Here is a 56,670-nt window from a genome sequence, read left to right as displayed (position 1 = left end):
AAGTTCTTCAGTCCAGCACTTAGGGCAAATACCTGTTTTTACTGAATAGCTGTGTCAAGGTACTTTATTTACAGGAAGAGCATAGACAAAGCCGCACTGAGACAGAATAAAACTCCATCCTGCCCAGTATTTTCTCTCTTACAGTTGACCTTCAACACCCACTCTTAGAGTGAGCATGTAGTGATTATTTATTTCCTAGACATACTTTGCTGGTTTACAACAGCATGCAGCTCAGGGATGTACTGAGCCAGATGCAGTGTCTTCTAACGAGGCAGAACATGGAGCTGCACATAGCAAATGGGCACTAAAAGAACCTACATTAGCAACCTAAATTTTATATAAGCTTTTAACTCACTCAAATGGAACTAAAGGTAAATGAGCTTCTGTCAGCACAGTTGCCCTGACTCTTTGACCTGTAACAGTTCTGTGCATATCTGATCCCTTAGCTGCTTTTAAAAACCCTCACATATAATGAATTTTTAATTAATATCCTGGAGGAAATAATGCTAATATTGCTCCTGTTGTGATGCTGAAATGTTACATGCTGTCCAAACCATATTATCTAAAAAAGACAAACAATAATTGCAATGACATATAGCACAACCTTCAGTCCTACAATTCTGAGACTGAAACTTCCTGTTCATACAATCACAGATTTCATAGTGCTCAATTGCTACCATTTCAAAATATAACTTGCTTGAAACTGTTTTTTAAGGAGACAGTTTTAGTGCATAATTAATGAGTTGAACCCATAGCGTCAAAATTAGATTACTTTGGCAACTGAAAGCCAAAACCTGATTTTGTTTCCTAGAAGAATGACATAAGCTGGAGATCTGGGATTAATTCAGTCCTATAATCCATGTGAAGAGTCTTCCACCACTTCCCCACTGGAGACTCAGCCATTTATAGGATTACTATATATTGCTCTTCCTGATGGGTCTTTTACCAACTTGTTTTTATATTTGTGTGCATAGAGTTGTTGGGGTTTTTTTTCTCTTCTGAGCTCAGCATTAGTATGTTATGTTGCTTCATAAAACCTCATACATACATTTTACAGAGGGGACTGAATAACAAAAAGATGAAATAATAATGCAAATTTAAATTTGTCTTTCTCTGCTTTCCTTTCACATTTGTTGATATTCTTGCTTCTGATTTCTTTGTTACCTTTTCTCTCCTCAAGTGTTTTGTATCTTCATTTTCCCTTTAAAGACACAGAATTTTTAACTGCACAGATTTGAGGTGTCCCCTCATATCAACCCCTTTCCTGAGGTAAGTTCTCCACTGATTTGCCAACGGGCAGGTGTGCACTAAGAAAGCTTTGCTAGTTGAATTAAATAGTTACGGGCTTTTGTAAGTGTAGCTTATTCCACCTCTAACACCCTCCCCCTACTTAGCTGAAAGAGAAGATGCTGCTGCTGCTGGGAGTACGCTTTTCCCCAATGTATTTGCATCTCCACAGCTCTGTCAGCCAGGGCCCATGCTTCCTCAGACCCTCAAGCAGCAGAGCTCTGTGCGACAGTTTCTCCTGTAGACATGGCCATGCTCTCTCCTCCTGGCTGCCTACATTTTTCTGTCTGATGCAGAGACCTTAGGCGTGACATCACTAACATCTTCCTGTCTTGTCGCATGACTTTTTCATTTAGTTGAATAGGTTTTGATTTGTCATTACCTCTGACCATGGCAGCACTTCTTGCCAACTTACCTTTCTGGGTGATTACTGTACATAAGTAGATGACATGCCTGCTTCTATGCAAGTTAAAGCTGGACAAGTGTATACTTCTATATCTGCAACACAAAATAAAGAGACACTAAGGGTGGCTATTTGTTTCCCTCTCTGCGAAGTACTCTTTGCAGTAAGGTAAGAGGATGCTCTCTCTTGCTAAGAAGTGTTGCCAGGCCTGGAGGGTTGACTGCTTGTTCCCTGCTGCCACACAAAACTGCCCCGTGGAACAGTCAACTGCTCCGAGTCTGCCAATTGCCTTTTGATGCACAATTTTTTGATAGACTTGTAGGCTATGAACTGAGATTTTTGAGACAGAGCTTACCTTGGAGGAAGCTGTCAAGCTTTGTGTGGATCGGGTTCTAAAGCAAACATACCTAACGGGTTTTGGAACCAAGCTCCAACATTAGCTTCTAGATGTCTCAGAACTGGGTTTTTTTTAGGAAATATTAGATGCTAAAGACTAAAAGCACAAGAAGTACTGAAATAAATAGTTTTTGACCCTTCCCTAAGGAAATTCTTGAAGAAAAGATTTTACTGTCCTGTGACCAAATCACAGTGAATGTCATCTTTTCCTCCAGTCTCATTTATTTAGTAGCATACACACTTCAGAGTAACAAACACTCAACCAATACAGTCAATGTCAAAAGTGACCACGGTCAGCATTGCATTGTAGTGTTCAGAACAGATGCACTGTGGATGATACAGGCCATTTGATCTCAGTACCTTAAGAATAACAAATCATAACAACAGCAATTAAAAAAAAAAAAAAAAAACAAGAGCCCTCTGAGATACGTAAGGGTTTGGTCCAACTCCCATTAAAAACTTTCCCTATAATAGGAACTGGATCAGATGTTAAGTGGATTTCCCCCCATGTAACATTAAGAGGGATTTAATTTTTACCACTTTGGTTAAATTTCATCCAAACCTATATCCTTGTGGGGCCCCAACACCCCCATCATTTTTAAACTTAGCTGTTTTATCTCTTTGTGCATTTCTTTCTATATTGCACCTTCCTCCAAAGAATCTCACAGCATCTTGCAAGCAATAATGAAGGACAGCCTCACACCATTCCTGTGAGGATAGTTGTCCAAGGCCAAAAAAACAGTCACTGATGAAGTTGAGGGAGAGAAGTCCTACTGCTAGATTCACACAGGAATGCAGCAGCTACAGCAGTAAGCATTGCTGCATCTAACTAGTGAGTTTAAAGACCTTGGTGCCCACATCAGAGGTTAGCTGTTCAGCACCAAAGTGCCTCTGGGCCAGCATATCTTATCATGCTGTGGAAACACGTGCTCTCGGTGTCTCCGGAGTGAGGCAGTATCTCAGTGGAGGCATTAAAGAACTACAGTCTGGATTTGTATGTGAACAAGTACGTACCTTGGTTATCATGTATCAGCCCTTCTTGTTACATGCCTGTGCAAAGGCGTCATGTTGACCCCCTTGTAAATATAAGCTTATTCAAGGCAACTTACTCCATAGTAAAAGAAGGCTATGCTGCTTCCTCACACTAGCAAGTGAGCGTACACAGACAGGCACTCTGGGCCATCCGATGTGAATCAAGGTATCTAACTTACCCTGTGGTAGCTTGCTCATGAGCTCAAAGCCTCCAGCCCCTTAGAGCGCCAGTGCTCAGTTACAGTCCTACACTTGCCGTTTGCTAATGAAAAGCTGCCTCCTTTTCTCCCTTCCCGCAAAAGCAGCAGAAGATTGTGGCTTCTTCCCTTCTAACCCCTCAGCAAGCCAAAGGGCCATTTCAAAACTAACTTGCTAGAACTATTTATCATCAGAATGAGTTTCCAGACCAGGGCCTGCTATAGCAGAGGTTTTCTTTTTTTTTGTCCCTCTGACCTTTTCAACTACTGCAGAGGAATGGCTCATTCTCCATGTTTTCCCCCAAGACCACATACTGCAAACCATCCAGGTGCTAGCAGCAGTTGATTTTTTTGAAGCTACTGGTACCACATTGCTTCTTGTTCTCCTTTAGAACTAGACGGTCATTCTAAAAGTTTCTCTCAAACTCTCAACTGACATTTGAGCACCAACTTTTACCTCTAAGTTTCCCCTCTAGAAAATAAGTTGCACTGGTGCAAAAGATTCACATATATGGTAGCAAAAAAAGAAATTTAACTCTGAAGATTAACTAGGCAAACCGCTAATGAATTCTATCACCTTAACAGTCTCATTTCTAACTTTTCTAATTTTTTTTTCTTTTAAATTATGGTAGGACTGCTTGCAATTGCAGTCTCATAGAAAAGGTATTGTTGTTAAAGTCTTCCCCTATGAGACCTGTTTACTTCCTATTCTCCTTAAGCACTGCTAACCGATGGCTTACCTGCCAAATTGTATGAAATTCACCACAGATTAATGTCATCTCATAGCAGTTCAAAAGTTAGGAGGCATCTGGAATGCTTATGTCTGTGCTCTCTATTGAAGGCTTGCTGTCACTTAAAAAAAAAAAGTGTAAACCTTCTGAAACATTTAAGTGGAAAATTCATTAACATACTATCATGAAAATAAAACTGAGAGGGCCTCTGTGAGGCCACAGAAGTCGTCTGAATCTGCAGTGAACTGCAAAAATAATTACCAGTTTCAAACAACTTCTGTTTTAGGATGAAATGTTTCCATGTGTCATTTCTTCCTGCAGAATACCCACTCTATGTCATCCAACTTTTAGGTCACAACTGAGCTTGAATTTTTAATACTGCTGTTTTGTTTAGAGGTGATGAGAGAGTTGTTAAATCTGACTGATCTCTTAGTACAGTAGTGTGTTATCTAAAGTAACTCCTTTTAGGAATTATTTTAGGCTGTTCAATTCCAATTACAAATGTTATAGATACATTTCGTTCCAGATCTGGACTCAGTTTTTTTTCTCATAATCATGATTATTATTGAAATAGCAGTTTCCCAAAGCATGGAGTCACCTTCATATATCCTAAAGTTCTCAGAATCTCTTCTGAACACAGGACACTGGCAAAAGACAGCAATTTCTGATCAGTGTGCATTACTGGCTTCAGTTGTTGAAAGGGGATTAACAATCAAATAGTAATATAAGTCTTGTCCTCATTTTGAAAACTGCATCATCACGTTATTAATGTTAAAACCTGGAATGTGAGTGAACATGTGAATACTGATAGTATTTATACTGCTCGTATTTTAAGAACTATTCCAGTGATGAGAAGCAGAGAAGGAATGTAAAGCCATTACAAGAAATCACTTCAGTCTTTCTCGATTCTAACCTAAACACTGTGAATTTTCTGTGGCTGTGCCTGGGCCACAGCAAAAGAAGAATGAACCACAGATGGCCCTGTGATTCCAAACAGGGACTAGGGGATGTGATATATTGACATTCCTTCCCCCAAACTGCCCTGAGTTAACAGCTGATACCTTGGAGGAAGGATGCCTGGGAATTATCTCACCATTAGTGTAATGCTGTGAATGCAGAAACATTACCTTCGTGATCGCTGCGCCAGTCTATACACTGAAGTGGCAGCATCGTATTTGGGAACAGGAACATGGCCAAGAAGTCACGTGCATTAGGAGACAGCCAAACCATGATCTTAAAGAGATCACATTGGTTGCTAGCTACTAGTGCGGGCGTGTGTGTGCACATGTATAGGGGTTTTATCTTTAAAAATAAACAAGCCTTGAAAAAAACCCCTTAGTTCCCTGGTCTGTGTGCGGAAGAGTCATTACTGATTTTCAGAACTGCAGTTCAGCTGCAAAAGGCCAAACTTGCCAAGCTAGGCACTTTTCCAACAGCCCACCCAGTCTGAAAGTCAAATGTTTTTGGAGACAATAGGCTGCTATTCTCTCCCTAGAGTATTTGTAATCTCCTGAGAGGCTACATAAAAGCAAAGGCTGTTCTTGGATAGAAGTGAATCAAGGCTAGGGTAGAAAAGAGGAGGAGTTGTCAACAGCAGTTACCACATCCAGCCACTACAAACTGCTGTCTCCCTTTGCTCCAGGTTTCTTGTGATTATCGCCTACTTCCACCTTGTGCACGCTGTAACACAATGCAGCAGAAGTCATTGGTCCAACCTATAGTGTACACAGGAGCAAGGAGACTTGGAATTAGGGGGAAAAAAAACCCTCTCTTGCTGGTTTCAAAACTATGCAGTTCCCTGAAAAATTGTTATTCCTAGCCTGAATCCCCACACACTTGCTCTGGTTCACTAAGAGGTAATCTGAGTCCCATCGGTTTGCCAGAAATCAGAATCATTCTGGTTTAGCATACAGATCTCTTGACTCATGCTGGTGTGATTCCTGAGTATGGAGATCTTCACTCTCTGAGGACCAGTCTGAAGTTAGGCTGATGCAATACAGACCAATCTGGAGTTATTCAGGTTCATAGAGGGCCGATGCAAAGTCATTTTGATGACTAACTGCTGGGTTCTGGATGCAGCTCCCTCTGCACTGATGACCACAGGAGTTTGGAGGGAGTTAAAGGTTTCCTTCTAACTGAGTGATCCCAGTAGAGCAGAAAGTTACAGAGCAGCCCTGCAAGTTTTGTGCCATTCTCAACTCATCTTTCAGTGATGCTTTCCAAGATGCCAATCAAATTGTCCAGTCCCAACAAGTACCCATCCTCCCTGTTGCCTTCTTGCCAGGGAATCCTGTGATCCAGTGTCTGCCCATCAGGAAGAAGGGTGGTCTTTCCAAAATCGATCAGCCACACATTGGCATTCCCACTGCCATCATGTACAAAAAGTAGTGAACTTCCAACGACCTGGAAGACAGATTGAGATGATGTGGTTAAAAACACATCTTTAGCTCTCCCCCATCACTTAACGCTTCCCACAAAGAAGATGACCTTCTCATCTGTGACCCAACAGACTTCTGGGTTGCACTCACGCATTGACAAATTACATGCTCAATTTGCATAACCATATCAATCAGCAAAGTAAAAATGGGCCTGTAGATGGGAAAAGGTACCCAGTAGACAAAGGGAAGAAAAGCAGTTCTCCAGCTCACTTGGCAGCAGGTCTCAATTTGAGCAATTCAGCAAAAGCCAGTGACTACAGTGATTAACAAAAATGCCTCTAGTAATAAGAGGAAATCAACAAGGTAAAATAAAATGTCTGATCTCAAAATCTTTGAGCTGTAACAAGCAGAATTTACAATGCTAATGATGCTTTCTCCACAGCAAAGCATACAAGGAGAACATATAAAGCAGAATTATACAGTGTTTCAATGTAAATCCAGTTAATAAAGTCTTCATTGTCAAACTACAACTGAATGCTACTGTACCAAATGCAAGCTTCCACATTACCATTCCCCCATAAAGATTCCCACTGGAACACACTGAGATTAGAGAAGCCACAGGAAACTGGTACTAATAAACCATTCCCTGCAGTGGCCCAGAGCTATATGCACTGGGATGCTATAAAGATAAGAGGATTTATTATTCCTCAACTGGTTTAATCTTCTGTATCGTTGTGATGAAGGTTTTGAGGTATCTGTGTTGTTAACATATATTAGTTTTATTCTACTACAGACTCCTTTCTACTAACACAGCAGGCTATTCTGAAGTACACCTGAATTGACCAAATGAAGCAGCAATACACCTCCAAAGCATTACACTCACTGCTCACCTCATGTTGCTTGAAAAAGTCTGAGGATTCAAGAATGATATGAATTTCCTGCAGACGCTTGAGGTATTTTTTCTGGAGGAAGAGGAGAAAAAAACCAACTGTGAACACTTAAGTAAAGAACAAATGGAGATACTCTGTTTACAAGAGTCAATATAATGAAGAGATCATGTTAATTTTAGGCTAGAAGTCCTTCAACACAACAGGTTCATCATTTGAAAGTCAATCTGAAAATACACTTCAACAGGCTTTCGTAGTGAATGAACAGACTGCAGTTCCTCTGCTGCACGTGTTACACCAAGCATACTTGCCTGTCTTGCTTTGGATGCAGTGAGATAGCATCTGGCTGCACACTTTCTGCATCCCTTTTTTTTTTCTTTTTAATAAAGAGAAAAAAGTTTCAAGCAATTAAAAATCGTTCCGTTCTCCACAGTGAAAAGAGAATGAAGTTTTGTTAGAGAGACAAGGAGCTCCAAGCATGTTGGGGGTGGGGATAAAAAAAAAAAAACCCAAGGCCTAATGCATAAGGCTCTAGTATACATTTTTAATGCTGCCCTGTGTTACCAAGAATGTTCCTCCTGGAAGTCTATCTGCCTTCACAATGGCTTCTACACTGCAGCAAACACTATGGCATCCTTTGAAGTTCCAAAGACAAGACATGTTATGCTATCTACCACATGCCTGCTGTGCTACCCATGAAGTAGCATACAGGACTTGCTCTTTGAGGCGAGTCTCACACGTAGGAGCACAGCCAGCCACCAATCTCACTTCCTGCCCCCATACTCTGGTTTTATCCTCTCCAGACTGAACTCCCAAATCACAAGTTTTCCTGCCAACACAATCCTTGCTTAGACATCATCATCCCCCTGATGCATCTAACACTCGTGGTCGAAGCTGATGGCAAGCCATAAGTTAGCTTGACCAACGCTTTGCTAGCATGAGGAACTTGAGGTGAGCTCATGGTGACAGCTGCCAGAACTGGTCTCAGCCAACTACTTCTCACAGCCCACCAAGTCCCTGTGTCCACTCCATCTCCTGAGAGGGGCTGGAAGTCCAAACCATATTCTTCCTTGATAGTTTAATTGGTCTTTCTTGTACCAGAGGACACATGGCCCTGAAGCAAGTTCATTGGGTCAAATATCATTGAACCTGAAGACTTCAGACTCACCAGAATAGTTGTGTTGCCCTCAATAAATTCCACAAAAACCTGTAGAACTTCCTCCTGTGTCTTCGTAGTTTTGAAGTTTGTGTTACATGTTCCATCCGCCTTCTGCACAAAAACGCACAAAGACAGAGACTATTTATACTACACATACATCATTCCCCTCATCAGTCAATCCTCTTGGACCACAATCAGCTCGGCTCTTCCTAACCAGATGAAAGTGAGTAGTTGAACAGGAAGAGTGCAGATAAACCAAGCAAGAAGTGGAGAAAAGATACAAAAGCTGATTGGATAACTTTAAATGGCATTTCATTTCCTGCTGAGTGCAGTTAAAAAAAAAAAAAACAATTCATTATACTACCAGCTTGCAGGAGGGTTTTCTCACATGTCAGTACTAGCAGCACAAAGTTCAATGGGGCAAACCACAGTGACCTCTTTGGTTGTCCTCTCATCTAGCTTGGATTAGTCAAACCCTGGCTGGGGATGTAAGGAGACATTTTCAAACCCAATTTTACTAGTCCTTTTTGTTTGGGTTTTTTGTTTGTTTGTTTCATTTTTCAATGAGGAAATCAAAGAATTGTGGTTAAGACTCAGTTCCCAATACACCTTTGCACATTAATGTGACCCAGAAGTCACAGAACAGAAAGCTAGGTGCAGCCAAGAACAAGTCTGGATTTGCAATGCTAGCAGTGACACAGTAGGTGTGTGAATTTTGGGAAAGGACAGTTGCATGCATGCTTGTATCCAACTGGGTCCTTGAGAAATTCAGAGTATTTTCATGCTAGCAGTACAACTCAGTAAAGAAGCATCCCGCTACTGAAAAATCAAGTCCTTTTATGTGCTGGTAGTGACCAGTTTGTGCTTGTGGGGCTACAAGTAAGTAAGAGCAGTGCATGAATCAGGGATATCTGTCAACATAGACTATATGAGTATGCACTTCTCCAAGAACATCCCTGTTGCTTCAAGAGACACAAGTGTGAGCTTTTAGGACATGCATGTAAAATACAGCAGTTATTGCAGTTGGTAGTCTGTATCCATGAAAAGCCTGCAAGGTTATCAAACTGTATTCCTCTCCATTGTATCAGCCCAATGAAATCCCTCATTTCCATTATAAGAGTAAATCAACAGGCCATCAAAATGTGTTCACTCCCACACGTTAAAAAGTCACTGCACCAAAACTGGGTAAATTCAGCTCCAGTCTCAGCAGATGAAACACTATTTACTCCACAGCAAAACTCGGCCGCTAGTACATGAAGGAAAAAATCTGGTAATGCTAAATTTCCAGTTTTATCATGTAAGAGAATGAACTGACTGAATGGCAAAGCCATGCAGTACAGCCTCCCACCTACCAGACTTCCTAGCAGCAGAATAAATGGAATTTGATTCCAAGGCTGTGGGCCAGATACAAGTGTGGCATGTCAGCCTGAGATGTGTAAGTTATGCAAGAGAAGTTCAGCAGGTAGGCAGTGAAAGTTAGGAGCCATCTGATCTGATGTATGATAATACTCAACAGCACATAGAAATTTGGAACTTAGTCGAATGCCTCGTACCTCTTCACTGGAGTAAGGTTGTTTTAAAAATAATTTCTCCTCGTGCCCCAAATCCCAGTGCAAAGTCTGGAATAGCTGCTCTGTGTTTCCTTTTCATCCTTTTTTTGTCTGGATGGACTAATTGCTTGCTTCCCTGTTGTTTAGAAACACTTTTATGATTTTGTTCCTTTGCAGTGGTTGGCAGGAAACGTAACTGCTGCCTGACTTTACTTGCTGTAAACAGCATCCAGATTTTGAATGGCACCATCCCTCGTATTCTATATTTACCAGGTCCTTGCAACAACTCTGGATGTACCTGATCCCCAGGAGGCACTTGCCTCCTGACTTGCTCCTTGAAGTCATACCTTTGTCAGGGCCTCCACATTATGTTCCTGCACAGCAGAGCAGTCCATTGCACAGTGCAGCTAGTGGGCAGCACTTCTCATTAGATGTGACAGTGACATGGCTAGCAGGAGGGCAGGTTTGGCTGCTCCATAAAATAGTGCTACCTGTCTTAACCTGTGTGGTCTTGCTCAGATTCCTCTGCAGACTTCCTTTAAAGGGCTCTGGGTTAAGATCATGACCTAAATGGATTCACAAAGATTTATGAATCAAACCTGATGTCCTTCTGGAAAAATGGCTATCCCTGATCTACAGCTAAAGGAATGGTACCAAAGGAAGAAGTAACTTCCTAAACTGCACAGAGATTCAGTGACAGAATAGGAAGACAGAACTCCTGATTCTCAGCCTCATGCATCTCTGTTCTGCAAAACCATTAGTGTTGTAGAGACAACGTTTGTGATGCCTAGCCTTCAGACAGCCTCTTCCAGAGAGGAAACCTGCATTCTGAATCTGGCACGCACAAGAGACTGAGCATCAGGTGCCAGCTGTAAGGAAACCCAATGGTTCCAACTATTTTTGATAAGAGGAAGAGGGACAAATCCCATAACTGAAACTTGCCTGATTTCAGAGATATGGGAGCAAGGCAAGGAAGAGAGATGGATCAACATAAAGAAAAAAGGCACCCCACTGATGAAGCAGGAGTCCATATGGTGAATCAGGTCTCATTTATTGGAAGCCACTTCACAGAAGGGCTTCTACCATTTCAGTTTCTTTGCTTCTGCTTCTTACTCCAGTAGCCACAGGGCAGGAATATTTCTGAATGACCAAACCCAACATACCTGTTCAGCTAACTCCAGGAGTTATCAGTGCACTCGGGGAGAACAACCCCTTTTTCCTGTCAACCACTAGCTGGCACCACTAATCCTTACAGGCTCTCCTCTCAAAATGAGGATCTCTGCAGCATGGCTTTGCTTTTCTGCAAATATACAGAACTGGATGTACAGTTCAGCCATAGTGAAACAGTGTAGGGAGTGTTGACTAGCTGTATTGCTTGAACAACTCACTTTCTGTCACCATTTCTCCATGCAAAAAAGTAAGAGAATAATACCTACATCCCTTATAACAGCACAGAGAGATAGAGGAAAAGGTAATGCACTGCAGTACTCCAAAGTGTTTCCTGTGCTTAATAAAAGATTAAGTATTTGTGTCCTGTTTTGCACAGTTACAGCATTGTCTCAGAGGGAAATAAGATGCAGTCTGCGTGCCATACTGCTCCTAACGCCCACTGATAACCAGCCAAACCACAAAGAACAGGGCAGGAGGTTTTACTGGAGCTCCTCTGTGCTTCCTTAGCTCAGTCACTCTCCAGGACTCAACATAAATCTGTACGTCTTCTGCACTGACCAACTATCTTTCCATGAACATATGTAAAAGGTATCAAGATCTGGGGTTTCTGATTCCATTACACAGAGCATCCAAAGACCTAAGTGGTATAGGAATAAAACAGGAATCTTGATAACATCATTACATGGCTAAAGGGTAAGACAGGAAGCGTCTTGGCTGGACTGGAGCCAGATCATCTACCACCCAGACAGTTCCTGTGTGAGGATGCCTGTGTCTAACAGCCAGGAGTGGGTGGCAGAGCGTACAGGGGGCCAGCACAGCATGAGCTGGAAGCCCTAGTTCCTGCATCACAGCAGGAGAATCTGTGAATGAGGAAGGGAGAAGACAACACAGGGAAGCAGAGAAGAAAGGGGTGTTAAAGAGCCTCTGCTGGTCAGCATCACCCTCTTTTATCCCTTTCTTCTTCCTATGTGCTTGAACTATGAAATGGAAGCAAAACTCATACAGATTATAATTTACAATGTCCTAGCATACCTAAATTAAACGTATATGCTCTGGGAACATCCTGAAATCACACATGGTAACCCGTGCTAACTTATTCATAGCTGTCCCATCATGGGCTTCAGGTAACAAGTACTCATCCAGGGTGCGGGTGGGTTTGGGCAGGCCTCCCCATGCTCTGTGCTGCTACAGGTACACCACTATCTAAACCCAAGCAAACTAGTTTAAGGCTAGCTGTGACAGGCCTATGCAAGCAGAAAGCACACTTCTGGACTCCAGCAAGTGTTAACATGTAAGCAAGTGTAACTGAGTCAGGTGGCTGATATTCTGAGGGTAGGTCCTAATGGGTTTCTGGGTAGGTATCTGACATTGCCATGGGGCACAACAAATACAAAGAATTAATGGGTAGGAAAGAAAATTGCCCGGGGTTCTTCTGTGGCTGTAAGGTAGTATCCTAGGAATGGTATAGGGGCACAAGCTTATCCATCAAGAACAACAGATGGACTTTGTTGATGGAGAAATTTTATTTTTAGTTGTTTTGGCTTTAATCCAGCTCCATCTATACCAGATATTGTCAGGCACTTAAAAGGAAAAGGGGTTTCCTCAATCCCAAGAATATCTAAGCTAATGCTTTTAACATGCCTTGCAAATAAACAAAACCACTTTACTCTGATTCACTTGGAATAAATATATATCGTTTCTGGATAAAAAAGGTAATTGCATGGGGAGAGGCAGTTATTTCTTCAGTTCTGAATTCTTCCTTGTAACAGTCTCATTTTCATCGTATCTACTCTGTGTACCTGCTTGCGTCCTTCCTGCAATGTCTCTGTGGTTGAACCAAGTATGGCTGATACGCATTTGATGCTTAACTTCATTAATATACTCTAATTACTGTGGATGCTTTAAAACCACAATACACTGAACTCTATCGTTTTAATTAGTGCATTTTCACATAATCCTTTGGAAAACCTGGCTAATTATGCACACTAGCTTTTTGATTAATCAACAAATCAAAGAAAGTTTGGTCTCCAAGCAGAAGTGAAACTATTACCTTAATCCCTTCAATCCTGAAGCCCAGGTTGGCACTAGAGCTGATGGTTTCCCTCCACTGCATGTATCGGGGTTTGGTGACAGCATGCTGGGCATTCTCTTCAGCTGTGGGAGCAAGAGGATCCACTTCAATCATTTTCTTGTACATGTCCTTACGCAGCTTTGGTTTCTCACGGGCCTTAGTCAACTCTTCTTCCAGATATGTCCTGCAAAAACATCACATCCCAACAAAACCGTAAGGACTCCCCAAACATTTCTTTTTAGAACTTATAACCTGGCATCAAGAAATGTCAACCAGGAAAGTGTTATCATTACCCCGGTTTTGCATACAGGGAAACTAAAGAACATGGACTAATGACTGCACAGGCATATTCAGTGAAACAGTTGCAGGAGTCAGGAATTGTATCATTCACTTCTTGTTCTAATTGTACCTTTACTTATTGTTACATCTTATTGTTATGTCCTGCTTACAGAATGGGAGAAAGCTGAATTCCTACTGTGCCATGAAATGGAACTGTATTTTCAGATGACAGTTAGGAGAGATCACTTACAGTGAAATCAAAAGCAAATAGGACTGCTGAAGTCTTACTGTCTTCTCTCCTCAAAAAAACCCAACATCAGTCATGTGTGATTTTTTTAGGCCTCAGAAAGCAATTAAGGTTTTACTTAACGCATCAGACAGTGACAGAATCACTCTTCATATAGTAAAAATGAAAGAGTAAAGCAGATTATCTGAGCAGCTCCAAACCAGAAGAGGTAACTAAAAACAGGGAAGTGAAGGGTGACAAACCTTCCACATTTTGCTGTTGTCACTCAACCTGTTAATCTGGTAACCATTACAAAGGCACTATCCATGTTCTCCACATTCCACTGGACTCCTAGAGCTTGTGTCTCTCCACAAAGCTTGCACTTTGTCAGCTGCCTGGAGTGTACTTTCTTCATCACAGATGTAATAAACCAGGCTGGTGTTTAGGAGATGATGTCACTCATTACCAGAATGTCACCTACTTTGAATAAAATATGTACTGCTGCAAATCCTTCTCCTCTTTCTTCTGGGCATACCAGTGCTACGCATTTCCACTCTGATTTAAATGACAATTCATTTAAGAGCCTGCATCTATTTGAAAAGGCTTGTCTGCACTCCTGTAAGTTGAATAACTCATTTATGACAATAACTCTTGAGCATCTCAGCTGGCACCCAAAAGACTACTGTGACAGTTCATACCTCTCTGTACTGTTACTCCAGGCTCTCAACATATTCCCTATCTATTTGTTATGTTTAGATAATATTTTTGAGGTTTTCCTCTTAATCACAGGCAAGAAAAGGAAAAGAAAGTGAGAATCTGGAAAACAAGGTGATAGCATCATGGAGATGTCAGAGTAGGGAAAAACACAGGTCAGTCCTGAGCAGATGGCCAATTCTTCTTTACAGAAAAGATTAATACCACTGAAGACTCATTCAAGCACTGGAAATGGACTTTCACACTGCTATTTAGTCATTCACATTTGGAGATGGGAATTTTACTCTTTGTGCGGTTTTTTCAATCACTCCATACACACAGATTAAATGAACTGGCAGTGAATGAATCATGTAAGTTTTTTTCCCATGTATTATCAGGCCACTGCAGAGAAACTTTTGTCTTAAATCACCCCTGAAAATATATTGATGTTGATAGTTTTTGAGGCTATAGACCAGTCAGTTTACAGAATCCACATAGAATCAGGCAACAATCATAGAATGCTTTGGGAGGGACATACTCTCCTCAGGTTGTCCAAGGCAATTGCCATACCAACAACAGGTTGTCTGGACTGAATCCCGAGGCTCCAAAAATGTTACCAGACTCCTCCAGACAGAGCATGACTACATCCTGCCTTCCCCCACTTCCTTCAAATGCATTTGGGTTAGAAAGCACTTTCCTTTTCATGTACCCCACCTTATCCCCATCTTGCAGTCCATGACAGAAGGCCCTTCAAAATCAGTAAGCAAGTCATCCAGCTGAATGTAGCTCTCGCCATCTCTCTCCACCACACCATGGAAGCAAGGGACACAGGAGCGTAGCGGGTCTTTCATCAATCGCTCAAAACACTCCTTTTCATTCTCTGAGAAGCGTTTGAGAATCTTCCCACTATCAGCTGCCTTGAAACTCCCTAAAAAAGAAAGTCAAACACATGCTGACAAGACTGACCTGCAAAAAAGAAAAACACCTTCCCCCACCACTCCAGCTTCATTACCTCAGCCTCATGACACCAGTTAAAGATTTCCCCTGAACAGAAAAGATAACATGCTTTTCATAAAAACTACAACACCCAGGACAAACACGGCCGTTGGCAGCAAAAGTCCGTTTGGATACGTTCCCATGTCAGAATTTATAGCTTTAAGGAGTGCAGCTGCTCCAGGCCATTGGTTTTTTTCCCATGCTAAACTCATTATTAGGATATTAAACACTACTATACTTATTAAAATGCACGAGAAGAAGCCACAAGCCAGAGCTGATTAATCCTCTGACAGGCTATTTTAAATCTGCATAACACTGCCAGTGTTGGCTTTGTCCTTAATCCTCACATAGAGTATACCTGCCGAGTGTGTATGCACCGAGGCAGTACGGTCAATCAGTGATAGTTAAACAGCCATGAACAGGCCAGAAGCCAAGCACTGCCCTATTCTATACACACACACTGTGACTGCGCATGCGTATATCTTCAGGTACCGCCTCTTCTCTGGAGTCCTGCTAATCTGCAGGTACAGCCTGTAGTGCAAGTGTTTTTTTACAACCCTGTGTCTGAATGGTATCCAGTGCAAATGACAGTCTGCATAGCCCTAGGTTGGCAGTAATTAGACTCCAGCTGCGGAAGTCGCTCTCCTGTCCCGCAACCTGCCAATAACGTCTGAGGAAAGTACGCATTTCGTTCAGAGGTACCCTTTAACCTACACGACATAAAATAGGTGCCAAAGTAGGAGCCTCATTAATCCTGGGGCTAACGCTCAGCTTTTATCACAGCAGGATCCTTCAGCCATTGCAAACTGGTTGTTCTCCGACAAATCCTAGAACTGGCACTGCTGCAGCACAAGGGCAAGGGTGGCAATGGCCCAGATTTTGGTTTAGAAAGAACTCGTCATATCAGAGAACAGCAGCTGCAAAAAGTATGGACTAAATGCAACCACAGAAAACTATCTAAAGCAAAGTGGAGCAGTATCTCTCCTCAGCAGCTTCAAGTAACCTCTTAATCCTCCTCTTCCACCCTACTACACAAGCCTCCAGAAGAGTTATGGTTACACGACCAGTGCATTGCTCCACACAGATCAAGCCAACCCCATACACACTGTGGTTAAAAACTGCAATAAGTCTGGGTCATCTTGGCACTCTGTGTGATACAAGTCAGCCCCACCAACACCACTGTGCAAAATACAGCTACTCCATTTCTAGGACTAAATAAATTTCTCTGCACAGCTTTGAAGTGCAACATATTAATGCATTAGCATATAAAGAGGTGGTTCAGGTACTGCATTAAAGCACGATGCAGCGTAGGTGCCTGCCCACATGTGTACTAATAAACCCCGCACAAGCACTTTAGGAACAAGGGCTGCATAGGAATTAAATGAAGCACAAGAGAAGCAAACCTGATCACTTTTCTGTTGGGTTTTTGTTTGGGGTGGTTTTTTTTTTTTTTTTTGGTCTTACCAATGAAACAAAGCCTACATCAGGAGCACACTTACCAACTTCCACAGACACAAAACTAGAACCAGACAACTGAGCTGCTCCTTGCACTTATACAGTGAACAATGACAGACTCGCAATGCAAACACCTGGTCAGCAAGTCAATTTTCACCAGATTTGTTTTCCACAGAAGGGCTTACATTCAGACAAGGGGTTTGGGGTTCGTATTAGAAACACTGTCCTTGCCAGGGCTGAGGCACATACAGGCACGAACAGTAATCCTTCTGACTAGGGAACTAACATATGGTTACTCAGTCAAGAAAGATGACCCCATACCGCAACAGCAACAGAAGGCCTAGGCTTCACCTCCCCAGTCCCTCTTGTTTCCCTCTAACACGTATTTTACATATATCACCTTACAAGGATGCATCAGTAGCCTGGCCCTTCCCCAGAGTCTGACCATTGCTTCCTTGCTCATCTCATTATTCAGGTCTATCACTCCCCCTTCCCTATCCCCACCACAATTGAAGGAAAGATGTTCTAGTTCACAGATTCATGTGATATTGCCTGCTTCCTTTTAACTGAAGGAAGGAAACAGAGAAACACTAAAACACTGTTTTCCTTGCTGCTACCATCCCCACTCCAGAGACAAACACATTGAAGACATTAATCTCACCTGTATGCCCAGCCAACTGCACCCATGAGTAGCGTTTCTTGAAGGGGCTGATGACTGGTAAGTTAACCATGGTTTTAATTGTATGCCATGCCTTTTTCTGGAATACAAAGAAAAGAAATATTAAGTTGGGAAAAGCTGGAATCCTGACATGCCGTAAACCTACCACATAACTTCATGCACATGGAATTGTTCCTCACTAATTTGTGAGTGCTCAAAGGTGGAACCACAAAACAGACACTATGATCATCGTTGGCAAAATATGTACGTAAAACCAAGACTGGACAAATACTCAAATATAATGCCCTACCATCCACAAGAAAGCTGCCTGCAAGAAATTAAAAAAAAAGTGCCATACTGCACATCACAGGCCTGTTCTTAGCCACACCTGATCCCTTCTGTGTCTGAGTCATGCAGTATGCGGAAAGCTGATGCTGAACACACACTTATGCACATTTCAGTTTCCATGAGACTTGAACATAAGCTGTTTGCCACTGTCAGCAGTACTTCCTGTCCCAGAGAACTTCAGCATCACCTTGTGATTAACGGCTTTCTCCGAGTCAGCAGGTAAGTCTTACTGTGACAGATGCATAGAAAATGCATCTCTAGTTGGACACGTAGGTCACTGAGGTCTCTCAGCACCCATCGACAGCGTGCTGTAGAATCTACTCCACGGACTTTCCTGTTCCCTCCCTGCTTTCCCAATCTTGTTACTTTTTAACAAAGCTGGGCATCGCTCTGGCCACCTTTGACTGCTGCACAGTGCAGCTGTCCGGATACCGCTGCAGGCAGACAGGGAAACAGAACAGCTGCTCGCAAACAGCAGCTGAGTGCTCTGTTGCAAATGCAGAAAGGAAAAAAAAAAAAAGTAGAAAGTGAAAAATTCTCATGCTCTGGAACTGAAACCCAGATGGGAGAGAACCACAGCCCACTGGCATTCATGTTACACTCTGAGGGATCCCAAAGTGCTTTACAAACAGGGACAGCAGGCTCATTTCTTCTCACTAGGACACAATACCCTGCTGGAGAAAAAAATGGAGCTGCACAATAGTTGTACACAACAATTTAGTGCTGAGAGTTTTTTTGCTGAGATCAAGTGTAGTTGGGGATTAGGCTGCATTTACAGAAGTGCTTATCAACGGCCTAACTGGGATTCACCAAAATCAACTGGAGGCATCGATTTCACTGAAAACAAGTTTAGGTCATTGCTCAATACCTGAAAAATCCACCCTCAACACAACCATGTCTTATCTAGCCAGGATATCTGATGATTTAGGTGCTTAGGACACCTGATTTTTATTGTCTTCTACAGAAGTAAAAAAGACAAAAAATGAAATTGCAGGCAATGATACACAAGCAAAATGTAGCTCTCCAGATCACACTCTGACCTGGCCATCCTTCCCCAAACTTGTTCACTCATACCACGTTTCTTACGAGGTACCCTCTGGCAATGTTGGTCACTGTGTGAGGACAAAACCCTGTGGCTATCTTAGAATGTATCAAGTGGATATGTGAATGCACAGACACAAATGATCTTTCTTTTAAGAATGTGTCTTCACAAGAAAGTTTTCAGTTATGCTGCAAATTAAACTGACATAACAATGTAATTACCATATGAGCATACGTATTCTGAAACAAGATTGCTTCTTCCTATTTAACTTATTTTGGATTTGAATGCAGTTCAAGCTGAAATGAAGTCATTCTTGGTCTGATATAAGTGCCCTATGCAGCACTAATACTTTTGAAAATGTACTGTGCCAGTGAGGGGAAGCATCCAAAGAAATGGATATTTGAGAATCATGAAGACTTAGCTGCACTTATTGCAACTCCACAGATGTTACTAGCTCTGGCTAAACTCCAGTTTCATAAACACCTTCTGCAGGTTTAAATGATCCTTTCAATATATATATAATATTATTTGGATTTCATATTCTGTATTATTTGCTTTAAGTTGTTCCAAACTGCAACCTTGCAGTGCTAAACAGCGACTTGGCTCTATCACAGAGCTAGCTGCTGTTTAGTGAGGATGAGAGACACTCTTGTACACCACTTATAAATGTCCATAGCCTCCTTCTGGAGGAAAGTGCAATGTAACTATACAAAACTAATTAATCTTTGCTACTTGAATAACAATAGTCTACTTGCCAGATTTAACTGATAACAGAAGCCCTTCAGTCTACTTCGCTGTTTCTACTCGAGGGACACAGCCCTAACTTACTTAAAGAACAGTTGAAAGTAAACATCGTTCTGAATTAAAATGACCCCTTTGAATGCAACTCTTGCCAAAGATTTAGTTTTTGAAGATTCCAACACAATTTTCAGGGTAGCACTGCTTTTTCCCCCAGCCCTTAATCAGAAGTCAGCATTGCTCCATAACTCTCCCATAAAGATCCTATACTCATCATAATGTCCCACTCCTAACAAACTGTATCCTGCCTCCCAATGACTTGTAATACTGCTATATCTAGAAGCAATGAGAAGTTCAGGTTTTCAAGGAATGCGCATCAAGTGCAACACAACACTCCAGTGGCTTTCCCGCCTCCTCCCTCCCACCCAGCCCTAAGAAGCTGCAGCTTTTACTTGTACTGTGGGTGTGAAGGAGAGACAATGGGCCAAATTCAGCCCCAGCTCAAGTGGCCTTTGGCTGCTTAGGTTACAGCTGCCTTGGATGAGTATGTTTAAGCTACTCATCCAATAAGCAGACACTGACTTTTTTTTTTTTTTTTTTTTTAAAAAATAATCTCTTCACAAACCCTTTTCCCTCTCAAGACAGGGAAAGCATGAGGCTCAAGCTAGGAGAGAAAGGATTGCTTCCACACCCACCCCATGGAGCATGCTGCCATCAGCAGGGGTTCAGCAGTTGTGCTTTCCTCTACCACAACTTCAGTCTTCCAACTTGCTCAATCCAGGATGCAAATTGCCAGGATGCAAACAGGGCTGCATGCTGTTGGAGCAGTGGTGTGAGTGGGAAGATGAAAACTCTGTGTGCCTGCTGTGGGAGGAATCTTTCTCACTTCTATTTCTAAAGCAAGATCTCTTCCTCTTTGTTAGCAATGGTATTATATGCTTTTCAAATCACTGCTTTATGCTGCAATGGCAAAGAGGACTGCTACCACTGCCCATCTGTATTTGCAGTTCGTATCTCCCTCAGTCCCTGCTTCTTCTAGATTCCTGCTCAGTCTTCCTTGATCTTTTGCTCTGCCTGGGGTTTCTCCAAGCCCTTGTTTCTTCTAGATTGCCAGCCAGTGTATGCTATTCACATATATTCAGGGAAAACTCAGACATCTCTGTATCAGGATTGCCCAAATCAGATGCTCTTGACATCACCGATGCTGTTTTATATGCCTCCTGAGATCAATATACTTAAGAGTTCTCCACCAGGAGAAAGGAAGCCATTCAAAAGGGCCAAGAGGCAAACATGAGAAATATTAACATTCTTAGATTCAGCATATAAATTTCTCAATGTGAATTGCAACTGACACTCTATACATCTCTCCCTAAGCAATAAAAGGTGTGGGATGCTAAAGAGGGGAAAAGCTAGCTTCCTGCCAACAGGTCAGCCTGTGTGATGGGCTGTGCCACTGGAAATGTGTCCCTGGTAGCAAATGAACAAAAATTCAGGGGAAGAGAACGGGGTAACCGATTCCCACAATGCAGCCACAATGCATGCAAAGGATTGTGGTTTAGTATCTGACATTTATCTGTGTTATCTGGATTATTCTTTTGAATCACTCTTCTGAATTTGAAGCACAGTACTGAAGAGAAGCATACATCCATGCAGCAGATGTGGCACACCTGCTCTGTGTTAGCACTGGCATATGCAGACAAGACAGTGGCCAGATGAGGTATTCCCAACCTATTCAACCTTGGATACAGGTAGCTGTTGCCATCATGCCTATCCATTAAGAAACATCAAAGATGAGCAGCAACCAAGAGCCACTGGTTCCTGTGAGCACAGCTTTCTCCAGGCCTTTTCTCATCATGAGAGCACAACTTCATACATTACTAGTATGCAGAAGCACAGCCATGATGATCCTGCCCAAATACACCAGTAGGACTTGGCTGAGGAAAACCCACTAAACTCACTGGAAGATGTTTCATCCATTTTAAGGGGTTTTGGCTCAGGCCTCACTGTCCCCAAGAATTAATTCACAGGAACTAACCAGCTTTCCTGAAACCCTCCCGCCATTTCAGGACAAGGGCTATAACATCCTAATAGCCAAGCTCACTGAACAGATTAGTGCAGACTCCCTGAATTGGGTGGGATTTTTTTTGGTTGCTGCTGCTGCTGTTATACAGGCAGTACAGAATAACTGAAATCTCTCTGTGAGCATATGCTGAATCCCTCAGGGACAGATGAACCACTCTGACTCCTAAGGGCAACAGTGGATAGGGACCTGAACCTTCCTCTGTTGTTCTGTGGAAAAAGAAATAAAATCTCTCCCTTATTTAAGGGTAAAATACATACACAGGAATTTGCAGAATTGAGTCCTAAGTGAAGCAATTACAATAATTAAAAACACCAATCACATCTAAACTGGGGAGGGGAAGGAAGAAAAACCTTTTCTTCAGGGTAAAAAAAAAAAGAAAAAGTATCAGTTTTAATAATCCTAGCATGTTAGTTAAAACTATAGTGAGTTAAAGAACAAAAATACATTGAAACGTAACAAAAACCAACAGGGTCCCTAAAAAAAGTTCATTTTTCCATGAGCAGCAGAGCGGAGGAGTAGTTTTCTGCCTGAGCTGGTAAACTTTCATGGAAATTCTGCTAGACTATAGTAAACAATGACCCTTGAAACTTTTTTCCAGGAAAATGTCAGCAGTTTCTTTATCCAAGATCCTGTTGTCTTTTTTTGTGCACTAGTACAAAGCCTACGCAAGCCTACAGAGAGCTATTATGACAGCAAGAAACAAAAGGATAGTGAGAAATTTCTTTGTAATTTTTTTTCCTAAAAGTCTTTAAGAAAGAGTATTTAATTGTCAGTCATCATAATCTACTGTTCTCTTAAAATCTTTACATCATTTAGGCTAAATTCTGCCACTCTGGGACATGGGGGCTGAAATCTGATCTGTATTGCTGGTTGCCACTGCCTACTCAGCGTCTCACTAACTCCTAGAAGGAACAAGGTTCCTGCACAGGGACTTGCAAAGAGTACAGAAAACTATAATTACCAAAAGTTACTATATGTGTTTCAAAATAATTCTCCAAGAGCCATGTGCCCAAAACGTAACAGCACTGAGCAATACCTCGCCTGACAATCTGAGCCAACACAGTGCTAATAATGAGCAAGTGTGCAAGAAGGTGGTGAGTGTTGGCCTCTTTCCGGACACAGTAACTGCAACAATAGTGACTGGAAAAGTAACACCTGGGAACCCATCAGACCATTAGCTGGAACTGCCTTCTACAAGTGGGCCCTAAGCTAACACTAAGCATTACTAAACTGGGTATCAGTTATGACTTATCCATGCACAGTATTAGTCATTCTCCAGTGGCTCACACTTCTGCTGTGAATTTTTTTTTCCCCCTTCTTCTCTTCCTTCTTCCTTCCTGGGTCACGCACTAGCACCCATCTCTTGAGTGATACAACAAATCCTCACAAGGTCCAGAAGATTATTCACAGAGCTGTCATAAGTATCAGTGTGAGCAAGTGGTAGGGTCTAGTCCTGCAAATAGCCCTCTGTTAATATTTGTTCCTTCTAAACTCTGTGTATGTTTTACAATCTTATTATTGTTTCAGATTTACTTTTTATAGGATATACATTTACTTAACTCAATAAAATGTTCTTAAAACCCTAGGAGTTAATTTTATCTACAAAATCCTTGACTGTTTTATTTACCTTAGTTTATTAAAACTAAAACAAATGGGCTTGAAAACTAGCTTGTTTTCTTAATTCTTTATGCCATTTTACTAGATTACTTAATTCAATTTGGAAAATGAAATTAACATATTCAGATTTGTTCTCCATTTTCAGTATTGTTTGTCACTTTATTTGAATTGTCTTTGACCTGACACATTAGACCTGCACATACAAAGAACTTAAATGTAGGTCCAAAGCTACTAACCATATTATTTTAATGAACTAAGCCAAGCCTGAACAAAACTTTGCTGTCATCTGTCTCAATGCAGCCACTACCTGCCGCCACCACAAAAAGCTTCCATAAGAAATTATTTTGAGCAGACCACAACCAAGACAATTACTAGCCTAATTTAATTACCCTGTAATTAGACATGCTTCTCTCCCTGTGTGAATGTAATCAATAACTACAGTACTATAATTACAACCTATTGAAAAAAAAAATCAAAACCACTTTAACAAAGAAGCTACTGCTTTGTCAAAATCACAATATTCTACAAAGACAAGTTGTTATCAGCATAATTTCCCCCAAACCAATGAGTCTTCCATAGGCGCAGCTTCACAGCAGCCAGCTTCAAAGGTTATTAGGGATTTCATTTATTCAAGGGAATGCAGCTCTGGGACAGCCAACCATACGGTTTCATCTCATGGAGAGATCTGAAAATTTGAGTGATGTTACATAAAAAAAAATTAAAAGATAGTGAGAGTTGCTGAGCAACATGGTATCTTTCCGGTTACAGTCACAGAATTTGCCTACTGAGGGATTCTGGTTTTGAGTTCTTTCAGTTTGAGGCTTAGTATAGTTGTCTCTGCAGATCCAAAAGAGGCGGGCAGTTGACTTGGCCAGATCCAGATCCTGGAAGAGCAGACATTTTTATGCCCAATATAAGCAAATTATAATTATCCTTGTTTTTTCTTCTAATAATATATACAGATACATATACACACATACATGCACACCTTTAAAATATCTAAAGCAGCTAGTAAAAGCTTTTCATTGCAGTTAATAGGAAGTCCATGACTTTTTTTTTTCCCCCCCCCAATTGTCCAGACTATAACAACTCCTGCGCTTGGGATCATTCGGTATTTGTAGAAACTTCGAAGACCTAACAAGGCATCATACTGCAATGGAGAAAGTGAGGCATACATGTAATTTTTCCCTTATTTGTTGGGAGAAATATAACTTAAGTATCCACAAAGGCTCTGTGTAGGGAAGCAAGGTACAAGATTTGCCCATAGCTAAAACAAAAATACCCCAAATAACACAAAAAAAAAAAAAAAAAAAATCACTGGATTTGTCATGTAAGGCACTTACTCTATACTTTCAGCAGCCCGTTTCTGTGCTTTTGCCCCTTATTAAAGCTTTCTGGAATCCTCAAATTAAAGAGATTCTTGCTGCCAAGTCTACTACCCACTTGGCTGAATCAGACATGAATCACAAATCGAGACAAAGATCTCAATGGGTGGGAGGTGAAAGAGCAAGTCAACAAGAAGAATGCTCTCCAAGCAAGCTCCAACAGGAGTATGTGAGCAAACACTCACACAAACCTTTATAACTAAGTTTCTGAGCACAACGCTTGATTCAGCTCCCAAGATAGGGTGAGGCTCTTACCGCAACTGACTTAGCCCCATTATTACCACATTTCATCTTCTCTTGTCACTGGGCAGTAAACAGGTTCCTAAGGCACAGAAACGCTAGTCCGCATAGTAGTGATTGTTGATCACTAGACAAAAAGGTATTTAGGGCCAGAATCGAAATGTTGCTCTTATGATAACTTACATCAATGGATAGCCCAGCCCAGAGTCTGGAGATATGAGCACCTGCTTTAAAGAGCCCGTGCCCTGACCTGATATGCAACAGCATCATTCTTCAGACTATCAGAGGTGCTACGCCAGCCAACATCAACTGACAATTCGTCCAAACCACTGCAACTGGCCTTCTGCCACAGCAGCTGTGTTACTTCAAATGCTGTCAGCTGTCACTCAAGGAATACAAACAGGGTAACCATGTCCCTGATCAAGTACTGAGCAATCTCCACGTGCCAGACGCCTTGGGAGCCTTGACCATCCTTGTATCTGCTTCAGTCCCCAAGGGAACTAACACTCACTGCTTTGTCACACAGTTGATCTTCCTATGGTGTACAAGTGCCAGCTGGAGCTGTACGACTGATGATCAACAGCAAGGGAGAACACATGCTCCTAAAGAAGAATGGCAGTTTGCATGCTACACGAGCACCTTCCTGATAAGCAGCTCTCATCAGACTGCCAGGCAATCTGTGACTGCACCTTCGTCTCTCCCTCCCTCTCTTTCAACATCCAGCCTCCAAAGCTTTGAGAAGAAACGGCGCTCAGCCTGTACTTAGCCTTTGATGCTTCCGGTTTTGCACTCAACCATGGGTGAGGGCCACAGCTGCTCAACCAGCATTTGGCAGGTGTATCCTCTGACTGCAGGGTTTTCATTTCCTGTTTGTACCACACTCAAGATGGGCTGGGCTAAATCTTCAGAGTCATGAGAAACACTTAACGCAATAAGCAGAACAAAGCTACAAGACAGAAGCCTCAGGTTCCTGTGTTTTCTCCTCTGTCATGCCTCACCATGCAGTGAGATGCATACATTGTTTGGCTCACTGCTCTTTAGGATACTTGGTAAGCTTGTTGGATATTCACTATGTCTGGACTAAAGGAAGAAGTGAAGAAAAGAGAAACGGATGGTCGCTATCAGACTGATTTACTAGGAGCACAAAATCCCACATCCCACTCCACAGTTGGATTCTACTTGTAATTCCAGGAGCAGTCCCTCTCCAAAACAGAGGCAAAGTGCGAAGAAGTGAAAGCATTGCTTGCCTTTTTGCAAACAGCATCAAGAGCAGCAGTCTGCTGATTATTCTGCAGGAATCAATGTTGGCATCTTGCTTCTGATCATTATCAAGTGAAACATCTACAACCTTTATGTCATTCCCAGGCCAAAAGCCAAAATAGTCAAGGAGTTAGATAGCTTTAAAGCTACACTGTCACAAGGGTTTCCTTCACTTTTCTCACTGAGATGTTGTAAAAGCCAATACTGTTGACTGAAAGACAGATATTGTTTTAATAAATCAACATTTTCTGTCCTAAGGGGTACTGAAATGTCTACCTTTGATAGCAGGCATTAAACATAGCCATTATCTCTACCTTTGCAGCTTGTGCTCTGCTCTGAAAGACACCAGTTCTCTTAACAGGATCGAGCTCTGCCACCTGTCCCTGCTGAACTCAGGAAAACTGAACCAAAGAGGTTCTTCCCCTACCAGGGTTCTGCCACAACAACAGTCTTGCTGGAAACGGAAATGTTATTATCCAAGAAGTAAATGGAAAGTTCCTCACTATAGGAAAGTTGACTCACTTTCAGAGCCCAGACATTTGAGATTTATCCAGGCTGTCCATCACCCAGAACAGTTCTGTGGTAAATCAAACATCACTTTAGCAGATGGTGTGGCAGAGGAAAGAAATCTTTCTTAACCTCCAAAACAACTGCAGTTTAAGTCTTCGGAAACTTCCTATGCCACAGTTTGGCAATTTGAGAATTCTCTGCCCATCCTCCATCTATCCTCCGCTTGCCATGGGTCACTGATTGACATCACCAGTCATGAGAAAGGGAAATCTAGAAAGACAACACTCTTTAGATTAAAAAATGAGCTTAACATCCTATTAGTAAGACACAGAATTACCAGCTCCAAACCGGATGAATATTTGGGAATACTGAAAACCCAAACACATCCACACTTCTCTATACATAGACCTATAAATAGATTCAGCCTAAAACATAAGCACAATTTGTTAAGGCACAAACGTGCCATTTGTGAACTGTGTATGACCTCAAATCCAAATGTACTACAAGAAGAAGTGCCAATCCACTTAAATCAGGTGTGGTTTCTGCATAACATCAAGAGAGACTGTGTTCTGGCAACAAGCCAGGAAATAACTTCAAGAAGCTAATCTCTCCTGAGTGAGCTCCAGGCGCTTGGGAAAGAAGCTGAGCATGCGCTTCATCTTATTTGCTAAGGTGGTGCAGACTGTTACTGAGACACACAGCTCCATCCCGCCTGCCCACCAGTTCAGGGCTAGGTTCACCACCAGTTTAACACCCCAGTGATTTAGCGGCCACAGGAGAATCTCCAGTCTGAACAGATAAAGAGAAATTAAGGAAGTTTTAATGCTTATGCTTTATTACACTTCGCCATTCGCCACAAGCCACTACCATCAGACAGAAACTGCAAAATTGTCTTTTATTAACTGGTCAAAGACTCCTCTCTTCCTATCCCCAGAAGCTTGGGTTACTGAACATGTTGGAAGTTCACCATGCTTTCAATGTATCCCCAGGGCCCCAGAAGCAGTATCCCATATAACTTGGAGATTCAACCTGAAAGGAATGTAACACTATAACAGTGGAAGACTGTTGTGCTATAATTAGTTTTTTTCCTGTAGGAAAGGATAGGAAGCACAAGGGTAGAGTTAAGGTTGCTGTTAAGAACCTACTGGTTATCTGTGGTGATTGTGCTCCATTTCAGTCACTATTGCATGACAGTTTTGACAAAATGGAGGAAAGTTCAGACATGAATAACAAACATCATACCTCTGAGGCTGAAAGAATTGTGTTTGTTTAGCCTGAGAGGACCAAGCACAGCAACTGTCTTCTAGTACACAAGTTGTCTCAACTTTAAAAGCAGTCAATTGTTCTCCATGTCCACCGGGAAGGACAAGAACAAGTGGCTTTTTGCCAACAAAGGCAAATTTGCAACAAAAGCAAAACATTCAGGTGAGATATCAGAAAAGGGCTTTCCAGGGGTATTGGTGAGTTTTCAAACAGGCTTGACAAATGCCTGTAAAATTGTGGTCTAGCTCAGTCACAGGGGACACCTGCCACCAAGATGGAACTGGGTTGATCCCAGTGTCAATCAGTTGCAATACTTTCAAAGGACTTCTAGCCACAGGCACCAGCATAGTTCATCATCAATTGTCTAAAGATACTTATGTCCTGCAGGACAGCAAGGAAAGATACATGATCCCTTTCTGCGCTTCATTTCCATTTCCCAAAAAGTATTAAAACATTCATTTAGAAAATTAAGTCCCTCACACCAACACTTGTCTGCAAATCAGGATTTCTGGAATTATTGTACACATGCACCTACATATAAAGAGGTTACTGACAGGTATTTATTTTTAAAATGCACTTACATATAACTTTTTTTTCTTTCCCACCATGGTAATTCAGCTTCTAACATCCTAAAATGTCGGACACTCATTTGCAAAAGATCTGAGCAAACTCTACTGCCTCAGGATGGGATCTAAATCCAGACACGTGCCCTTTCTCTGCTCCAGTTCCCACAACTGCAGGCTGTAATAGCTCCACTTCAGAACACTGTTGAACAATTTAAGCAATTAATGCTTGTAAACTAAATTAGAGGCACTCAAATAAGGCATTCAAGTACTCAAATAAGCAGCAATATAGTATTAAGTGAAAAGGATTATCAGAGCCTAAAAATATGTCATGTAAAAAACAGATCAGAGATCCACTGGTAACAGTTTGCCATCTGCTCTTCTAATCTATCACAAGACAAAGTCCAGTACTCCGTCTCTTCTCTCCTCCTTTGTCTCCTCCAAACTCATACCTCCATTTTCCTCTAAAGAAGCATAAGCAGTTACTGCTTCACCTATCACGTACACCGCTGTTCAAATATGGCCCACCCTTTGCAATGGAATGCAAGTGTCAACATGCGATAGGCACTGTTGTTTAGAGGGGTGTGGTATTTACCTAGGGGAAAGCCACATCCTTCAGCAACCACTTTAATAACTCTGAGCTTTAACATAGTAACTGTGAGATTATTCCAAACCATTGTGTTGAAAGGATTTTAAAAAACAAAAAACAAACAAAAACCATACTCCTATTTGGGTTAGCATCAGACCAAAACAAGTGAGGCCAGTGTCCCAGACAGGATGGGAGCCCATAAATGGAATGTGGCGATGATGGAGAAAGCCAGAATTAAATGGAAACTGGGACCCTTCAATTTCCCCCACAGGAGTGAGAGGGCCTTCTGGGTCATGAGGTAGTTGTTTGGTTTTGGAGTAAACCTAAGATTAGAGAAACTCTTCCTGCCCCAAAGTCAGCACTAGGAACTATGTAAGGAATCCGGAGAAAAAGATGACTTCTCCCTTGAGCAAAACTACAGGATCAAAAGAGAATTTCTGTTAACATTAGAACAAGAAAGGTGAGCTGAATTCCTCCTCCGTATCAGAAGCAGGCAGTCTCAGCAGACAAGGGATTATTTAAGATTTTTATTTCCATAATGTAGCCTTAAGAAAGTCAAATTCAGACCTTACATAAGCAAGAGTGACTCAACAAAAGACTGAAACTGAACCAAGGCATCTGCCTTCCTGAAGAGTTGTGGGCATTTGAACAATAGTGAATGTGTTGTACTGAGTATGTTTCCTCTGCCCTGAAGGTAAACAAATGCGTTCACAGCCAAGATCCTGGAGATCCCACCTTTTTAGAAGCACAAATTGAGAATTATTAGAACACAAACCCACCTAAAAATAAAATAAAAATGGTGTAGTTTATACATAGACCATTTATCTACCAAAACTTTTATCTCATAGTAAGAGAGACCAAAAAACCCCATAAAACTTAAAAGAATTTCATACTGTTGGATCCTAGCAACAGAACTGCAAGCCACACTCACATATCTTGTACAACCACCTACATCAGCCTCCTGAAATATGAAGCAAGCAGCAGCTCCTATGCCAGATTGGACATAGGTAGCAGAACCCAAGGGTGACCAACATCAATACACCAGGGCTCAGCAGACAAAGAAAAGACAAACATCTGAAATGTCATTTGCAAGTGGTTTATGACTTACACTGCACACAGGGGAACGAGCCATACAGAGAAGTTACTTAACAAGCCAAGACTGATTTTGCTGCCCTGTCTGCTCTTTTTCTTGAAGAATGCAATGTAATGAAAAAAAAAAAAAAAAAATGGTGACTTGGCTACATTCATCCTATAGCCATCCCCTGTCCCAGACAGGATTGCTGTGTATAGAACCATAGAATGCTTTGGGGTGGAAGGGACCTTTAGAGACCATCTAGCCCAACCCCTCTGCAGTGGGCAGGGACATCTCTATCTAGATCAGGTTGCTCAGAGCCCCATCCAACCTGACCTTGAATGTTTCTAGGGATGGGGCCTCACTACCTCTCTGGGCAACCTGTTCCAGTGCTTCACCACCCTTCACTGTAAAACATTTCTTCCTTATAGCCAGTCTAAATCCATCCTCCTTTAGTTTAAAACTCCTTGTCCTGTCACAACAGGCCTTACTGAAAAGATTGTCCCCATCCTTCCTACAGGCCCCCTTTAAGTACTGAAAGGCCACAATAAGGTCTCCCTGCAGCCTTCTCTTCCCTAGGCTGAACAACCCCAACTCCTGTTCTCGTAAGAGAGATGCTCCAGCCCTCTGATCATTTTTGTGGCCCTCCTCTGGACCTGCTCCAACAGGTCCAGGTCCCTCTTGTGCTGAGGGCTCCAGACCTGGACGCAGTACTCCAGGTGAGGTCTCACCAGAGCAGAGCAGAGGGGCAGAATCACCTCCCTTGACCTGCTGGCCACGCTTCTTTTCATGCAGCCCAGGATTCGGTTGGCCTTTTGGGCTGCAAGCACACATTGTTGGCTCATGCCTGGCTTTTCATCCACCACTAGCCCCAAGTCCTTCTCTGCAGGGCTGCTCTCAATCCTTCGTCCCCCAGCCTATATTGATATCAGGGGTTGCCCCATCCCAGGTGCAGGACCTTGCACTTGGCCTTGTTGAACCTCATGAGGTTCACACAGGCCCACCTCTCCAGCTTGTCCAGGTCCCTTTGGATGACATCTCCTCCTTCTGGCATGTCAACCGCACCACTCAGCTTGGTGTCATCTGCAAACTTGCTGAGGGTGCACTCAATCCCACTGTCTATGTCATTGATGAAGATATTAAACAGCACTGGTCCCAGTACAGACCCCTGAGGGACTCCACTTGTCACTGGTCTCTAACTGGACATTGAGCCATTGACCACTACCCTCTGGATGTGACCACCCAAGCCAATTCCTTATCCAGCGAACAGTCCACCCATCAAACTCATATCTCTCCAATTTAGAGAGAAGGATGTTGTGGGGGACTGTGTCAAAGGCTTTACAGAAGTCCAGATAGATGACATCCGTTGCTTCTCCCTCGTCCACTGATGCAGTCACTCCTTCACAGAAAGCCACTAGGTTGGTCAGGCAGGACTTCCCTTTGGTGAATCTGTGCTGGCTGTCTCAAATCACCTCCCTGTTCTCCATGTGCTTGAGCATAGCTTCTAGGAGGGTCTGTTCCATGACCTTCCCAGGCACAGAGGTGAGGCTGACAGGTTGGTAGTTCCCAGGGCCCTTCTTTCTTCCCTTTTTAAAAATGGGCACAACATTCCCCTTCTTCCAGTCAACAGGGACTTCACCTGACTGCCATGACTTTTCAAATATCATGGAGAGTGGCTTGGCAACCACATCAGCCAGTTCCCTCAGGACTCTGGGATGCATCTCATCAGGTCCCATAGACTTGTGTACATTCATATTTCCCAGGTGGTCTCGAACCTGATCTTCCCTTAGAGCCCAGGAGGGGCTTTACCCCCCTGCTCCCCATCTTTTGGTCCATCGACTCGGGAGGGATAAGGAGAGAGGTTGCCAGTGAAGACTGAGGCAAAGAAGTTGTTGAGTACCTCAGCCTTCCCCTCGTCTGTTGATACTACAATCAAGAGGACTGAAAAGGCAAACTGGGATCAAGACACACAGCTATGGCAATGGGAGAGGACATATTTATAGAGATAATGCAGAAAATTCCAATGGATGAACAGGGATGGAAAAAAGATAATTAGTTTTCACTCCAGTTTTAATGTTGGAATGGGAAACCATGCTCAGAACATCAGCCGTTCTACTGCTGGAAGAAGACTTGGAGACTGCTGGCATAGGGATTAACAAGCACAGGGCTATTAGACAACACAGAACTTCCTCCCTCCCTGGTCTCATTGCTGAAGGCAGTCACATACTCTCTTTGGTCTCACTATGAACTTTGGGAAAACAAGTCATGAAACTGTTACAGGGGCCTGATTAGTGCCCAAATCCAGGCAGATCATTAGGCTAGAGAGAACTCCAGAGACTCACTTCTTCCTAACATACTTAAAATACGGCTTGATTATTTTTTCTACTGAAAAAGGCTACCTTTGGTAGCCATGGTGGCATCATGAGCAAGTGATAGGCAAAAAGACCTGGAAGTCAGGAATCTCCACTTTAAAACCTTCTCATAGGATTTTCAAGAGAATTGCAGGATCTGTCCTGAAATGAGTACCTTGGAATTTAATTGTTTACTCCTGGGTTAGTACAAAAAAGGCAGAAAAGTTCCGTATCTAAATTCCACAGAGCAAGACAATACAAACTGTATCCAATTATCAGCCCAAAATTCTGACACTCAGCATTTTACACTATGAAAAGTGAAAGCTGGAGTGTAGGAAGGTTTCCTAGTTTCTTCAGATTACATTCTCCTCTGAACAAAGCTGACCCTTTGTGGAACCGGAGCACTGTTCCTACAGAATGCACATGGGTGGGAACGGCTGAGGAAGGAGCCCACAGCAAGCAGAGCTTATCGCAATTAGAATATTCAGGTCAAGTGCACTTAGCCAACAACCCACTCAAACCCTGCAAAAGATAACAAACAGCCAGTCTGCACACATGAACACTGTTCACACAGATTTTTATCCTTTCTATCACTGCATCACATAAGCATACAGTGATGAGGAAAAATACAGAGCCACCTTTTAAGACTTGCTCTAGCTCTGCCTCTTTCAGAAGATCAGGGTCTCAAACCCCAGATTTTCTGTGAAGCCACTAAAGCACCAATGCACAAGAAGTCTTTCTGCTTCTGTGTGTCTCATTCTCCCAAGAACTGCTCTAGGTTACTCACCTCAAACCACCACAAAAACTGTTGGCTTCAGACTGAACAATTGCAACAGAACTTCAACTGTTTCCAAGGCTAGAAAAAGAAACATCTTGATCCCATTACAAAATTTCTGATGAATCCTCCGAAAAGCTTTTTAACCTTCAATTTTGGGAAAGGAGCCTGAAATTTGGCAAGAGAAGAGTTTTCAAAGCAGGAGCAGGCCATGCGAAGAGAAGTCAACCTGACCAAATTTGGCAAATTATAAGAACCTCAGGTTCATTTACAGTAGATGCTCGTTAGTCTTTAGAAGTTAACCTTCTGTGGAGACTGCTGGGCACAGCACATGCAAGGGATTGATGGTGCTCAGCTGTGAAGGGTATGGTCAGTCATCCCACTCTTCAGACACAGGTGAGCTTGAGGAGGCTCAGCTGTGTGCAAGGCAGCTGTGACCTAGGTTTTCCCAATACAAGAGGGCCATCTCCCACAGGGCCTGAAGATGCACTCCAAGTACAGCACTCCTTTGAGTGCCCTCTTTAGCATGGGCATGTTAAATGAACCAGCCAGCTCTAGCTCACTCTGCAGCACGCACTTTGGAAAGGAAGGTAGGATAAAACACTACTGTCATGTGTCAGCGCCTTCCACTACTGGAACGTGTTCAGATGGAGAATTATGTTTGCACTGGAACTTTAATAATATCCTAAATGCAAAATTGAGCACTCAGAAGTTAGACATTTTCAGAATTGAAGTTTTCTGTGCAATCTTAAGTTATCATCTTGATGTCAATGCTTACCCTCTTCTGCAGAGCTTATGATCTAGTCTTTAATTATATTATACCATATTGTAGTTCCTGTTCACTCAGTATAAACAAACAATTCCCAACTCTATAAAAAGCAACTTTTCTTTTCTTTTTTTTTTTTTCTCCTCATTCTGTCCTCATTGGCTTTACCATTTTTACTTCAATTACTGGAAATCTACTGTAAACATAGTTACTGAGTTTTGTGTGGTAGTTCTAAGACAGCCATCACTGCTATAGTAGAGTGCTTTCCAAGATTTAATGAATTTGTTTTCACAATCTCTGCTATGCAAACTTTTTTATTCATATCTTACAGGGCAAACATACCAAAGGAAAGATAGGTTAATATGAAAAGTACCCACTAATTTTGAAAGCTCAAACTGAGGTGTCAATTTTTGCTTTTCCTAATACCTAGTGTTACACAATGCTGTAGAACAGCTCCCATTAACTTCAGTTGCAGGTATGAACATTTCTGCTAGTAAGACCCATACTCTCACGTTGGTCAATAGGAGAATGAGAAAAATACAGTTTAGCAGCCATAGTGAAAGTCTGCATGAATAGCTTGCCTAGTCTCTCCCAGGGACACTGTGAAAGGAAAGCAGTTCTCCAGATGAGCATTCAGCAGCATTACAATTGGGAAGTCAGTCTTTCTCTTCCTGTGATCTGCCCGATTTGTTGCATACCTATCTATGAAGAAACAGAGGTCCTGCAACACATCACATCAGTCACTATGTAACTGTAACTTGTCCTTTGAGTTGATCTGAAATCTAAAACAGCTGCTTATTAGCCGAGTTCTACATTAAAGACTGTAGAATATTAATATGCCCACACTGCAGATGCTTTAGTTCTTTTCATGTACTTTCAATGCTTGACTGAACAATGATTTCTTAAAATAATTATCTCACGTTATCCCGATATGTTCAGGGGTTTTTTTGAGAATGTATTTTCCTTGTTTTTTAAAGCAATAGTCTGCTCGCCCATTAAGTTCTGATCTTCTGCATTGTCTTTCCCCTTGCATTTCCAGTGGTATTCCCAACCAGTCCCAATCAATCCCCTCCTGTTTGCCTGTATGTATCCTGCACCTATCACAACCCTCTCATCTCCCTCGTCTCCAGAGTTGTGCTCTTGACTAGCCTGCATCAGAATCACACAGCTTCCTGTTGCAGTGTGTCTGCCCATAAGACTGGTCATTTGAAAGCGCAAGAGAAGACCACTAGCTGTGCCACACACTCAGGGGATCTTTGAAGATTTTCAGCAGATGTGGTGATTTCAGAGCATCTGAACACATTCCAGTAGTGGAAGGCGCTGACACATGACAGTAGTGTTTTATCCTACCTTCCTTTCCAAAGTGCGTGCTGCAGAGTGAGCTAGAGCTGGCTGGTCCATTTAACATGCCCATGCTAAAGAGGGCACTCAAAGGAGTGCTGTACTTGGAGTGCATCTTCAGGCCCTGTGGGAGATGGCCCTCTTGTATTGGGAAAACCTAGGTCACAGCTGCCTTGCACACAGCTGAGCCTCCTCAAGCTCACCTGTGTCTGAAGAGTGGGATGACTGACCATACCCTTCACAGCTGAGCACCATCAATCCCTTGTGTGCACTACATACAGACTTTGAGTAGCACCAGCACCTCAAAGGTGAGAAGTAAAAACCTACATTTGGTTCAGCACTCCACCACAGGAAGCAAAGAAAGTAGAACACAGAAATGACATGCTGTCCACAGTGGACATCACTGAGAAGAACCACTGCAGTATTCTCAACTATTTGGAGGTACTTGAAAAAAGCTGACACAAAGAAAGCTGCATTCTCTGTAGCAGCTCAGAGTAGTGAAGGCAGCTATAGCTAAGACTGGATCATTTTATGTCAGGATGTGGTAGAGACCAGTGGATAGAGTCAGTTATATTGACAGTGAATGATGATTTCCTACCATCACTGGAAAATAAAGGCATTCTCTTTCTATGCAGTGTTCACTGTGATTTACCAAGAGATATCACCCTTATCAAATGAAAGTTGTATGAAGACTACAGCAGTTGCCATTCTCCTTTGATACATCACAACTGACCTGTGTCATTGCCACTAGCCTTCTTACTCATACAGTTCTGCGACACCCCAGCTTAAACAGGCAATCATTTGGTGGACTGATGAATCATACACATTTCAGTGCTAATTACATGCAGACATAACAAGTATCTATACCTATTCTTTATCACCTGTAACCACACCTCTGTTATCAACACAGCTCAAATATGGATAAGGTCAGAAGGCTGATGAAGAACAGCAGATTGAACTTGAATGTGAGTAAAATAAAGGCAGTATCGGTGGGCTGGGGTAAACTTTGCATTCACTGTGCCACCTTACTTGGATGTTTCAGCCTGTAGATAAGGAGCGTTCTTGGATTCTGGGTTAATGCCAAGCTCCCACAAAGCAGCATCTGTGTCACACTTGCTATAGTCACCAACCACCTTAGAGATTCTGTCCCAAGCTCTAAATCTGGATCTTGCCAGATCTATGATATTGCTTCAAATAAGCTGCCAATTGGTCTTTGGCTAACTTCTTCCCGAGCTTGCTAAGGAATAGAAGGTTTGGTAACAGGCAATAGTAGTGATGCCTGGTGGGTTCAAGGTAGGTTTCTACAGCATCAGTCTCACTCTTCTGTGTTTCGGAATGGAAAGGAAAATTTCATCCCTTGTGGGAAGCTCAGCATTTATCAACACAAAAACGCACCCAAATGCTGCTGGTTATGCGTTATCCCAGAAAGCATTCTCCATTACTGACAGGAATGGATCATTTAAGCACTGGAAACAATATACCAATGTGTTTGCTGGTCTGACGCTGGATGAACAGGTAGCCTCTTCTGCTTCCCTATGCTTTCCCTCAGAATGAGCTGATGGAGAGTAACACCTGCTTCCGCCCCCCCCCCCCAACTTTTTTTTTTTAATAATCTTTTTCCCCAGGTATGCTATGCTACGGACAGACAACGCCATCTTGCCCAACTGGTGAGCTTTTTAGAGGAAGCTGTGTTGAAGTTGAGAAGAGCACTTACAAATGCAATCTAAACCTACGCTATGCACGATCCAAATTAACATGGACTGACAAGCCAATTCTTTCTGCCTCAGCCCCCTTCCTCTACAAAAACTACAGTGACAGAGAAGGTAGAAGAGAGACAGACAGTGACTCTACTAATGCTGTACGTAAGGCAAGATGACTTTTTCCTTCCAAGATCTGCAAGGTTAATACTACCTTTTCTGCCATCACATTTTATAGATAATCACCACAAAATGCTGTATGATGATCCTTAGTTCTTCTCTCAGTCACTGCTAAACAGAACAGCTATCTACTGCATAAATATAATGTGCATTCTCAGCTTCCAGAAATATTAGCTGTATTAAATTGCATCACACTCTGAACATTTAATCAAACTGATTCACTTTAACACATTCCGTTTATAATAAACCTTAGATGCGAGCTGAGAGCTTATCTTTGTCTACATTCAATTAAAAAGATGTTCACCCTCATCAAACCAGTCTAACAGGGTAAGAGTGTCAGAACCCAAAAATATACATAGACATGCAAAATTTCCAAACTATTGCTCCAGCCACTACCCTTATTCCTTTCCAGACTGGCATAGGTTTTCACAAATAAATCTTCAACTCTGTGAAGTCGATGATGGCCCAAGAAAAATCTGCTTAGGTATGCCCTCTTTAAATATGAATGCATCACCCGATGATGAGGGGTCGCTGTTACTTTCTTTCCCTCTTTCCAGACATAATAAGCATTTTAAGGAGGTTTGAACTGTAGAAGTGCACATACAGAGAAACTTCTACAACATATCTAATCCAACAGGTCCATAAGAAAAAAAAAAATTATAATACAGCTCTTCCAATTTTAAACTGTACACACAAGCAACATGTGCTTTAACATACAGAAAGTGAAAACTATCAGAGGGAAATTGATTCAAAAGAAAAGAATCTTGCAACCTGTAAGTCACCATTTCTGATATATCCAGGATCAGAAACTCTCACCTGATAAGACATTTAATTGCCTCTCTCTCAACTGATTTGAGAAGAGCTAACTCACTTCCTACCAGACAAGGATCTACATTACTAATCAACAGTCACCACTAGAACTGATACTGCTGATGTTTCAATATACTCCACCATTTGAGTGTACAGTGGAGAAGAAACCATCCTCAAACTGCGAGAAGGCTCCCAATTCAGAGTTTTGGCCCAATAACTGTTCATGGAAATGTGGAACATACTCCACTGCTGTTCACCTCATATTTGTTCAGTACACAGTAGAAAGGTTTCAGTATACAGGGCTGTCATTATAAATCAGCATTTTTTTTAGAACTATGAAATGTGTTCCATTAATAGATGTTCCACAAGCAGCAAATTAACGATGCCTGATTTCTACTTGACTGGTATCTATTGCCCTGCACCCTTACCAGAGTAACTACAGCTTGTCACTGTCCTCTATAAGCCCGTGCCAAAAACCTCCAATCCCTTTCACATTTCCACATCTCCCCACAATTTCCTCACCTTCTTCCCCTGTCCCTCAGGTAGTGCCTTCCACATTCCCTAACCTCACCAGCCCACAGCACTGTATTCTCCCTCCCATACTTTCTCCTAATTACCCTCAGGACAAGAGGCACTGCCGGCCGCAGCCGGCACAAGCACATAAGCACTGATCAACTAGCCAGTATGCAGGTGCCAATCCACTAGTTAACAAGCGAAACAGAAAACAACCGTTGAACTCATCCTGCACCTTCTCCCCTTGAGAAGAAAAGGTGTACGCACTTATTTTGGTTTCCTCTCCTCCACCCAGAGGCGGATCTTTGTGGAACTTTAAAGAGCTCTTGAAGAAACTTTTGAGATGTCTATCCCACTGCCAAATTTGGCTGAAATCTACTAAAGTTGTTAAAATGGAACTGATAGAGTGATTACACAAGCTTTCTTTCCTTTTGAAAGTAGGCTAAAAACCCATTAACAGTCTTACTTATGTCATCCCTTCGTTCCCATTCTTCATTTAAAAATAACAATTCTATTCTACTGCATTAGCTTATGTAACGCACCCCTGAGCTGAAGTAGTTGAAACTTTCAGTCTGTATTTATTGTGCATGCCTCTCTATACGTTTGTCCATTTTAAGGTGCTTGGTATTATGAAAACTAATGGTGAGAAGATCAGTGAAACCAAATAAGCTTCACTAACAGCTATGCCCCAAAGTTTCTGGACTGGTATCATTGCAAGCAAGAACTGAACTGCTTTTTCTCTAGCAAGCTCTCAGCTGTTCTCATGGTTACAGATCTAGGAATTTGGAATGACAGGTCACAGTTATGAGAACAAGTAGATTTATTTGGCATGTTTCTATCTAGTAAATAACATTCTCCTATAAAGAGGACAAGAGGCTACTGTACATTATCATGGTGTTGATTCTCTGTGAAAACCACTTTTTAAAGTCTCTGTCCCAACAAAGAAGGTGCTAACCAGACTTAGGTATTTCTTAAAATTGCTCATGCACAGAATGAAGACAAAAATATATAACTTTTGCACTCTCTCCATTACTATAAATGGACCACTGGTGCTTTCACTGCAAGATTCAGCTGTGTATATACACTACTCAGATGGCATGAAGCAAGGGTAGAAAAGCGCACTTCCTATTTAAATGCAAGAGAAGTCAGGAATATTAACTGTTGTCATAGGGTAAAATCCATTCTGTTAACTGGCTATTTAAAAAATAACCAATAATTTTTAATTAAGTTAACTGCTAACATTTGTGAAGCTCCAGCTATGGTGTTATGCAAATTACATTAACACAGCCATGCGCAATTGGTTTTCACAGAACCACAAGTTCAGCTAACAGGATGGCAGCTGAACAGGCTTCTGTCACACAACTCTTCACTGCTGGAGGGATCTTCCTCCAGGAGAGCCAGGGCAGTCCAGTTTCCAAAGCCTCTGTTAATTAGTGCAAAATGAAATGCAGAACCCGTGCCGAGGAACTGGAACACCTACCCACTGAGCTTCTCTCCAAGGTGGGCCTGCCTAGATGCGAACAGCATTTCATCCCTGCTGAGCCACGCTGGAACTGTGCTGTAATCATCAGCCATCGGTCCCAAGGTACTCACTCCCCCCAACAGAGGCCCTAAGGCTCCAGGGACATGCCCACATACTGTGCTCAATAAGAAACAAAAATTTAACGTTGTCACGATGTGCCAATTCATCCAACCCAGAATGCTTTGTGCAATGCTCAACTAAATCACTCATCCTCTTGGAGAACTGTCTGTTCACCTAGTGAGCTGCCAGGGAGAACCGTCCTCCAAAGGGGACAGCTAGGGACACCACTTCCAGGCTTACTATCCCAGGATTTAAGGCCTGATAGCTCCAGGGCAGCAAGCCCTGTCTGTGCACAGAGGGAGGGCTCCAGAGTTTCCTGTCTCTCACACAGGCCTGCACGGGTAGCTTAAGAGCCCACAATACTTCAGAGACCCAACTGAGTCTTTATTTCCAGGTCAACAGCAGAGGCCTCCAGCTGAGAGGCCTGGGAGGGCCTTCTTCAGCTCAGGTCTCAAGTTCCTGGGTCTGCAGATGGAAGCCTTGAAGCCCTGATAACAGGAACATTATCAGAACTTCTGCTCCCACAGTTGAAGACCTGGGCAAACTTCCAAGGTCCCTGCTAGGCACTGGGCAGTCTGATAGGCTTGACAGTCCAGCAGTCCTCTGAGCGCTGGTCTGAGCTTAGTCATAAGGTGCCAGGCTCCAAATTAATTTCTAACATTTCCAAAGAAAAGTCTAAGGAAATTCCAATACCAGGGAAATTTCAAAATGTCACAATTACCCATGAATTAGGGAACACCAAGTCTGGCCCACCTCTGATTTCAGTTTCCTTCAGAAAAGTCTCTATCCTTTGTGTTCCATTCTGAGAACGAGCCTTCATCTATTAAAATACATACACTAAAAACAATATGCTAATTTGCCTCTAAATAGACTCTTCAATAAAACCATTCCTCAGGTTATCTTAAAATTTCTATTTATTTTCACATGTACGTGCCTGCCTTGAGCCCAAAGCCTTCCATTCTAAAACACACTTATTCATTCTGCCTCAAGATTAATTAGTAGAAAGGATGCATCCTGTAAAGTTGAACCCACAGAGGTTCAAAGCAGAGAATTCTACTTTGGCATGCTGTGTACTCACTGCTTCACTAAAGAAACAGCGTCTGTAAAGACTGGACAGCTGAGCGTCGGGATTGCTAGTATCACAGTATTGTCCAGTACCGAAAGACATCAAACCAAGAACAAGCCTGCCTTGGTCACCTCCAGGTATCAGCAAGCACACAGTGCAGCCACCTGATGATGGGCAGTGTGCCTGACCACAGGGAAAACAGCAGATTCCTGGGATTTGAGTTCTCGGTGGGTAATGCAAGGAGGGATGAACTGCAAGAGCGTGTATTAAGCAGATAAAAGATTTGGCCCTTTTAATTTATTAGGCAGTGTCATAAAGTTGGTGATACTCAGTTCTGCTGTTTTAGAGTCCTAGGTACCAGTCCCAGCTCTGGTTCGCCAGCTTGCCACAGAAGTGGTAACAAGCTAAAGAGTATCAGTCAGAATGCAGGTTCTTGGTGGGCAGCTTGCCCCATCTTCCCCCCACACTGCAGGTATGGAAAAGTAGCTTGGCCATTAAAAATATGAAGTATTTTACCAGTTGAGTGAACACTTACTTTACCAATGAGACCTTAAAAAATCCTGCAGTCACACTAAACTTGAGAAACCTGCAAAAACTTTTTCCAAAAACTGAATTCTCATACTACTGAAGTTCTCAGTTTCCCACGCACCTAAATGAATAGGACATTCTCTCAGAGTTTAAAATACTTATAAGACAGCTATTTTTTAGCTTGTCTATAAATCATTGCTGAAGACCTTCTTCTTTATTTTAAAATTTTCTTCTCTTGTTGTTAAAAGGTGACTAAAGCCTTTTCCGATTTTGCAGTGCCTAGAAACTTCATCTGATTTAGAAGTAATACCTCTCGCATCCCCTTATGCTGTATGTTTTAGATACATGCATGTCATAACACATGTAGCTAAAGCATACGGCTCTAATGAATGATTTAACACTCAGTATTGCATACAATACCCATGACTTCAGAGATGCCGAAGCAAAACCTTGAAGGCAGCATGGCTTCTTGCCCGAAGAATAGTTGTTTGCTTCAGCCTGTATTCACAGACAAGTTAACCAGGTGTCACGATGCCATCTCAGTTCTCCGTATTGCTGAAGTGGTATCACTAAATTCTTGTTCCCTATTAACCACTGATACAGCCCACTGCAACAGCAGGGATATTGAGTCAAATGATCCAGTAGCCCTGTTCCACCTTTAATTTCTATTCTTCTGCTACTTTCACAAAATCCCCACTAGCATAACATGTATTTTAGAAAAGAAAGCCAAACAGCAATACAGTAGCAATTGTTTCCCCCACACACCAGATTCTATCTCAGGATCAAAAGTACAAATTAAGTAGTATTATTATCAGTTTCTTGATATGCAATATGACAGAGTACAAACCTTCTTTTTTTATTTTTCCCAAAACCAGGCCACAAGTTGATGCAAACAAAACCAATATTGTGCAGAGCATTTTAGCTTCTGTACTATGTGTCCTCTAAAGTAGTAAACCCACAATTACCATGAGAAAAGTCCAGCTGGAGGTATCACCTACAAGTTGCATTACTTCTTGCTTATACATTTTTTCAGAACATATGTTCTGCTTGAAAACAATTCAGTGCCAATGAGCTGGCAGTAGAACAACAATTTAAGTTGTCGTCTCAATAAAGGTAGGAGGGAGAATTCACTAAAGCAATGTATTTCAGTTACAAAACCCCAAGAAGCATATTATAAGGAGTCAAGCAAATATACATTAAAGATCATGAAAAAGCAACTAACTATATGCCTTTAAAAGCGCACTTCATGGACGAAAGCTGCCAAATTACAGAGGGGATTTACTGAAAAGAACGTGTTACTGCCAGAACGGACAAAAGCATGCATTCTACCCATTCCAAGCTCCTCCCCATCTCCTGTCATGCTCACAGCAAGAAGCAGCTCAAAAATTGACAACCACAGACTCCAGGATTGGAAGAGACAAAAAATACCTGCTGGTAAATGCCTGGAAAAATTTTATTTTGAAGACCTGGTAAAGCAGACTGGAAAAAAACAAAACACAAAAGAAATAACCCACTTACGATGAGAAAACGTCCCCCATTATTCTTGGGACATCAAGCACAATTTCACAGCAGAAAGGAAACAGCGCACACCTGGCCGGGTTTTAGAAGAGCCAACGTGCAGCCGCATTTTTCGAACAGGCGCAGCAAGCCATACACCGTATCGCACTGCTGCTGGCCCCAAGACAGGAGTTTCCCCGACTCTGAGTGGAGTTGGGTCACGGAAGCCTCACTCCAAACGGGAGCGCTCGGTGATCCCGAGGCAAGGCGGGGGGCACCCGCTTGGCCGCCCCGGGGAAGGGGGGGCAGCGCGTCCCGGGCCAACCCCCCCCCCCCCCCCCGCGTCCCCCTACCTGGTTGGTGTCCTCGCCGTGCTCCAGCTGCACGATGCCCTGGCTCCTGCCCTCCGTGTCGCTCAGCACGTCGTCCTCCGAGTCCTCCAGGAGGGACGAGGAGCCGGTGGAGGAGAGCGAGGAGGTGGAGAGCCGGCGGGACTGCAGGTGCAGCGAGCTGTCCGTCCTCAGCCAGCCGCTCTCGGCGTGCGGCGGCTGCGCCTGGGGGCTGCCCTGCGCCTCCTCGCTCTCCTCGGCGGTGACGGTGAGCCGGGGGATGACGGGCGGCAGCACCCCGTTGGGGGGCCGGCAGCCCCTCTTCGCCGGGTCGGGCAGCTGCCGGGCGGCGGCGGCGGCGACGGCGGCGCAGCGAGCCTCGAAGAGCGAGCGGAGCTCCCCCACGCTCAGCCGCTTGGCCCGGCTGAGGTCCGGGCTGCTGTGCAGCCCCGCGCGGGGCTCCATGGCGCGGTCGGCGCCGGGCGCCTGCCGGGCAGCGCCCCAGGGCCGACGGCCGGGGGCGTGCATGGGGGAGCGCCGCGCCGCCGCCGCCGCCGGGCAAAGTTCTTTGTAGCTCAGTCTCCGGCCGCTGCCCGGAGCCCGGCGGCGAGGCTCATGTCCAGCCCGCCCTCCCTGGGCAGCCCTGGCTCACCCGCCGCGACAGCCGGGGCCGGCTACCGTGCCCGCTGACCCGGCGCCAGGGCCATGGGGGCGCGCTGAGCCCGCCCGCCGCCACCGCCCCGCCTCGGCGCTGAGGGGAGGAGCGAGCCGCGCCGAGCCGCGCCGCGGGGAGCCCCCGCGCGCCCCTTCCGCGCCGCCGCCGCCCTTTTGGTTTCGCTTTCCCTGAGGTGGCCCCGGGCCGCGGCGCGCGCCGGCGGGGTGTCCCGGCGGGGCGCCTCCCGCCTTACCTCTGCGCGCGCCGCCGCCCGCCCCAACGGCCCGCTGCCTCGCGCCCGCCGCCGGCTAACGGCTCCCCGGGCACGGCGGCTGCGCAGCTGGGGTGGGGAGCGGGGGGGCGGGAGGCGGCTTTTGACGCCCTCCCGGGGTTCCGACCCCCTCAGGCCCGCCGGCGGCGGTCGGGGGTCGGTGCGTGACGCCGCCCGCGGGACGCCTCTCGGCGCACGGCCCGGCCCCCCATGGCGCCGCGTGGCCCCCGGTGCGAGGGCTGCCGTGGCGGGACCTCGGCGTCCCCCGGGGCGGCTGAGCTCTCCCCGCGGGGGCGGGAGGGTGCCCGCGTTGTCACCGACCCGCGGGGACCGGGTCGCTGTGCGTGAGGGACCCGTGCAGTGAGTCGACCCCGCCGAGCCGCGTGGTGCGGCGGCGGGGGGTGCGCTCGCCTCGCTGCGTGGGCCGCGCTCGGCGCCTCGGGAGCACGGGAGGCTCCCGCCGGCCGCGCTGCTCGGGTTTCAGGCCCGGCGGTTTGCAAACGGGCTCGCCCCTCGCGTAAAGCCTGAGTTTCGTGTCAGCGCTTTACCGACTGAGCTGCGCTTAATCGGGTTGCCTTAAGCCCCAGGTTGCTGAGATACCCCAGCCCCCTTTACTGAACGAATTTCAGCAAATAACACCCCCCACCTCGGTGCTTCTTCTCTGCTTAACTCCCACTCTTCACCTAAAACGTAACCCATGCTGGGCTGCGGCATGTGTTGTAATTGTAGCTGTTAAGACCTTTGGAACAGGAAAGGCGTCCTACCGTAGGGTTACATCAGCTGAGATGATCGGTAAAAATAATTTTGGAACCAAATGCTGAAGTCTTCAACTTAGTTTTTGCTCATTTATCTCATTGTTTCCTTGTACTCTCCCATCTGTCTCTCGCCATCTGTTGTCTCTTGCCTGGTACTTGGGCTGCGAGCTCCTTGCAAAAAGGGGCTGTGCTGCCTCAACACATAATGCAACGCAGCCCAGGCCACGGCTGGGACTCCTGGGTCCTGCGATACTATAAATAACTTGTTAACCTGTCTTGATTTGTTCAGATCATTCGGTTGCAGCTGAGTATTTAACAGCCCGATCCTGCAGGCAGTCTTTGGAAAAGTCTGTTTCAACAGGCACCACACGACATGCCTTCTCCTGAGGTAACTGCCGTGCCGCTCACAAAGCCCACAGCTTGCAAATGCCCGGGAGCAGACAGGGAGGCAGCCGGGGAACTTCATATATAAAAACCTAGGCGTCTTCAGATGCTTTTCTAGAATTAAGCAGTGCCTAGCCAGGAATTTGGACAATCTGAATTTCCAGCTTAAATGGCCAAGTCTTGTGGTGGATTTAGTTCTTTGTGTCGAAGCAGTTGTGGGAGTTCTCCCAAGGAGCTGCCAAGGTGTATGTGGTGGGTGAGGCAGGGGTGACAGCTACTGCCAAATTATGTAAAAACACTAGCAGTTGAGTGCAGAAGAAAATGGTTGGCAGTGCAGCTTTTCACTAACAGACAGAAAAGCGCCTGTAGGAGGGTATTCCTTCATATGGTAGACCGTAACGGGTCTAAGTTCTTTCTGAAAGAAGATAGAGTCACCGCTTGTATTACTAACTTTGTAATTAGTTTCAAATTTTATCATGCAGAAAGGCAGCCTCAAAATGTGAAGACTGATTGGGCCTAATACACACCTAAAGTCACAACAGTTTAATCAAAAGCAGTATTTTATAATTGATGGCTTCATAAGAAGACTCACAGTGATAAATATGTAGATAACAGCAGAAAACGCAGAGGCCGGTTTTAAACGGGTATCCAAGATTCCACATGCACATGTTGGACCCACTTAACTAATTTAAGTAGCTGCGACAGCTTCTGTTTGTAGACAAGCAAGATAGAAAAAGAGTTTATTCACAGGAGAGAGGTTAAGTGCGAGCTTTCACAGGCCAAACAGGAACCCTTCAGGGAGCTAGGCTGCACGTGGAGGGACGGTTCGGTTTCCAGCCACTTTTAGCCGTTGCTCTGTCTGCTGATTCTGCAATTACAGGATTATGTGTGGTCTATGATTAGGAAACCTCATTTAAAAGGCTTCCTTATTTAGGAAACCTTAACCTTAGCAACAGTTCTGAGACCACCAACTCATTCCACATAGGGCTAAGATTAGTTAATGGTTCAGTTATAATTTTAAAGGTCTTCATTTCAACTAATGAGGATAGAAACAAAATATATGCAGTACATTTAATGTAAATAAATACATGTATAAAAATAGAAAAAATGTCATTTGAATAACATCGATTAGTGGTGATTGGTTGGATAAGATTAGATAGGTTTAGCTGACAGCTTTTATCGCATGTCAACTTTAGAGAGCTACTGATCTCTGAAGTTTGTGTAAGATTTAACTCAAGTCTTTCAACACTACCAGGCGAATAAAGAGATTTTTCAGTCAGTCAGGTATCACTACGTTTGCTTGTAAGTGTACAACTCTTTTAACAAAAGGAGTGGTGCTGGCGTCCCAGGGAAGTGGTAATGACTTGTACTTTCCACTTGTGAAATCCTGCATTCCTGACAGCAAAGGGCTGTCAGCATCCATTAATGACACTTGGCGAGAGCTAGATCTGATAAGATACAGATATGCGTGTCCCTGTTTTACAGATGGGTAAACTGATGTACAGACAGTAAATGAGTTGACTACAGACATCTAGTGAGTCAGGGGCAGGAACAGGCGCTTCAGATTTGCTCACTGCTACTGTAACCACCAGATCACGTTCCTACCTCCAGGGGTAAAAAGTTTTGTTTACTGCAGTCATTCTGATTCATATCGGTATTGCTTCTCACTGCCGGGGTTTCACATTTCACACACTCCTACTACAAAAAGAACTTTCTGCTTTTATTTATATTGGCAAAAAAAAGACTATTTCATTCCCATGAAATCTGCTCTAGAGGGGAGCCTTGGGTTTAACTTGGCCTGCTTAGCATATACAAAATACTCCATTGCCCACATGAGACTTCTCAGAGGGCTTAGGGTGAGACAGCTGAGGAACACCATGCCCTTCAATTCCAACCGGAGCATGACTTAAGAAGACCTGAAAAGTAATTGAGTTGTGATTCACATGTCTCTCTTGGATGCAACAGATACAAGCAAGATAACATTTATAAATAGATATCTCTTTCAGGGTACAGTTGGGGAGAAAAGAAGATGGGTACGTTTTCTATTGGAGGGCCATTTTTCAGGGCTTGAAGAAGGGTGCATGGGCCTGGAAGCTGGTTGGGCCTAAGGGAAGATCCCACCTTGCCCACAGGCCCTTCGTGACCAAGGCTGAGGTTCCCTCCAGTGGCTGAAGTGAAGATCACAGCTCCAAAGCAAAGCAACGGGTGGGCTGAATTCCCATCCGGAGCGGTGTGGGTCTGGAGCAACTCTGCCACACAGAGGAGGTGGGAGCAGAGCAGGGTCTGGGCTGGGCCAGCCGGCAGCCCTGGTGTAGCTGGCAGAGTAGCAGTGGCGGTGAGGGTAGACAGCTTCGTCGGCTAGTCACTGACTTCAGATGGGCTGGGGACCCCGGCTGAGTGTTCTAGTAGTCCTTTGCTGCTCACTAGATTAAGTGAGCAGGTTAGCGCATGTTACAGTCACATCCTCTTTTTGTCATGCAAACATAACCAAATTGAATTATCCAAGTGCATAGCTACCACAGGCAAGAGGAGGAGACTCCAAACCCAGGTTGTAGGATGTGAAAGCAATTGCTGCAATAAATGGGAGCTCTTTATCTTTCAGATTAATTTTTGTAGGGTATTTGCCAAATTCCTCTATGCAAGGCTTGGAGACTTTTGATATAAACTCTGGACATCTGCTGAATGAATGCCATATGAAAAAGGATTTAGGAATCTGCTTTTACCTAAGAAGCAGCATAGCTGTAGCTCAGGCAGCAATTTTTAAAATCATACCGTGGCTGGATTATTAAGACGTGAAGTGACACAAACAATGCTTCAGCTGTCCCCTGCCTGAGACCTCTGGCCCAGAGTCTGTGGATCAGCACATGCAGAAATCACTTTTTCTATTCCCCAGCCCTGGTGTTGGCTCAGCCGCTAGTACCCTGTAGTGTTATTACTCCTGAGCCGCCCAAAGTCTGCAGAAAGTTGATGACCTGAAAGGGGAATCCGAAGCTGCTGGGTAAACACAGGAAAGATGCTGTTGGGTTTAAGCAGTGGAATAAAGTTGGATGCAGATGCCAGGGATATGAGAGATGACTTAGCAGGAGATGCTGGGATTTGAGTAGATCCTCAGCTAGGAGGCAGATGTAGTATTTTGGTGGAAGTGAGCATGGTTGTATAAATCTCGGTGTATGGATCAGATGAACCTGCAGGAAAGAGACAATAGACTATGAAGGTCCCCTCGTGGCTGGAATTAAAATTACATTTCCAAGTCATATTCCTGAACAGAAGTACCTCGAACTATTCAGCTGCCTCACATACTCAGGTGCAAGAAGAGGAGGTAGTGCGGGAGACAACATACCTCAAGCACAGCCAGATGCTACTGCCCCCTGGGAAAAGGGGTTGCAAGTGTTTGAGATCATAAGGTGACAGCCATGGCAGTGAGAAAAGACACAAGGATAAGGCCAGGGGGAAGAAGGAGTGTACACAGCACCCTGCTACCAAAAAGACTCACTGTGGTCTGCTGGTATATAGACCATAGGGTTAGCCTATAGGGAAGGGTAGGGAAGTACTATGGGAAGTAAGAGCTACACTGGAGGTGAACAGAGGGGAGGTCACAAGTGATTGGAAAACACTCGGGAGGAAAAAAAATTTCTCCCACATCTGCCCCATCTCATGCTGCAGACAGTTGCTGTTCTTCCTTATGAAAGGGGAAGAGTATGGCAAAGGGGCAAAGGGGTCCAGGAAGGCTGGGCATTCTTCAAGAAGGAAGTCTTAAGAGCACAGGAGCAGGCTGTCCCCATGTGCTGTAAGACGAACTGGCGGGTAAGACGACAAGCCTGGCTGAACAGGGAGCTTTTGCTGGGATTCAGGGAAAAAAGGAGAGTCTACCACCTTTGGAAGAAGGGGCAGGCAACTCAAGATGAGTACAGGGATCTTGTTAGGTCATGCAGGGAGAAAATTAGAAAGGCAAAAGCTCAGCTAGAACTCAATCTGGCCACTGTTGTAAGAGATAATAAAAAATGTTTTTACAAATACATTAACAATAAAGAGAGCCAAGGAGAATCTCCATCCTTTGCTGGATGTGGGGGTGAACATTGTCACCAAGGATGAGGAAAACGCTGAGGTACTTAATGCCTTCTTTGCCTCCGTCTTTAGTAGCCAGACCAGTTATCCGCAGGGTATTCAGCCCCCTGAGCTGGAAGACAGGGACGGGGATCAGAATGGAGCCCCCATAATCCAGGAGAAAACAGTTAATGACCTGCTATGCCACCTGGACGATCACAAGTCTATGGGGCTGTATGGGATCCACCCGAGAGTACTGAGGGAGCTGGCAGAGGAGCTCACCAAGCCACTTTTCATCATCTGTCAGCAGTCCTGGTTAACAGGGGAGGTCCCTGATGACTGGAGGCTTGCCAATGTGACGCCCATCTACAGGAAGGGCCAGAAGGAGGACCCGGAGTACTACAGGCCTGTCAGCCTGAACCTCAGTACTGGGAAAGATTATGGAGCAGTTCATCTTGAGTGCACTCAACAGGCATATGCAGGTCAACCAGGGGATTGGGCCCAGCCAGCATGGGTTCATGAAAGGCAGGTCCTGCTTGACCAACCTGATCTCCTTCTATGACCTGGTGACCTGCCTCGTGGATGGGGGAAAGGCTGTGGATGTCATCTACCTGGACTTCAGTAAAGCCTTTGACACTGTCTACCATAGCGCTTTCCTAAGGAAGCTGGCGGCTCATGGCTTGGACAGGCCTACTCTTCATTGGATAAAAAACTGGCTGGTTGGCCAAGCCCAGAGACTTGTGGTGAATGGAGTTAAATCCAGTTGGCTCTGTTTTGGGGCCAGCCTTGTTCAAAATCTTTATCAACGATGTGAATGAGGGGATTGAGTGCGCCGTCAGTAAATTTGCAGATGACACCAAACTGGGTGGGAGTGTCGATCTGCTCAAGGGTAGGATGGCCCTGCAGAGGGACCTGGACAGGCTGGATCAATGGGCCAAGGCCAGTTGTATGAGGTTCAACAAGGCCAAGTGCCAGGTCCTGCACTTCAGTCACAACAACCCCATGCAACACTACAGGCTTGGGGAAGAGTGGCTGGAAAGCTGCCTGGCCAAAAAGGACCGGCGTCAACATCCAGCTGAACATGAGCCATCAGTGTGCCCAGGTAGCCAAGAAGGCCAAGAGCATCCTGGTTTGCATCAGGAATAGTGTGGCCAGCAGGAGCAGGGAAGTGATTGTGCCCCTGTACTCAGCACTGGTGAGGCTGCACCTGGAATACTGTGTCCAGTTTTGGGCCCCTCAACACAAGAAAGACACTGAGGTGCTGGAGCGTGTTCAGAGAAGGGCAATGAAGCTGGTGAAGGGTCTGGAGCACAGGCCTTATGAGGAGCGGCTGAGGGAACTGGGACTGTTTAGTCTGGAGAAGAGGAGGCTGAGGGGAGACCTTATCGCTCTCTACAACTACCTGAAAGGAGGTTGTAGTGAGGTGGGTGTTGGTCTCTTCTCCCAAGTAACAAGTGATAGGATGAGAGGAAATGGGCTCAAGCTGCGCCAGGGGAGATTTAGATTGGATATTAGGAAAACTTTCTTCATGGAAAGGGTAGTCAAGCATTGGAACAGGCTGCCCAGAGAAGTGATGGAGTCACCAACCCTGGAACTGTTCAAAAAATGGATAGATGTGGCACTCTGGGACATGGTTTAGTGGGCGTGGTGGTGTTGGGTTGATGATGGGACTGATGATCTTAGAGGTCCTTTCCAACCTTAATGATTCCTAGTTTTACTTTCATTAAAAATAATGCAGCCACCAAGCCAGGAAACATGAAATTGCTACTCTACCCTTAACTGGTTTAGTGGTGGACTTGGTAGGGTTAGGTTAATGGTTGGACTGGATGATCTTAAAGGTCTTTTCCAACCTAAACGATTCTATGATTCTATGAGTAAGGCCTTTCCTTCCCACTTCACTCTCAGCCTGTCACCACTACCTTCCTCCCTCACACTCTTACTGCTGGCCTAGGGGCCAACACATCCAGGCAACAGAATAAAATGGGAGAGGAGAAGGGCCCCAGGTGTGCTATTCCATGATGGGAAGGGTGTGCTGAAAGGAGCAGCCAGGTGAATAAATGGTAGCAGCATCACTGGTGGCAGGTTGTTAGTTTGACGTGTGAATTGTGTGCTCCCTCCTCAAAGTGCCTGCAGCTTAGCAGAAGAGCATCTGAGATGCTTTCATGTTTTTTGCTTGTGTTTTACCTGTTCTCAGCTTAAATAAAAGATTCAGCTTCTACGACTGTCATTTTAGCAGAAAATCCACATGAAAATGTCATAACAAAACAAGAGGAAGGTTTGCTGTCATGTGTTTGAGATGATTACAGGTAACACTTCACCCTAACAACCATGTTCCTCATAGTTCCTGTGAACTCACTGTGAGAACTTCAGTATGAAGATTTGATTTAAAGATAATTACTCCAGTGAAACCACTTATTAGCTTTATGCTTTAAGTAAGCACGGTTGTTATTTTTGGCCAGCTATTTATAACCTCCTCAGAACATTGGGACATATCTGCCTGTGCTTACAGTAATGCTCACATTAAATTCTGTGGATTTACTCCTGTTTTATAATAGTGTAAAGAGGAGCAGGTGTGGTGGGTTGACGCTGGCTGGATGCCAGGTGCCCACCAAAGCCACTGTATCACTCCCCCTTCTCAACTGGACAGGGAGAGGAAAAAAAAAAAAAAAAACCAAAAGGCTTGTGGCTCGAGGTAAGGACAGGGAGAGATCGCTCACCAATTACCGTCGCAGGCAAACCAGACTCAGCTTGGGGAAATCAGTTTAATTTATTGCCAGTCAAATCAGAGTAGGATCACAAGAAATAAAACCAAACTTTAAAACACCTTCCCCCCACCCCTCCCTTCTTCCCGGGGTCAACTTCACTCCTGATTTTCTCTACCTCCTCCCCCCCAAGCAGCGCAGGGGGACGGGGAATGGGGGTTGCGGTCAGTTCATCATGCATTGTTTCTGCTGCTCCTTCCTCCTCAGGGGGAGGACTCCTCACGCTCTTCCTCTGCTCCAGCGTGGGGTCCCTCCCACAGGAGACAGTCCTCCACGAACTTCTCCAATGTGAGTCCTTCCCACGGGCTACAGTTCTTCATGAACTGCTCCAGCATGGGTCCCTTCCATGGGGTGCAGTCATTTAGGAGCAGACTGCTCCAGCGTGGGTTCCCCGTGGGGTCACAAGTCCTGCCAGCAAACCTGCTCCAGCCTGGGCTCCTCTCTCCACAGGCCCACAGGTCCTGCCAGGAGCCTGCTCCAGCGTGGGCTTCCCACGGGGTCACAGCCTCCTTCAGGCATCCCCCTGCTCCGGCGTGGGGTCCTCCATGGGCTGCAGGGGCACAGCTGCCTCACCATGGTCTTCACCAGGGGCTGCAGGGGAATCTCTGCTCCGGCGCCTGGAGCACCTCCTCCTCCTCCTCCTTCACCGACCTTGGTGTCTGCAGGGTTGTTCCTCTCACATGTTCTCACTCCAGCTGCAGTTTGTGTCCAGTTGTTTCTCCCCCCACCACCCCCACCCCCTTCTTAAATATGTTTTCCCAGAGGCGCTGCCACCATCACTGATGGGCTCGGCCTTGACCAGAGGCGGGTCCGCCTTGGAGCCAGCTTGCATTGGCTCTATGGGACACAGGGGAAGCTTCTAGCAGCTTCTCACAGAAGCCACCCCTGTAGCCCCCCCCACTCCCAAAACCTTACCACGCAAACCCAATACAGCAGGGTATGTCCCATTGTGTATACAGTCAGGCTGTTTCTAGAAGTTTCATTTCACCTGCTCACCCTGCAACCCAGGGGTGTATTTAAGAACAAATCATGGTTCTTCCCTATCAGAAGACATTAAAATACATCTCAGCAAGAGGCTATACATTCAAAAATATAAATTATTAAAACCCCCCCCAGATTATGGAGAAAACTGAAAGTCTGAAATAACTAGTTTAGATTTTAACAAAAATTAAAGCAGAATCTAATGGTTTCCACAGAAACAATCACTAGTACTATGTATTACAACAATTAATTTGGCATGGTAGCTGAATTGAAATAGTCTTTTTTAATGAAGGATGTTACAAGACAAATGCAGTGAGAAGTTTCTATCCTAACAGTCACAGGCTTTTATTTCCCTTTTCAAGAGGGAAATATCTGGATAACTCTTAAAACTTCTTCCTGAACAGTTGAATAGCTGGGGGCGGGTGGGGGAGGTTTAGTATGTTAGAGATTTCTTTGTCCACACAGTTTGCTTTGCCAGTTCATTTGACAGTGCTGCACTAAAACTCTAATACGTTCTGAAAAATCATAGACACTCTAGTGATATTAGTGATGTCATATGAATGTATTTTAAGGAAAAGGTAAGCAAGAGTAATTACTAAGCAATGAGCAAGCAGCTTTGTTTTAATGTAAAGGTCTAGTTTGCGCTTGTGCAAAATCACTCAGAATGGTTTTTAGAGTTTTTTAATTAGGTGCTCTTTGGCATGACCTAATTGCAAATTAGTGCCAATCTGTCTATAACAATGTTGACTTTTTCCTGCATATTCCCAGCATTCCTGTTTGCACACACATTTGCCCGGCTTTGTAGACTAGATCACAGTATGATGAGGAACTTGAGAGGGATTTTTATTCACAAGACTTGATTATTTGTCCTCTGGAATCAACTGAAATATAGAATAAAAACAGAAATATGAGATAAAATAAAAAATAAAATAATTTGCAAAAATATTCAGGAAACGTTTTCTCTGAGTTTGCTGTTGTTTCATAAAATTAAATATTTGCATGCTTTTTATTTATTTGCCTGTGAGAAGTACTTACACATGCTTTCTTTACTTGAAGTCATAGGAACAATTTTAGCACTAATGTAAGGACATGCTTATTGTCACTGTCTTCAAAGGGTTTTTCAGTACCTGTGTCTGGCGTATTCTTTAAGTGATATTAAAGAAACGTATTGCATAATGACTTCCTCCAGTTGACCATAAACATGTCAGGGAAAAAAGCGATCTATGAAAATCACCAAGAAGAAAAGCAGAAGTAAAATATAGCATGAGAAGAACATTTCCAACCTCACTGCTAAGGTAAGCATTGTGCCATAGGGTTGTACCTCTTTATGCCAGCACTTCACTGTGGCCTGGCCTCCAGCCTGCGGAGGAGCTGCGGGCGGAGGCTGGGCTCGGGGCTGCAGGGCCACATTTCAGGGCTGCGGACAGCTCACGGGCTCTGGGTGACCACAAAGTCCTTCCACCACGCCAGGGAAACCCACCTCTTCAAAAACAACCCCTTCCTCCTGTAAAATTTAACTTTAGGGTTTCCATACAAGCTATGGGTAGCTTGCTTTGGTAGTGCCAGTCATTGTAAGCCTATTGGTACCAAAGCAGTGCTTAAAACCAAAACAAAGCTTAATGTTTGTGCTGAGTTACGTTAGTGGTTCTGTCTTCAAAACAGAGAACCCATATTCTGTCGTCATCTGGAAGTCCCCAAAACTACCGCTACTAGTAATGCCACTGAGAAGTGTCTGATAAGATTCTTAAGCAGTCAAGCAATGATAACGCTGTAACTGTAATGATGCTGCTAATGCAAACGTGACATTGTAGTTAGTGATAGGATGAGAGGAAATGGGCTTAAGCTGCGCCAGGGGAGGTTTGGGTTGGAAATTAGGAAAAATTTCTTCACGGAAAGGGTGGTCAAGAATTGCAACAGGCTGCCCAGAGAGGTGGTGGAGTCACCATCCCTGGAAGTGTTCAAAAAACGGGTAGATGTGGCACTTCGGGACATGGTTTAGTCTAGTCTACCCTTGATTGGCTTAGAGTAGACTTGGTAGTGTAGGTTAATAGTTGGACTGGATGATCTTAAAGGTCTTTTCCAACCTAAACGATTCTATGATTCTATGATTCTATTGTATGACATAACCATTGATGCCGTGTAACCAATCACGATGGACGGCCTATTGCACTAAATGTTGCAAGAGTAAATCAGTATAAAAATAATACGTAAAAGGTATGCTTAAGGTCTGGTTCTTCCAAGCTTTTTCTGTGGTAATGTGTATGAAGTTTTAATTGCCTTTTTTTCCATATTATTTTGAAAGTAAAGCAGGTAGTAGGCTGAATGGAAAATAATCTCCAAGTTTTGCATTAAAGGAATATTAACTCTTAATTTCTGCTGAAGTAAATCAATAATGGGGACCATGAGAAGGTCTGCTTTCCCTAGGGCCACGGATCTGTCTTTTTCATTTGTTGTTTTTTTTTCAAATCAGAATATAAATTGCTCTGTCTTCTCCTTCAACCTAGTGGATAAATTCTGAGATTACCCACAGCATTTTTCTGATGGGTTTCTTAAATTCTGTACATGAACAAACTGCACAGGACCCTGGTGCAAAAGTTAATGCTGCCATATCCATGTGCTGAGCTAATATCTGGCACCTGTCTTTGCTGTTTCCACCATTGCTAAGAGCACAAAGAGTTCTCTGCAGTAACTAAACTGGGACTGCAGATGATTAAATTGGATTTCCATCTCTGTTTCTCTTTCCAAGACAGCAGATTGCTGGAAAAAGACATTGAAAGCAAGACAGGGTTAAACCATCCATTCTTCCTCATAAGGAACTACATTACTATATTATAAGCCAGGGATGGTCAATATTTCAGCAAATTCTTCTGATTCCTCTGACAGAATAGGTGGCTCAGCAATCAAGCATTGCTCCAACCTCCTGAACTCATGGTGCTTTCTACTGTTTCATCTTTTTGATGGGACTAGTTGCACTATTTGCCGTAATAAACAGTGATAAGAAAATAGCCCTGCAAAAGTACTAGGGGAAAAAAATACTCCATGCTTTTACTGGCATAAAAAAAATATTAACATGGTCTTTAACATCATGGTAAAAATACAGCAAAA

At 43.9% G+C, this 56,670-nt stretch overlaps 1 protein-coding gene across 2 annotated transcripts; it reads right to left on the bottom strand.

The window, feature by feature from the left end:
- Nucleotides 1-2,288: 2,288 nt before the first annotated feature.
- Nucleotides 2,289-44,241, bottom strand: ITPKA (inositol-trisphosphate 3-kinase A). 2 transcript variants are annotated; one of them, XM_075712255.1, is made up of 8 exons: nt 43,738-44,241; nt 43,316-43,366; nt 17,572-17,668; nt 15,174-15,387; nt 13,241-13,445; nt 8,480-8,581; nt 7,315-7,386; nt 2,289-6,449 (listed from the first exon to the last, which is right to left on the bottom strand). In XM_075712255.1, the coding sequence occupies exons 1-8, from the start codon at nt 44,239-44,241 to the stop codon at nt 6,246-6,248; spliced, it is 1,449 nt and encodes a 482-aa protein (XP_075568370.1). In that variant the 3' UTR covers nt 2,289-6,245. The 2 variants fall into 2 exon arrangements, with proteins under 2 accessions (XP_075568370.1, XP_075568371.1); XM_075712256.1 differs by lacking the exon at nt 43,316-43,366.
- Between the last annotated feature and the right edge of the window lie 12,429 nt (nt 44,242-56,670).

This window comes from Pelecanus crispus, chromosome 6 (genome assembly GCF_030463565.1).
Source record: "Pelecanus crispus isolate bPelCri1 chromosome 6, bPelCri1.pri, whole genome shotgun sequence".
Classification (NCBI taxonomy): domain Eukaryota; kingdom Metazoa; phylum Chordata; class Aves; order Pelecaniformes; family Pelecanidae; genus Pelecanus; species Pelecanus crispus.
Note: the sequence above shows the minus strand (reverse complement) of the source record. Positions and strands in the feature narration are given on the sequence as shown.

Excerpts from the sequence above, each read along its gene's own strand:
- ITPKA (XM_075712255.1), bottom strand. The coding sequence starts at position 44,241 with ATGCACGCCCCCGGCCGTCGGCCCTGGGGCGCTGCCCGGCAGGCGCCC. Across the intron at positions 17,669-43,315 it reads TTCCAGGCATTTACCAGCAG|AAAAAGGCATGGCATACAAT; the intron begins GTATTTTTTGTC and ends TTTGTATTCCAG. Across the intron at positions 6,450-7,314 it reads ACTTTTTCAAGCAACATGAG|GTCGTTGGAAGTTCACTACT; the intron begins GTGAGCAGTGAG and ends TCTGTCTTCCAG.